Source organism: Puma concolor, chromosome C1 (assembly GCF_028749965.1).
Source record: "Puma concolor isolate L17-30 chromosome C1, mPumCon1.1.hap2, whole genome shotgun sequence".
Classification (NCBI taxonomy): Eukaryota; Metazoa; Chordata; class Mammalia; order Carnivora; family Felidae; genus Puma; species Puma concolor.
Genome location: NC_141674.1, coordinates 47,876,568 through 47,948,656, shown reverse-complemented (window position 1 = coordinate 47,948,656; position 72,089 = coordinate 47,876,568). Strand labels below are relative to the sequence as shown.

Genomic DNA, 72,089 nt, shown 5'->3' with positions numbered 1-72,089 from the left:
CCTGGAGCCTGTTTCCGATTCTGTGTCTCCCTCTCTTTCTGCCCCTCCCCCGTTCATGCTCTGTCTCTCTCTGTCCCAAAAATAAATAAACGTTGAAAAAAAAATAAAATAAAAGGCAGAAGAGAAGCAAAAGCCATTGTCTTGCCAGGAATCCTCTTGAAAATCACCCACTTTGCTGCAATTCCTATACATCCTGCTTCCCTGAACACTGGCAGTGGTTTTCCTAACCTTTTTCCCTGGAATCTTCTAACGGCTTTGCAGGCATCTAATTTCCTATGTAAAATTAATTCCTGTTTGAGATATCTACAGTGATTTTGTATTCTGACTGCATCCTGAAGGCTACCATAGCTGTTGTTTTAAATGGTGAGGGATGGTTGGTGAGTAGAGTTTCAAGGGACCCATTAAACAGAACAGGGTAGCAAGACACAAATGAATAGATCCTGGAGAAATCAAGGATAGGATACTTGGAATTTATCCTAGGGTCCAGGACATTATAGACTTTTCCCACTAAAACATCCCTAATGGCAGAAAAGGATAAACTTGGACTCCCATGGGTTCTGACAGCAGCTCCTACAAGAAAAATTCTTTGAATGCTTTAAACTCACCCAAAGTTTTCATCTTGATCTATATTAAGCTATAGTGTTTTCATGTAAAATACTATTTGTAATTATTGGCCATCAAGTAAAATGAACACTCTAGAGTAATGCTGTTTATCCTATGGTTTTGAGCACTGTCTGGACCCAGTCACAAACCACAATTCGAGAAGCAGAGCTCGAGGCAATATGGAAACACTGAATGGTTTTGAGGAACAAAGTAAAATAAGGCAATTGCTTTTCTGAATGATCTCTGTGCTGCTGTGTGGAGGATGGAAGGAGACAAGCATGTAGGCAGGGCAATCTGTTAGAAGGCTATTGGAATACGGAGTCCCTGGGTGGCTCAGTCGATTAAGTGCCCAACTCTTTTTTTTTTTAATGTTTATTTTTGAGAGAGAGAGAGAGACAGATTGTGAGTGGGGGATGGTCAAAGACAGAGGAAGACACAGAATCTGAAGTAGGCTCCAGTCTCTGAGTTGTCAGCACAGAACCCGATGCAGGGCTTGAACTCAGAAACAGTGAGATCAGACCTGAGCCAAAGTCAGATGCTCAACCAACTGAGCCACCCAGGTGCCCCAGGCACCTAACTCTTGATTTCGGCTCAGGTCATGATCTCACAGTTCATGTTATCGAGCCTTGTGTTGGGCTTCACGCTGAGAACACAGAGCCTGCTGGGGATTCTTTCTATCTCTCTCTCTCTCTCTCTCTCTCTCTCTCTCTCTCTCTCTGCCCCTCCCACTCATCTCTCTGTCTCTCTCTCAAAATAAATAAACATTAAAAGAAGAAGAAGAAGAAGAAGAAGAAGAAGAAGAAGAAGAAGAAGAAGAAGAAGAAGAAGGCTATTGAAATAATCCAGGTAAAAATTGATGAGACATAGGGGTTCCTGGGTGGCTCAGTTGGTTAAGCATCCAACTCTTGATTTCAGCTCAGGTCATGATCTCACAGTTCTTCATGAGGTCGAGCCCCACATCCACACTGTCAGTGCGGAGCCTGCTAGGGATTCTCTCTCCCTTTCTCTCTCTCTCTCTCTCTCTCTCTCTCTCTGCCCCTCTCTTGCTCACTCTCTCAAAGTAAATCAATAAACTTAAAAAATAAATTGATGAGACTTTGAAGTAAGACCCTGGCAGTGAGAATGGAGCCAGTACAGGTGATTAAGAGACTTTGAGTGGTTACTTTCATCTCTGGGCTTCAGCAGAATAAACAAGTTGAACCACCCAAGAACCAAGATCCTTCCCAGCCCAAAGGTATTGTGATTTCTTTCTGCTTATATTTATTTTATGTGCTTGCCTTTAATCTATTATAAATATTCATGGTTTATTTCACTCAAAGACCAGCTTCATTCAAAGAAGACTTTTGCTGCTAGTTTGCCTATGAGATAACATTTTATAGACTTGTTTGTTTAAAAGGAGAAGAAATTCTATATATAAGGAGCAGTGATATTCTGACAAAGGTTTCTAGTTATTTCCAATTCTAATTCAATTCTAATTCTAATGTTACCTGGCATATAGGAGACACTCAATACACATGTTTTGAATTACCAAATGAATGAACTAATGGAAAGTAACATATTTCAATGGATTCAAACCCTTATTTTTTTTTTATGTTTTTATTTGTTTTTGAGAGAGAGAAAGGGGGAGGGCAGAGTGAGAGAGGCGGACAGAGGATCTGACAGCACAGAGCCCAATGCGGGGCTCAAACTCACAAACCAGGAGATTACGACCTGAACAGAAGTCACTTAACTGACTGAGCCACCCAGGTGCTTCTCAAACACTTCAGAGAGCAAGTCCTCCCTTACATTATCTGTGTAACCTTACATCGTCTTGGCACTTCAGCCCATAACTCCAGGGTCTTGTTCATATATGTTCTGTGCCCTCGGTTTACAAGGCCCTTTGCCTCTTAGTCCATCTGGAAAAGTGCCTTTTCATGTGTCACAACTCAGCTTAAACACCACATTGTCAGAGAAGAGCAAAGCTATGTAAGACAAACACAGGCATTTAGAGTCACACAGACCTGGGTTCAAATCCAGACTCTCACACATATAGTGGAAGGGTATCCCAAGAGTCTTCTTGTAAACTTTTGATCTATTAGATGGTAAGTAAAACAAGAAAGAAAAATTATTTCTCCAAACCCAGGTGTCATTTTCCATGGGGGGGAAGCATATCTCTGCAGGCAATTCAACCTGGTAACAGCACCAAGATTCATGTTCAACTTCGCTGAACGTCTCAAACTGCTGCCCATGTGGCACATATCATAGGTTGGATAGCAAATATATCTGATGACACAAAATCTCAGCTATAATGGATGAGCCAGCACTTTAACTCCATCCAATTTCTGGATTTTGTCTGGGTCAAACATGTTCGCCAAGCTTGTGTATCACTGTGCTGGAGGGATCCATACTTAGGGTTGACCAAAGCTGGGCAGTGAGGTTCAGAAAACTTGCAACCAACTGAACCAACTGAAAAGATGGAACTCACATCATTCCACCAGTCCTACACCTTCTCCCTGTGCCTGAGTCAGCCTTGGCTGATGCACCAAATGTGGCTTGTGAAGCATTTCACCCATTGTCAATCTCTTGGCCTTGGCATTCACAGATGTGTTCAGCCACCACCTTTACTCTCAAGCCTGTTTTCCAGAAGAAACCCAGAAATACTTGAATTTTATTTTCATCATGACATATCTGGAGGACTAAACAACATAAAATGTGCTCAAAGGGCAGATAATATGGACACCTTGAAACAAACTTCAAAATGATACTAAGCCTGCTTAGATACAATTGACTCAAAATAAGTTTTGACACATGCTAGATTTCAGTCCTTAGGCAAGCCTCCTAATATCCCTTAGCTTCGGTTTCCTCACTACAAATTGTGAGTGATAATTTCCATTGTGAGACCTCAGTGGAGTGTATTAACATACCTAGCATATAGTAGATACCCAGTAAACAAAGTCTACAATTATGCATCTCAAAGTTCTACCTTTCACGGAATATACTTTCTTCTTTGGTACCATGTACACAGAGTGTCCTCACCTATTGAGTGGGCAAAATAAAACCAAATTCACAGGATTCTTAGGGCTAACTTAGATAGGACACATAAAATTATAAGCTCATCACAATTCCCATTTGCATTATCCTAAAATGCAACATGCTTCCACTAGACTTCTAATCGCTCCCAAAGTGTTTATCATGTGTCTATATTGTTCATACAGCTACACATTCTTTGAGTTTCTCGTGTGTGTCTTGAAAAAGGACGGTTGAGTGATATGTGTTGAGAATTTACCATGAGCCAGGCCCGCAAAGGGTGTTTTTGATCCACTGTCTTGTTGGTTCTTCCCCTAGCCTCTGTAAGGAGGATGTTGGATCCCAACACAAGGTGGGCGTACTGATGCTATGAAGGTCAAAGTCCTCAGACCAGTGTGATGCCATGTTCTCTGCATCACTCTGTAGCTTAAGTGAGGCAAAAGCAGGCATTCAATAAATGTGGAAGAATTCTCCGGGTGATGAGGCACCTGTGCCAATGCTGAATGCTCACTAAGGCTCAGCACTTGAGAGCAAGCACTCTAGAGCCAAAATGCCTTGTTTCTTCCTCTTTTCCAGCTCTCTGACTTTTGATAGGTTCTTAACCACTCCATGCCTCAATTTAAATCAATTGCAAAGTAGAAATCATAATTGCATCTACCTCACATTATTGTTTGTTTTAAGAACAAAATATAATAGTGTATGTTGATTATTTCATACAGTGCCTGGCATACAGTAAGTGCTCAATAAATGTCTCCCTTAAATATTCAGTCTCAGAGCCTCTGAATGGCACCACTGGAGACACTCAGGAAGCTGCCCCTTGAGCTGTGGCAGGCCCGGGCCTCAGGAGCCTGCAGAAACGTGGATGCTGTTGCCAATGCGAAGTGAGGCCCATCTCCAGCTATAATGGCTTCACAGCTGACAAAGGGACACTGTTCATTTCCTTCAAAAGTTGTTTTGCTCTCTTTCCAAGGCTTTAGCACAACTGCTGCTTCAATAGGAAGCTCTCTCAAGTAGTGAGTCAACAGACACTCATCCTAGGAGGTGATTCACACACCAGAGTGTGTGGTCCACAAATGGTGTGGGGGTGGTACCTCTTGGGGAGAGACTGACGTGCCCCTAAATGAGTTGTTTGTGATCGCAGGCTGCTCACCGAGCAGACATGGGAACAGATGCGCTAATTAAGTACTTGTCATGTCCCTCCGCACTCCTTCAGGAGGGGTGCAAATGGTCCTCGAAAAGATGCTGAACTTGGAGATAAGAAGTGTCATTGCCCCCCATCCCCCAGGCCTCTTCAAAATGAGGGCCGGTTAAGAGTCAGACAGAATGAGGAACTGGAGGCTTGCATGGTTTCAAGACGTGCGCTGTTTGTGTGGAGATAAAATGAGAGCATTCCTGAAAAGCTGGAGCTGAGGGCAATTTCAATGGGGTGACAGTCTTGTCCCTAAATTTTTACTCAATGATAAAAATTTTATCAAGATAAAAAAGTAATTAGCCTATTATTTATCCATTTCTTCCAACGGACTGCTCATGTTCTAGAGGTACTATAAATCTTATTCTGTATCCATTACAGCCAAGAGGGTTGCATGGACAGTGCCAAAATGCTTGGATCTGAAGCAGAGCACTGGGAAATTCCTAAATCTCTCAGTGCCTCAGCTTCCTGACCTATAATATGGGTACTCTGAATAATACCTACCTGATAGGGTTGTGAACATTAATTGATCTAATACAGTGCTACTCAAAATGGGATCCACCCACCAGAGCTCATCTACAAACTTTCTTGTCCTCTGTCAGTTACGTACAAAAAGTAATAGTAACTGGGGTGCCTGGATGGCTCAGTCCGTTAAGCGTCTGACTCTTGTTTTCTGCTCAGGGCATGATTTCACGGTTCATGGGATCGATACCCACATCAGGCTCTGCACTTGGGATTCTCTGTCTCCCTCTCTCTCTGCCCCTCCCCTGTGTGCTCTCTCTCTCTCTCTCTTTCTCTCTCCCTCTCTCTTTCAAAATAAACATTAAAAAAAGTAAGAGTTGGGTCGCCTGGGTGCCTCAGTCAGTTAAGCGTCCAACTTTGGCTCAGGTCATGATCTCATGGTCTGTGGGTTCGAGTCCCACGTGGGGCTCTGTGCTGACAGCTCAGAGCCTGGAGCCTGCTTCAGATTCTGTGTCTCCCTCTCTCTCTCCACATTAAAAAAAAAAAAAACACATTAAAAAAAAAAAGTAAGAGTAACCTTTTGGGAACCTTTATCCCAACTGCCTACAGCAACCGCTTTATTATATTTTACAAAAGTATCAGTTTGAAGTAGATAAAACATTTTTTTAAAAAATACTGGCCCGGGGCGCCTGGGTGGCGCAGTCGGTTAAGCGTCCGACTTCAGCCAGGTCACGATCTCGCGGTCCGTGAGTTCGAGCCCCGCGTCAGGCTCTGGGCTGATGGCTCAGAGCCTGGAGCCTGTCTCCGATTCTGTGTCTCCCTCTCTCTCTGCCCCTCCCCCGTTCATGCTCTGTCTCTCTCTGTCCCAAAAAATAAATAAACGTTGAAAAAAAAAATTAAAAAAAAAAAAAATAAATAAATAAAACTACTGGCCCTTCATCACAGTTTGAGAACAACTAATGGAGTACATCTTAAAACGTAGATGTGTCGCAGTATCTACTTCTTAATTTTTTTATGTTTATTTATTTTTGAGAGAGAGAGACAGAGCACGAGCAGGGGAGGGACAGAGAGAGAGGGAGACAGGCATTTAAGGTACCCTCAGTTTTCTCTTCCATAAAGTGAGAGATTCAAAACAAATGTATGTATGATAGTGTAGTGTAGCAGAAGGAACAGAAATTTTGGAAATAGGCCTAACTGTGTTTGGTCTTTCGCTCCGCTGCCTACTGCCTGAGAGTCACTTTCTGGGCCTCAGCTTCCTCACTAGTAAAACGGGGATAGTAACACTGAACTTTGCTGGGTCTTTGTGAGAATGAGCAGTGATACTTGCAGTGTGCCCTTGACACAGAGTATTTCAATAATTGTTAGCTTCCATCTCCCTGCCCTCCTGTTGCCAGGAAGGAACTTCTGAGAAGTAAAAATTAAAGATGGTGACAAATGTTTTGCTATCCTCCTCACTGAGAGGTGGAATCTAGATCCCCTCCCCTTGAATCTGAGCTGGGCTTAGTTACTTGCTTGACCACAGCATGTAGCAGAAGTCATGTTCTAGGACCTACAAAGCTAGGTCATAGGAAACCTTGCAGTTTTCACCTGGGCTTCTTGGAAATCTTGCAGTGGAGGAAGCCATCTGCCATGTAAGTTTCTGATTCCTCTGTTCTCCATGCTTCGAGGAGCCCAAGCTAGAGAAGGCAGTGGAGGAGAGATGCCCAGCTAGTTCCCAGCTGGCCCATGTGCCAGACATGAATGAAGAAGTCTTCTGATGAGCCCAATGCCAGCCATTATCTCTGACAATAGCCACGTGAAAGACTCTAAGCAAGAACCACCCAGTTAAGGCCGTCAACAGGCAGAACTATAAGAAAAAATACTGTATTGTTGTTTTAGCCACTGCATTATGGGATGGTTTGCTAAGCAGCAGTAGATGGCCAAAAACAGTCTGCTGGAGTACAACTCCTGGTCTTTCCGCCTATTCCTAACTTATGAGTGGTTGCTGGTTTGCCAATAATTTAAACTGCATTAGTCCACAATCTTGTACTGGCCAGGAGTAAAGTGTTTAAGGTTGTTCTTCTCACATGGCCAGCCCTCGTTTCGCATTCTGTGATCTATGAGCATTCTCTTCCGTCTCCTCTGTGATTTGAGTGCCCGTTCTGGGGTGGGTGGGGAGGAGACTGCTTGCCTCACTGATCTTGCCTGTCTATGACTGGGTAGGTAAGTGAGTGGAAGCCAATTTGGCTTCATGCTGAGGTTACTTTCTCCAGTCTCGATCTGGTATTTTGACCTCCTTCTCTTTGACTCAACTGGGTTAGAACCACTAGTGGGGAGCATTGGGACTGGCACTTCAGAGAGACCCCCCAATGTCCCTTATAGCTCTGACATTCTATAGGGCAATAGTTAGGTATGGAGCAGCTTCCTACTTTCCCTGTACCCTTGCTGATATGGAACTCTTGCCTACATTGCTAATAATGTGTTTAATTTCCTCAAACTTCCAAACAAGCTAAAGCAATTATAATCGTGGTTAGTAAGTTTCTGGTTTTCTCTTGACACTTTTGATGGTTTGCTTATATTAGTTCCCACAAAGATCATGACAAAAACTTTCTACCAAAGCCAAGCTGATAAAAAGAGCCCTGGAGACTGCCATCACATCCTGTACATGACTCAAATATGACTTCTAATTTCCTCAGCCCCTGGGAAGATGACAGTGTGCATCCACTTTATTAAATTCTGTTGGGCCTTCAATATTTATTTATTTATTTTTAGTGATTGTCGTATTGCTTCCAATCATTCTTGTTGCTCATGACACAGAAGGAGAATGGAAATTCTGTTAAGGTGGCAAATGTGGTGGTTTTCTGCCTTCTCTCCACGACAATGGTAAGTCATATTCGTCCATCCATCCATCCAGTCATTCATTCAGCATGTCTTTATTGGGAGGCTTCTCTGAACCGAGTCAGGTGCTGAGCCCTGGACATATAACTGTAAGTGAGATCCTTGTAAGCCCTTTCCTCAAAGGGAGTACATCTAGTGATGGAGCACCTGAGCAGAGAGTGGCAATGCTGTATAATGCGTGTTCCAACAAGGAAATACATATACACATACACATTCTTCTGAGGGAGGAAAGCAGAGGCACTGAGGACACCATCCTCTGATAGCCATCTCCTCTGAGTATTCGAGTTTAAGCACAAAATTTGAACATTTTTTGTGACTCAGCTCACGGGCAAATTTCACCGTTGCATTTTGCATCCTTCATGCACCTTATTTACAAAATCTTAGGCAACACAATTGCTGGAGGTGGAAAATCAGTCTCTAATAAAATGCATTAACATGGTGATTGCAATATACATTAGCTTAGTTAAGCCGCACCACAGCCCTGTGAAGCAGCCTACTATGTAGAAGCCTCTATAGGTTAAGTTACTTGCCTAAGATCACACAGCCAGGGAATGGCAGAAACAAGGTATGAAAACAGGTCTGTATGAGTCCAATTCCATCCTCTCTCTATCGTACTGCACAACAGGAAAATATCTACAGAAAGAGCAACTCCACCCCGAACATTTAAAAATAATAAAATAATTTAAAAATAATAAAACCCTTATTGGGGAAACAACAATAAAAGACAAATAGGAAGAATACTAATGGTCTAATAATGTTAAGATACAAAAAAAATGCAAATGTTATGGGCTTAATGTTTGTGTCCCCCCCAAAAAGTCTTAGATTGAAGGCTTAGTCCCCAATATGATGGATGGTATTTGAGGCGGAGCCTTTAGAGGGTGATTAGTTTTATATGAATTCAGGAGGGTGGGACCCGTATGATGGGATTAGTGCCTTTATGAAAAGAGGAAGAGAGAGAGAGATGATCCATCTCTCTATCTCCAGGAATATGAACCAAGGAAAAGCCATATGAGGACACATGGATAAGGTGGCCTTCTGCAAGCCAGGAAGTGTCTCTCCCAGTCACCAAATCTGCCAGCACCTTGATCTTGGACTTCCCAGCTTCTAAAACTGTGAGAAATAAATGTCTGTTGTTCGGGCCACTCGATCTATGGTATTTTGTTATAACAGCCCAAGAAGACCATGACAGCAGAATACAAAATTCAATACAAGCATAACAATGTAACACAAATTGTACAAAACAGAGCAAAACAAAACAAAATAGAAAAAAAGCCTTAAAATGTTAACTCTGTTCTAAGTGATAAAAAATACTTTTTCAAACTCTTCTATATTTTCTAAAATGTTTATAAAACAGCTCATATGAGCTCCAATTGCTCAAAGGCTAATGTTTATTGAGCATTTAATTCCATGCCAGGATTCATAATTTCAGTTGGTCCTCACAACAATCATATGGGGCAAGAACTACAGATTCCTCTATTTTACATGAGGAAAAAGTGAGGCCAAGAGAAGTTAAGTCATTTGTTAAAGATCACACATCTGGGAAATGACCGAGTAGGTATTCAAACTTCACTCTTTATGGCTCTACAACTAACCTGCTTATTCCAAAAACAATAAACTCTATGCTCTTCCTTGGCTTCATCCTAAATTTAGACTCCAAAACTGTTATGTTACTACAAAATTTTAACCTTCATTTGTATATTTATATTTTGATACTGGGAAGACAATAAGCCTGCAGAGGTGGCTCAAAAGTGCAGACTACCCTGAGGGAGTAAATTCCTTAGTGTGAGGACATGAATTAATCCTTAAAGACCACTTAGTAATTTGTTTAATCTCAGGGGGCCTCCTTCATCCTTTCCAGCTTTTCCTTTCTGCTACCCTTCTCATTGGCTGACCTATTGAATCACAGGACCCTAAGGTTGGAAGGACCACAGAGACCATCTAGTCAGATTCCCCAGGTGATGCTGGAGGCCTTCTTTAACCTTCCCAGCAAGGGGTCCTCTAACTATACCTTGAATACAGGTCTGTATGAGTCCATCTTGAATATATCTTGAAGACACCTCCAGGGCAATTGCCGCCCTTAACACCATGATCCCAGCATCACCCAGCTCTTAACTGGGACCATGTTCTGGCTTTCAGGGAATTTATAACAACCACATTATCTGCAGAGACAAATGAAGCAAACACAGTGCTGTCCTTGCTTTTCCCTCATGGAAAAGGAATTTTAATGTGCTGCAGTAAATTGCTTGTCCAGCATATTCAAGACATTAGTGCCTGACTATGGAAGAAATCGTTGTCTATACTCAGCCAAGAGGCATTTTGCATCAGGCCAGGCTGCCTCTGACCAAGGCTTCTTCTTCAGGCTGCTCCTGCTCCAGTCTTCCACATCTCAGTAAACGACACCTACATCCTAGCATCGCTCAAGCCAAAAACCTAGGAGTTATTCTTGTTGCCTCCTTCTTCCTCACCCCCACAGACAATCTGTCACCAAATCCTGTTGATTATACCTCTAAAATATAACTCAATTTCATCTACTTCTCTCATCGACTCATGTCCAAACAACTACCATTTCCCATCTGGACCCCTGGGCTCCCCCACTTTGGCAATACTCCCCCCCCCAAACACACACACACACACACACACACACACACACACACCATAATCCATTAACTGTCCAATACCCAAAGTGATCTTTTAGAAAAATATGCTAGGTCATATCACTTTTCTCCTTAAAATCCAAAAATGGCTTTCCATTGCCCTCATAATACCATTTAAAACACTTCCTGATACTTCCAAAGCCCCTATAATGGCCTCAGCCACCTCTTGGCTTCATCTCAACAGACAGCTTTCAATTCCTGCCTGCCTCAGGGCTCTCACCTCCCACCATCCTGGAATGTTTCCCCTGCACTGTCCATCTCCTTCCCTGACCTTTGTTTGGCTGGTTCCTATTCATTCTTCAAATGTCAGCTTAAATGTCACTTCCTCAGAGAGGTCTTCCATGATTTCCCAATCTATATTAGCTCCCTGTGGAGGTCAGGGCTCTTGCCTTGCAAATAACAAAAACTTAACTCTAACTGATTTAATTAAATAAACAGTTTTTCTTGGATAAATTAACATTTGACCCATGGAGCTGAGAAGTCTAGAAATGATCTTGCTTCAGGCACAGTAGATCCAACATTCAAATGATGTGATCAGAACTGTGTTTGACTCCATCTTTTCATTCAATCTTATATTTAAAGAATATTTATTGAGTATCTAGTAGATACCAGGCACAGTTCTAGGTGTTAGGATGTATCAGTTAAGAAAATTACCTTCATGGAGCTGTTATGCTAACAAAAAAAGATGCACAAAGAATAGTAAAGATAGTAAACGAGGACAGTATACTGCATATTAGAAAATGTAGAACAAGATAAAGTAGATTGGTAGTGCAGAGAGAGGGAACAGGGCTTGCAATTTTAAATAGGGTAGTCATAGTAGACTTCTATGATAAGGCGACATTCGAGCAAAGATTTGGAGGTGAGGAAGCAAGTCGTGTAAGTATCTGAGCTGGTAGGCTTTCCAGGCTGAGGGAATGGCCAGTGAAAATGCCCCACACAAGAGTGTGTCTGCCATCCTCAGGACCAGCAAGGGAGCAAAAGTGACAAAAAAAGGAATAGGTGAGGGAAGAGAGCAGGAGGTCATAGGTAGCAGGAGTCCCATCCGAGAGAGCCTCATGAGCCATTGGAAGGTTTTTGAGTAGAAGAGTTAAAAATCTGACTTCTGAATGAATCATTCTGTGTTGAGTGAAGATTTCAGGGGAAGGCAAGAGTGGAAGCAGGGGTACCAGTTAGGCCCCTATCACAGTCTTCCAAAGGAGAGTAACGGGGACTTTGGACCATAGTGAAAGCAGTGAAATGGTGAGAAGGAGCTGGACACTGGACACATTTGACAGATTGGATGTGGGGTGTGCCAGAAACCCAGGATAAAGGCTTCATTTTCCAGCCTCTCTGAAGGTAGGTGGAGTCACCAAATTCTAAGTTTTGGCTCATGGGACATAAGCAGAAGGAGGTGGGCAACTTCTCAAAGGGAAGAGGCATGCCCTCCACTTTGCCTCTTACCTCTGCCTTGCTGGCTGACTTTCAGCTGTAACATGGGTAGCTGTCTTATATGTCGCCATCTTGGATCCCTCCAGGGGAGCCACAGAGTGACCCAGGAAGGAGCTGTCACAGCAGCCTTGATCTGCCAATGCATGGCGATGAGAAAGGAAGACATCTCCATGTATATGAGCCCTTTTACTTTAAATCTCTGCACAAGAGTGAAAATGCCCATCATATGTAAGACAATGGCCATGTGAGCTTCATCTCACATGTGCCAACAGGACTTTATATTGAATGTGAAAGTCTAGGGTCAACCCAAGGGAAATATTTTGATGGCAGAAATTTTAGAAGTTTTAGAAGTTACTAAAAGGAAGCTTTACTTCCCATAATGAACTATTTCATTCACAAAATATTTTTTAATTGAATTATAGTTGACATACAATGATATGTATTAATTTTAGGTTCACAACATAGTGGTTTGACAATTCTATACATTCACAAAATACTTCTAACTACATTATTTCCTTTAATTCTTGAAGCAACACTGTGAGCAGAGTGTTATTCTCCACTCTATTGTGATCACCCGGTGGATAGGGACTGTATTTTAATCATCTTTATAACCACATCCCCTGTATCTTCAGTCCAGGGTCTAGCATCCAAATGTGTTTAGTAGATACCTGATTAATAAGTGGGTTTGCAAATGCTTGGATGCATGAAAAATATGGTTCCCCCATTTTCAAGATATTCAAAAAAATACCAAGATGGTAAGTGACTTGCTCCGGGTCACACAGTTTGTAAGAGATCAAGTCGGAAAGCTAGTCTCTCTGAGTTGACACGTTGCTTTGGATTTTACCCAAAAAGAGAGCAGGCAGGAGAAATATGGGGAAAGGGGGAACAAGAGCTGAGGGAAGATCAAGGAAGAGAGAAGACGGGGAATAAGCAGGGACCTTACCCGTTGACTGGGTCATATTGCCTGAAGGGAAGAAAACAAATGCAGTAGGGATTTCCTCACTTGGAGTCCCGGGGTAGAGCATGACGACATGGTAAAGGCACATCAAAAGCCGGCCTCTCTCGGGAGGGAAGCACGCCTCAGAGCCCGCTTGGCGCTCTCAGCTGTCTGAACTCCAGAGCTACTCTGAGTCACTTTCCTGCTGGCAGATTCCCGACACAGATACTCTCTCTGGGTAATGGATCCTTCTGGAAGAAAGATCATTTAAGAAAACCAGACCAGTAAAGCACAAGCTGCTTGTGTTTGCCGGGAACAGAAACAAGTGTGTCTTTTCCCTTAAATCATTCTCGTGTGACTTTAAACCTTCCTGCTTGCACAACCTGAAAGGGAATTATGAGACCCAGATTTTTTTTTTTTAATCATTCTGCAGCTTTAAAGTTTGGCTGCCTTATTCATTTAGTGGGGAGAATGTGGGCAGGGTTGCATGATATAAAGTAAGCAACAAGGCCATGATATTCATCTCGGGCCACAACTGACAGCACAGAGCCATGATGACCAGAAATCACAGAGCTCTCCTCCCTGGGCAGGTGGCAAAGGCTGGTAGCTGGTGGTCTTAGCCACACCTTGCAGGCAGGCTAGTGCCCATTTGAAGGAGGAGCTATTTAGAGCACAGACCTATAGCAGGCGTTAGGGTCAAAACCAGCCCAGTGGGTATGGAGCGCAGCAATAACCTAGACGGACTGTAGCCCGAGGCAGCCATGTTTGTTAAGTACCTACCACGCACCAGACCCTGGGCTGGGCTGTTCCATTTCCATTATCTTTAGGTCATTTTGTTTCATATCATTTCATCCTTCCAACAGCCCCCTGAGGTAGGGATGCTGACCCACCATTACAGATGGTGAAACTGGGTCTCAGGAACAAGTACATTTCAAATGCACCCTGCTAATAAATGCAAAGCCAGAATTCCCTCCTGTTCACTTTGCACTCCACCGTTCATTGTCTACCCCAGCAAGCATCACCTTTGCCATTCTGAGGATCCACCTGAACTCCTATGGGAGCAGACAAAGGAGAAATAAAGATGAAACCTCTGCAGCCTGGGAAGCATAGTGTGGGTGTGTGTCTGTCTGGACTCCCCTGGGAAGCAGTTCAGTGACTCTGTGCTGCCTTTCCAAGACCCCGCAGCCAGAATGGGAAGATGCAGACCACAGGGCAAAGGGAGGAAGGCAGCCCCTGCTCTGCGGCTAATGAGGTGTAACCACTGCACCCCAGGCACCGAGCCCTCCAAGGTCTCTGGAACCTCACGGCAGGTCCACTAAAGCTGCAAATCCGAGTGGCCATAGTATATTTTCAAAGGCTTAGCCAGCTCAGTAAGAAGAATGCCCTAGAATCTTCACTAATTCCGTGAGGCCTGTTTCCAAGACATGGGGCTTAGAGTCCAAGAATCTTACTGAATATCATCTGGGCTGCTTAACAGAGGAAAATCACAGCAAGTTCAAGGTGTCGGTGACTGTGATGGAAATGGGCTCCAGTGAGCATGAAATTAAATCAAATAAAAGCGTGGAAAACCTTGAAAAACCCCTTCCTGTCTTAAATGAAAACCACAGAAAATGTATGTGAATAGTTCCTTGATGTCCAGTTTTTTTCTATCCAAGTAAATCCTTTCAAAGGGTTGGAAGAGTTAGGGATAGCATGTGGCCGTGCAAATACACCCTCACATGTAAATAATTAACACAATATCTCTACTTTCAAAATTATTTTTACTACCACATTTACCTAAACCATTTTTTTAAAAGAAGTCCTTGGTTTTCTTATGAATGTGATAGAACATAATCCATGGCATTGAAACAAACATACATAAAACACATTGTGGATAATCACACATGTTAAATCTTGAGTCAGTATGAACAAAAAGATGGTAATATGATATTTTTGTTGATGCTGAATCGTAGTGGGTCTATTGCATGATACTTTGCAGGTTTCTGAGGTGGATGATGGAATTTCTTTTTAAAGATTTTGTTTTTAAGTAATCTCTACCCCCAACACAGAGATTGAACTCACAACCCCAAGATCAAGAGTCACGCGTTCCACTGACTGAACCAGACAAGCGCCCTGGATGATGAAATTTTAATCCCATGAACTCTCTTATGCTATGAAATCCTATGAAATCTCCTAGGATACATAGAAATCTGTTCTGTTTCATCCAACAAACATTTGCTGAACACATATCAACCATACACGTATCAGGAACTGTATCAAGTATTAGAAAGAATCAAGGTTGAACAAGTCAAATCACTGTTCACCACCCTGGGATTCACAATTGGGGGGTGGGGGTGGAATGAAATTGCAGGCATCAATTTTAAGTGATACGTTTTCTCAAATCTCTGGAATCAGGATGCAATTACAATCCACAATATGTCAAAATATAATTGACACCACTTATTCTTTCTTAATGGCACATAAAATAAGGGAATAACTACTATCCATGGTAATGAAATTTAGATTCGATGAAATATGATAATTATTGCACAAGACAGAACATAGTGCTGAAACAAAGAGGTCCAAAATTTCCTTTCAAGCCGAAATGTACCATCCATCCCTGGAAGAGTAGTTGTGGTTGAAGAACTTATGTCCAAGTGGGTAATTAAGGGTAAATAAGATAGACGCACTTATAAATTGTTTTGTTCATAACAACAAAACAATGAAAATGCACTGCTATTTTATGTAACTTTAATTGATAATAATGGGTATTACATAATTCATTTCTATTTACTTCACTTCCTTGAAATTTTTCAGGATCCCCTCTCCTTTGGTCACAATAAAATGGCTGTAAATTTGTTTTATGTACCTGCTGATAATATGCACATTGAGAGCAGTGTTAGTTTCCAGAATTTGGTCTTTCATCCAAATATTCAATTTTGTCTTGAGTGCATGGCTCACAGTTATTACTCAGTCCATGGGCCACTGATTTCCTAGAGATGAAGAATACTATTAATGCTTTTTTTTTTTAATAGCATTTTATTTTATTTTTTAAGTAGGCTCCATGCCCAATGTGGGGCTCAAACTCACGACCCTGATCAAGAGTTGCAAACTCTACTGACTGAACCAGCCAGTCACCCCTAGAACCATGTGAATGCTTATGGGACAAACAACAAACACAACGTTGGGGTACCATTTTTTCAATATTTTCAGTCTAGCGTATCCGACAGGTATCTCTCAATGAACAAATCTTGCCACTGGCTTTCTCCTGCTCATGTCCTCCATACACCCCATGCTTTGGCCACAGCAGCTTGCTGCAACTCCCTCACCCTGTCTTCTTGTACCATCCATGCCTCCTTGTCTTCTCTTCTGCATTTTGTTTTCTTTTGCCTGGAGTGCACTTTCACTCTCTCTACACTTGGAAAGCTCTTGCTCAACTTTCAAAGCCCAGGTCTAACAACAGTGTCTTATCTTGGGCTTCCTGAGGAAAAAAGCCATGAGATCAGGGCTTCAGACACTCGTGTATTTGGGAAGTAGTCCCAAGGATTATGAAGAAGGACTGGAAAGAGCGTAATAGTAAAGGAGGGAAAGTCATGGCAAGGGTAAGTTATTGCTCTGTTCCACTCTGTGGCCAACTGGGGCTCCATCCCACAGGGGTTTGCTCCCCATTGGTGATCTGTTGTCTCCTTGTCTCATGGGGTGTTAACACCCTTGCTTTCCTAGACTGTGCATGTGTGCACTTTCTGGTGCAGAGAGTGAGAGACGCACGGTGCTCTCAGGTTATATCTGTATGACACTGGTTGCCATGGCTAATATCGATCTTCAATCTCACTGGTTGCTACAATGACTTCTTGATTTGCTCGGAATGAAAAGTAACGTCCTTACAATGACAACTAAAGCTCTATAGCATGTGGTCCTGTTACCTGTCTGGCCTCCTCTTCTCCTACTCTCCCTTCGTTCATTTTCTCCACCCGGCTGGCCTCCACCAGGCACATTCCTGCCCAGAATCTTTGTGCTGGCCATTGCTTCCACCTGAACACTTTCTCCTGACATCAGTTTGGCACCTCCCTCAGCTTGGCAAGACTCTGCTCAAATGCTACCTTCCCGACAGCTCTACACTGAAACTCCTATTTAAAACCTGCACCACTCCACCACTCTGAGCACTTGGGATCCAAATCCTGCTCTACTTTTTTTTTCTTGTTCCATAGCACTCAATCACCTCTAACAGGGGTGCCTGGGTGGCGCAGTCGGTTAAGCGTCCGACTTCAGCCAGGTCACGATCTCGCGGTCCGTGAGTTCGAGCCCCACGTCAGGCTCTGGGCTGATGGCTCAGAGCCTGGAGCCTGTTTCCGATTCTGTGTCTCCCTCTCTCTCTGCCCCTCCCCCGTTCATGCTCTGTCTCTCTCTGTCCCAAAAATAAATAAACGTTGAAAAAAAAAATTTAAAAAAAAATTTGTGCCTTTAAAAAAAAAAATCACCTCTAACAAATATATAATTAATTTATTATGTCTATTGTGTATTTTCTTTCCCCCTCTGCTAATATATAAGTTCTATCAGGGTAGGAACTTAGGCTTTTTTATTTATTGGCGTATCCCAAGCATGCAGAATAGTGTTTGGCACATAGTAGGTGTTCAATAAACATTTACTGAATTGAACGAAATATCTTGAAGCTTTGAGATAACAAGATGCTTCATAATATAGAGGACATGTCGTTCATCCAAACATTGATAGGGCACCTACTATGTGATAGGTGTGGATACCACAGACATGATCCCTGTCCTCAAGGAGGTCTCAGGCTAGTGTGGACACAGGCAGGCCCACAGACAATTACTGGCCAGAGTTACGGGCACTCTGACACAAGCATACACTTGTGGCTATAGGGTCACAGAGGAGGGGGTTTATGTGGATGGTCAGGAAGATATAAGAAAGGACACAACACTGAAGCTGGCTTTTCATATAGAAAGGGAGCTACCTAGGGGTGCCTGGGTGGCTCAGTCAGATAAGTGTCCAACTTCGGCTCAGGTCATGATCTCATGGCTGGTGAGTTCAAGCGCTGCATCAGACTCTGTGCTGACAGCTCAGAGCCTGGAGCCTGCTTCAGATTCTGTGTGTGTCTCTCTCTCTGCCCCTTCCCCACTTGCACTGTGTGTGTGTGTGTGTGTGTGTGTGTGTGTGTGTGTGTGTGTGTGTGTGAATAATAAATAAACCTTAAAGATTCTCTTATGATTTGTTTCCCTCTCTTAAAAAAAAGAAAGAAAGTGAGCTATCTAGACAATAAGGACATTGGACTGGATTCTATGTACACACACTCAATCATGTGTGAGCTATAGAACTGAGAGGTTTATACTTCATCTTAAACAGCCCTTCAGAATAAACACAGAATAAACTTTTCCTTTCAACTTGGTTATTTGCCTTCTTCCTACCCTCAATTCCCTCCAAAAGTATAGACAGTGCACAAAATAAATAGGCAGGCAATAGAACTTCATACATCTTCATATATCTCTTTCACTAATGAGAAAGGACTTTGGGAATCTATTTAAGTTTATAATTTTTCCTATCTCTGTTGGGATGTGTACTTTTTGTCAGGATCATAATGCAACCGTTATATACATGTATGTGTGTATATATATATGTATATTTATTTATATAGTTCTCATTTAAAATATCCATTGATTACATGTTTATAAAGTAAGTTTTCTGTATTCAACTAAAAGAAAAATCTCTGACTTTATTCTTTGTAGTTGGTTTACTCATTCAACAAAAAATCGTTAAGTGATTATTATGTGTCAGGCATTGTGCTACATGCGAGGCATGCAAAGAGGAACAGAAACATGGGGCACCTGGGTGGCTCAGCTGGTTGAGCATCTGATTCATGATTTCAGCTCAGGTCATGATTCCAGGGTCATGGGATTGAGCCCTGCATCAGGCTCCCTGCTGAGCTCAGAGCCTGCTCAGGATTCTCTCTCTCTCTTTCTCTCTCTGCCCTTCTCCCACTTGCATGTGCACACGCTCTCTCTTTAAAAAAGAAAAAAAGAGGGGCGCCTGGGTGGGTCAGTCGGTTGGGCATCAGACTTCGGCTCAGGTCACGAACTCGTGGTCCCTGAGTTCGAGCCCCGCGTCGGGCTCCGGGCTGATGGCTCAGAGCCTGGAGCCTGCTTCTGATTCTGTGTCTCCCTCTCTCTCTGCCCCTCCCCCGTTCATCTCTGTCTCTCTCTGTCTCAAAAATAAATAAAACGTTAAAAAAATTTTAAAAAAAAAAAGAAAAAGAAAAAAAGAAACATGTTCCCTGCCCTTAAGAAGACTTTAGTCTAGTGCCATATTCAGACCTATGAAAAATAAGAACACTGAAGTGTTACATGTAGTGCAAAAGAAAGATTTAGGGCAACAGTCACAAGCTGCAGGTCAGATGCAGCCCACATAAGTGTTTGTTTGGTTCAATAGTGGTTTTTTTTTGTTGTTAATTTGAATTGTTTTTCACAAATTAATCTTGATTTCTGGCCTGTCTTAAAAGAAAAATCAGAAGATCTGGTAACTCTGAGCCAGAGTTCCAAAATGGCAACAGTTGACTAAAGCTGAGTCAGAACCAGCTCTTTCAGAGGGAAAGAGAGAGAGGGGGTGAGAGAGCGGCAGAGCGCCCCAGAATGTGGATGGGCTGGGAGTGGGGGAAGGGTTGCCGATTCCAGGCAGAGGGAATATTTTGTTTATGGCCCGTCCTTAACTAAGCAGCCAACCGTACACAACCTCATGCAAACTTCCACAATTCCATCCCCGTTTTGTCCACAACAATGTTCCTAAATGTCCATGAAATGAATAAGAATGTGATGAAAGAATTTTACCTCTGGAGGAGATTATTTCATAGGTCGTTTTATAAATGAAGAAGCAACAGTCTAGAGAGGTTGAGTAATTTGCCCGATGTAGGGCTGACATGAGCCTGTAGCTGTTAACAGATTGTACTAAGGGCCTGAGGAAACAGAGGGGACTTGAAACACAGCACAGTATAGTGGGCATCTGTTGTTTTACTTACCCAGCCTCCATTCTTCCTCTCTCTGGAAACAGTACCCTTATTTTGCTCGGGGAGCCACCGCGCCTCCTTATTCCACGTGATGCTGGTGGAATTGAGTCCACCTGGCTTCTTGGATGGCACGTGACCCAAGCCTGGCCAGCTATACCCATCCTCCCGGAGCTGTTAAGAAAGAGGCATAATCCTTTCAGTGGGGGTTGCTGAGAAGAAAAAATGCAATTCTAAATGATGCTATTAGAACCTAACCTAAGATAGCACGATGTCAGGAAAAAACGATAAGCTACCGTTCCTTGGGTAAATTGCTCAACTATTCTGAATCTCAGTTACTACATCTGTAAGTGGAAATAATAATTCCCTACTTCCAAGAGCTATAAGGAAATAATGTATGTAAAATGGCTGGCACACAGTAGGAGTTCATTAATATTGGCATCTTTTCTTTCCCTTCCAAATAATGTCAGATGGATGTAACATTACTGTAATTAAAATGTAAGAAGTGCATTGGCAGACGTTCCTTACAACATATTGAGAACAGCTTTTTCAGTAGCTACCTTATGTGATTTCAGGGAACTGGGGAGGGAAAATAAAATAAAATGCAGCTTGTTTTCCTGGAACAATTCAAGCCATATCCACTGCCTGCCAAGTGTAGCCCATAAGTAAGTCTATGTCTGCATTCATCTATTATCTCACCTCTGTATAGATAAAGTGGTTTTCCTATCTGATCACTGGCCATTTTATTTTTCAAATGGGAACTCTTTTGAATCCCTGGCAGTCATTTAGCTGACAGCTCGGATCATAACATAACAATAACATTAGTGAGCAGTTGTGTTACTGCTTTTAAAGCACTTTACAAATCTGAGCTAATTAGCATGAATGCGAACATGCTAGCTTTTTACGGATTAATATTGCAATTATACTTTGCTTCTTCAATAAAAATGCAGTGATCTTTTTTCACCAGAAATGGGAAGAAACGAAGCCATAAACTGCCTCTCCAATGGATTCAATCACAATGTAGTTAAAATGTGAGACAGACACTTTATTGACTGAATGTTCCTCTAACAACACTTGTGAGGATTTGCAGATATGGCACCTCTTACTAATTCTGTTTTAGGACCAATGAAGGAAATAGAGTGTATTAATGGGGGACAGAAAAAGAATTTGTTAACCCAAGATAAGTTTCCAACCTTCAAAATATACTTTCTACTCACTTCTAGACTTAAGCACCTCAAAGAGATCAGAAAAAGTATCTGGTTATAATTTATTCTTAAACCAAATGAGAAAATACCAGTTCACATAGTATTCCAAAAGACCCTATTCTTTTTGTTGTGAATTAGAATATAATAGAGTGAGGGGCGCCTGGGTGGCGCAGTTGGTTAAACGTCCGACTTCAGCCAGGTCACGATCTCGCGGTCTGTGAGTTCGAGCCCCGCGTCAGGCTCTGGGCTGATGGCTCGGAGCCTGGAGCCTGCTTCAGATTCTGTGTCTCCCTCTCTCTCTGCCCCTCCCCCGTTCATGCTCTGTCTCTCTCTGTCCCAAAAATAAATAAATGTTGAAAAAAAAATTAAAAAAAAAAAAGAATATAATAGAGTGAGGTATAGAGGGATAAAGACTTGGATTGAAATCTCACCTCGAGTACTCAGCTGTATAACTGTAACTCTATGAATTTTGGTTTCCTTGACTCTAAAATGAGGTGGGGGCGGGGGATAAGGGGTGATAATATTTACTTTGCAGATTTCCTGGGAAGCCCAAAAGCGATTCTATCCTACACAATATCTGGGATATGGGAGGTGATCATACTAGCCATGACCCATCCTCTCTGTTTGTAAGTCATCCTCTTCCCTTTCTACTCTAAAGTTATTCTGACATTCATTCGATTTCAGTTTATGGAAAGCAGAGCATCATAATGAACTAAAATGTTCTTCTCATGTTTGTGTTAGCTATTACAAATAACTAAATTTACAGGGATTGGAATAATTACAAAAGTTCATTTTCATGAGAAAAATCTAAACATAGGATAATTCAAAAACTTTCTTTTAACATACTATGAAATTGTAGAGACATGGCAGTTAAATTTTGTTATTTTGTCCTCTGTTCTTTGTACAAACTTAGCAAAAAGTGACATGAGGAGGTATGACAGTGGAGAGGCTGCCTGGGTCAGTTAGAAGGCTGTCTTGAGCACACTTAAATTGTTTCATTCATTCATTCATTCATTCATCACTTCAATATTTATTGAGCATCTATGACGTGTCAGACACCATGCTGAATGTTGGTGGTATAAGGACTAGTATGCAGACTAGCAGATAAAGCCCTTGTCCTTAAAGAATTCATAGTTCAGAGCTAGAGGCAGACAAGTGAATAAACAGTTATAGTAATGTGAGTTGATAAATGCTAAGGTACATGAATACTTTAAAAAAAATTTTTTTAATTTATTTTGAGAGAGAGAGAGAGAGAGCATGAGCAGGGGGAGGGGCAGAGGGAGAGAGAGAGAGAGTCCAAGCAGGCCCCATGCTCAGCGTGGAGCCTGATGCAGAGCTGGAACCCACCAACCATAGTGAGATCATGACCTGAGCCAAAATCAAGAGTCAGCACTTAACCCACTGGGCCACCCAGGTGCCCCTAAGGTAGATGAATACTTAAGGCCAATATCTAATTTCTTGAGAAGTCAAAATTTGAGAGAAATGGTGTTTATCTTTCACAGTTCCTAACATGATTTGTAGAGGGTGAGCACTCAGTAAAGGGTCAAAAGACCCAGATTCTGGTCCTAGCTCTGTCTTTGACTAGCTATATATCCTTTGATAGTCATTTCAATCTTTTTTTTTAAATTTTTTAATGTTTATTCATTTTTGAGAGAGAGAGAGAGAGAGAGAGACAGAGCCTGAGTGGGGGAGGGGCAGAGAGAGAGAGAGGGAGACGCAGAATCCGAATCAGGCTCCAGGCTCTGAGCTGTCAGCACAGAGCCCAACACAGGGCTCGAACTCACGAACCGTGAGATCATGACCTGAGCTGAAGTCGGACACTTAACCGACTGAGCCACCCAGGCGCCCCAGTCATTTCACTTTTCTGAGCCTGTTCCTTCATCTGTAAAATGTGACTGATGATACCAGTCCTTACTGGGTTATTGTAAAGATCAATGGTTATGAATGTGAATTTTTAATTAATTGTAAAGATCTCTATAAAATCAGTTACATTCTTAAACATTTTTTTGAATTTTAAAATAGAAGCTGTTTAGTACTTCATATAATCGCTGAATGATCCTTTTCCTTAAAGAAAAAAGAAAAGGAAAGGAAAGGAAAAAAAGAAAACCAGCAGCAGGTAAGGGTCTTTCATTGTTGTCACCTTTCATTGTTCAAAGCAGGTCTGGTTTGAACTTTTCAGCACTCCAGATACTTACCATTATTCCCATTTTACCAATGAGACAAGTGAGGAGCCAAGAATTTGTCCGAGAGCACAATCTCTTCAAAGAAAGCCTAAACTGCTTCCAAAGGACGTTACACACTGGGTCCAACCAACCAAGGTGCACATTACTGTGGTCCTTTTTTTCTCTGGAGGCCCCGCCTCCACTGCACGGAAGGGGCTGGACGAGGCTTCAACTCCGCCCCGTGACGCCTGAGACCCCACCCCAATCCTTCCACCTCTCGCGGGATCTCTCGGGAGGACGGATGGGTTTAGGTCCCATCATGGCGGCTGAAGAGGCGGATGTGGATGTTGAAGGGGACGTGGTGCCATCCACGGCACAGCCAGGGTGAGGCGTGGAGACTGAGTGTCGCTGGGATGGGGAGGAGCGCGGGTGCGAGGAGAGTAACCTGGAAAGGCTGCGGGTCCGGCAAGGAACAGGGAAGCGGAAGACCATCCGCTGGGCCAGGGTCTCCTGGTGGCCAGGGAGGCGCCGCGCCCATCCCGCCTGTAAGCTACACCTGAGCTCCGCGGGCGGGGACCTGAGGCCAGTGTCGGACGGCTGTTTAACCTTTTACCGGGATGTTGCGAGGGCGCCGACTTCGCCTAGCACATTGCACTCTCTGCAACAATTAGATTCCTTCCGCCTTTAGCTCCACCGCAGAATCTCGCCAGAATCCGCCCACTTGCCCCCTCCGGACAATAACTAAAACAAGGGCGAACTCTGGGTGGGACCTGAGCTCTAGAATCCTTAATTCTGTCGCTGTAAGCCGTGTGACCTTGGGCGTGTCGTTTCATCCCTACTGACCATAGGTTTCACTTGGGGTTAGTTGTGAAAAACTTCCTGAAAGGCAGCTTGACTTGAAGGGATAGGACTTTAGGACAGCTCTGGGTTCTCCTGCATCGGCCGGACTTGCCAGTTGCTAGCAGTGTGACCTTGGGCCAGACATCTAACTTGCCTGAGCTTCAGACAGCTCATGTGTAAACTGACAGTCATGGTGTGTGCCTCATGTGGTTGTTATGAACATCAGATGAAGTAATCATGGGATGTGCTGTAGCATACAGTACAAGCTATGTAAATGTTTTATTCTTCACTGTCTCCTTACCCCCGTGGAAGGTACTATGTGGACCTAGTGAGGGGTCACTATTTAATACTTGCAGATTCTTGGAGAACAGGCCAATGTGGTTTTAAGCAACAATCTCCAGCTTGAGAGATCTAGCCTTTTGGCTGCTTGCTTTCCAAGTAAGAAATTGATACGTACTATTTTTAAAATGTGCTTCCCCAGTCACCTTTTAGAAGTGGAAGAGGCATAGACGGGTCGGGAATCAGGTCAGGAATAGGAAGACCTCGGTTCTAAACTCAGCCAGTTATGTTGCTTATAAATGCCAACAGCCTCATTAGAAGTCTGTTAGGTTGAGTGAACCAGGTGGATTTGCTAGTCTTAGACCATTTCTTGACTTAAAAAATGGCAATTTCATATGGTCCAACGTAATATTAGGGCCTCTGTAAATTTTGGAGAACAGTACCAACCTTGCCAGTGAGGGATTAAGATAGTGGGTCTAAAATTCTACTGAACACTAAAGCAGTATAAAAATGTGAGGAGTAATTAAATTCATATAGTCATTCTCTCCCAAACTATTAGGCAAAACTGTACAGATGAGTAAGGAGCCTTTAATAACAATCATTGTTCGTATTTGTGTAGATCAAGTTAATCTTGACCAAGTGCTCTTGCATGGATGACTTAATTTACTTGTCACAATAAGTCCATGTGATGAGCAAGGGATACTTATCTGCAATCCAGAGAGAAGTGAGTTGGCCTCGGAAACTCAAAATGTCTGAGAGCATTGGCTCTACCCCTTTACCATAGGTTCTTTATTTTTCTGATCGTGTTTAATTTTTCTGCCTTTTTCTTTCCTTTCTCTTGCTAATGTGCTTGAGCCTTGGGTCTGCTAGTGACATCTATGATCATCTTAGATTCATGCAAGCAGGACTACAAAAGTTACTGGTTCCTGATGGTCAGAGCCATTGCCTTACCCAACTCCAAGGAGCATCATTAACATTATATTCTGCTGAGTGGTGTTCCCTGATGTTGGAGCTCCAGGCGTATGGAATGTAGTGTGAATGGTGCCCCTTGAGGTATGTAGTTAAAGCTAATGACAACGTCTGTGGAACCGTTGAGGATTAATTGAAAACACACTTCTAAGTACTTGCTAAACTCTAGCTACCAAAGTTAGAAGGTGGCATTGAAACTTTGGTTTCCCTTTTACTTCTACCTTTTCGTTTTCATCTTCCTTTTCTTCTGCTTGTCCTTAAAGTGTTCCATGGGGTTTTGTCATCAGACAAAACTAACAAAAACTAACACTAGCCACGCAGCCCCTAGTTATGCCATCTCTCAAGATTTAAAATTGCTCTCTGGTAGATTGGAACGTGTAAAATATTGCCAATGTTCAACCATTTTTTACCATAAAAAAAATGACAGTTATTTCAAGTTACACCTTAAAACATGCTGATGTTTCCCAAATCCATCACCAACTCACATCTCTCCTGAGCTTTAGATCCATTTATCTACTTCTCTGAATCTGTTTTTGGATGTTTCATAAGCACCTCAATCTCAGCTTACAAACTTTTCCCAGCACACCTGCCATCTGCCTCTCCAAGTTCCCTAGTTCAATAAATGGCACCATCCACTCAGTAATTCAAGGCACAGACCTAGACTTTATCCCTTTTCCTTACCTCTCTTCTTTCACTCCTTCTGTCCTGTTGGTTGCTAAAGGTCTGTTGATTGTAAGTATCCTCTCAAATTTATTCACTTCTTCCTGTTCATACTGCTTGTTCCCTAGGTCTAAATTACTGTCACCTCTCTTAATATTTATATAATCACTCACTCTCAACTTGTCTCTTTGTCCCCCTTCTATTCCTTACTGAAGTTAGATCAGTCTTTCTTACATCCAAATCTGATCATGCTGTTCCCTTCAGTCCCTGATTTGTTTTATGATAAAATTCTCATTCCGTAACTCTATAGACCTGGGTGACCCATGTTCCACCTGTCTTGTTCATTCATTCAACAAATGTTGATTGAGCACCTTTTATATGGCAAGGCCTACATATATAGCAGTTATCAAAGTAACTCCTTGCTCTCCTAGAACTAACATTCTTATTGGGTGAGAGACAGTAAAACTTACATATGGGCCAGATGGGGATACCTGGAAAAAGATAAGGGGAAGTGGATGACGTGTCAGCTTTATCTTAGGCACTTACCCAGGAAAAGTGGGTCTGAAACTACAGGACCTTAGAGGTCAGCATGGATATAGTGGAAGGACTGGATTTGAAAAGGGAGGAAGCCACAGGGTTGGCAATGAATTGAATGTCCATTGTGAGGAAATAAGGGCAGGTTCAGATTTCTGGCTTGGGAAACTAGGGGAATTAATATGTTTTGAGATAGGAAACAATGGAAGAGTAGCAGATTTGGGTGGAATTTCTCAACTAAGATTTAAACATGTTAATTTGTGCCTACCTGTGGAGATTCAGGTAGGTGTCCAGATGTATACACCAGAGGTGTGGAAGTTGCTAATCCTTATGGAGGAACACTGTAAAAAGATACCTGCATTGAACCTGAAGTGATACTAGTCCCACCTCCTGCACCCTTGGCAGACTTCCTTACGCAAAGTTTTCCTTCTGCTGATACAAGTCTCAGAATCCTTTGGAATGCTACCAAATCACAGTTAACACCTGAGTTGAAACCTTTTTGCCATCAACAGCAGAGAGAAATTAATTGCTTTTAGTTCATTGTACATAATCCATTAGTCCCACAATTTATTAGAACTACTGTAGAACTAATTGAGGATTCAGAAGTATAAACCTGTAGATAGGTTTTTGCAGCCTAAGGTACAAAATTCTTACCACTAGAGTAGGCCTGGGAAAAGTCAGTAATTTTCTAGGAAACTATAACTTCAAGACATAAAAAAGCAAATATTAAATTTAATTATATCGTAGATTGGGCCTTCTAAAATTTAACTGTTTGGCTTTTTTGCATAAGAAGTGAACAATGTGACTTCAGAGAGTTTTTAATAGTTTGGTGAAAGGAGTGAGAATTAACAGTTTAGTCCCCGTGGATGTAGAAAAACCCCCGGATAACCCAAGTTAATTTTTTTTTTTTATTATATGAGTTGTTATTAAAACATCAAGTTTTCTGTTCTCTTTACTGTGAGTATTTTCTATTTTGGTTCTTTGATCCACTGTTGTTTCATTTTGAGGGTGGTGCTGCTGTTGATGGCCTTTATGCTTTAGATATAACTAAAAGAATTAATTGTAAAGTTGAATTCCTGTATTCATATGCATGCACATCAAAAGAACTCTGAAGTGTTAGTTCATAGCCATAGAGCATGTTGTGGTTGCTGCTGCGGGGTATTTGTTTTCTCTTGAAGTTGTTTACTCTTGGCAAACAGAAGTGAACAGACTAGCTGGTTAGGGGTTGAAATAGGGTGGCTTAACGCCACTGTATATATCACAGGTTAAAGAAATAGAGCAGGCATTTCTGCACTGGTAAGTCTGTTTGTTAAGGGAAGAAGGGAACACAATATTTGCGTAACATCTATACCCTGCCAGTCACTGTGCTGTGTAAATTATTTTCATTAACTGGCATAATATCCCCTTTTTTTTTTTTTTACCCATTTTCTTAATTATTACAGAAGCAATGAAAATACAGCGTCTGTTTTACAAGATCACTATCTTGACTCATCATGGAGAGCTGAGAATGGTCTTATTGTAAGTATTTTATGAAAATATCAGGTGCATTAAGCTACTACTTATTGCCCGGGTACCTCTTTTCTTGCTTGGTGGTTCTCAGCAGTTGCAGAGGTAATATACTGAAACATTTTTCTTAGTTAAAAATAAAAGAGGGGCACCTGGGTGGCTCAGTCGGTTAAGTGTCCAACTTTGGCTCAGGTCATGATCTCACGGCTGAGGGGTTCAAGCCCCGCTCGGGCTCTGTGCTGACAGCTCAAAGCCAGGAGCCTGCTTTGGATTCTGTGTCTCCCTCTCTCTGCTCCTCCCCCACTTGCACTCTCTCTCTCTCTCTCTCTCTCTCTCAAAAAATAAACATTAAAAAAGAGAAAAGAAACTTAGTCTTAACTTCTTTTGACTTTGAAAAATGGCCTGTTGAGAAACAACTTTGGAGCCAGCTAGATTTAGGTATATATCCTTGCCCTACCACTTACCAGATTTTTGAACCTCAGTTTCTTCTAAAAGATGGGGATCGTTGCAGGGTTCATTTTTTTCACTTAGCAATTACTTATTGAGTACTTACTGTGTGTCACACACTAGGACAGGTTCAGGGGAAACATAATTGAGACATAGTCTTGCTCACAAGAAGCTTGTATTCTAAAAGGGAGTCAGGTGATAAATAAGTAGGCTAATTAATTATAGACTGTGAAGAACATAAGATGATGGCTGAGAGTAATGGGGTGAGTCTGTTTTAATTTTTTTTTTTTTTCAACGTTTATTTATTTTTCGGACAGAGAGAGACAGAGCATGAACGGGGGAGGGGCAGAGAGAGAGGGAGACACAGAATCGGAAACAGGGGGTGAGCCTATTTTAGATGAAGGTGTCTTTGAAGGAAACTGAGAAGGTGACAGTTAAGTTGACAAGTAACAAAGAGGAGTAGATACATGAAGAGTTGAGGAAAAACATTCTAGGCAGAAGGAATAGCAGCACAGAGGCTCTGTTTGAAAGCCAGTATCTAGAATGTAGTGGGAAAGCGGGGAGTGGCAGGGTTGGAGAGGCAGACCAGAGCTCTGTCATGTTTGTATGCAGCAAGAGTAGCACCAAAGAGACCAGTTGGGAAACATTTGTGGCAACCTAAGCAAGAGTAGATGGTGGTATGGCCTGAGGTTGTGGCAGAGGTGTCAGATTTTAATTATGTTTTGGACATAGAACTGCTTGGTAGATCGGATATGGGATTGAGAAAAAAGGGAGGAATCCAGGATGATTCCTAGGTTGAATAAGTAGGTGACTAATAATGCTGGGTACAAAGTTGGGAACACGGGAGAAGCAGGTGAAGGTATATGTTAGTGAGTTTTGAATATGTTAATTTTTGAGAAGCCTGCTAGATATCCACGTGGACATTTTGAGTTGACAGTTGGATAATAACAGTCTAGATGGAGCCTGGAGAAGAGACCTGAGCTGAAATTTTTTAAGTTTTGAGAGTTGAAAATGAGTATGATCCTTTAAGGAGAGATTGTGCCGTAAGGGAAAAAAGTGTGGTGAGTTTTGGAAATAGGTGAAATATCTAGCAACATGCTTGCTACCTGATAACTTTTCATACATGATAGCCATTATGACTTTATCATGGGCAAGGAGCCTGAGCCTTGGAATCCAGCAGTCTTGTGTACCAACTCTCTGCTCCTCCACTTGAAACATTAGCGGGGCCATGGATGCATCAGTGAAGTAGTAACACCTATCTCACAGTGTTATCGTGGGAATCAGAGATCTGTCTGTGCTTAGTAAATGGTAGCTTTTATTATTTGTAATCCTTGTATCATGTATTTCATTTAATAAGACATAGAAGATAATTTCAAAAAGCGTAAATAAAAAGAAAAATATTTATTTTTTAATAGCCTTGGACTCTGGATAGCACCATCAGTGAAGAGAACAGAGCTGTCATTCAGAAGATGTTGTTGGAAGAAGAGTATCCTTTAATGATCATGAGGAAAGTAAAACTCTCAGGGTTAAAAACCTGTAAATGCAAGACTTACAAAAGAGACCACTGTTATTACTAGATGGATCTTGTTTGGCCCCAGACTGCAGTTACATAATGTGTTATCTACCTATGCAAAAAGCCTCATTTTATTCCTTTGGTTCTGTTTTACTGCAGAGTTTGAGATCTGACTCAGTATGTTTGAGTTTCTTTTGTCAACCCACTCTTTATACTATCTGAATGTTGAGTAGAAATTATAGGATGTTTTACGTCAGCTGGAACCTTTAATCCATGTCCAAGATCATTGAGTCCAGGCCTTTATCTTCAGTTATAGAAGCTGAAACGCAGAGATGTTAACTTACCCAGGGACACAGAATTAGAATATGTAAAAGTTCTCCCTTCTTACTCCACCAATTTACAGATGTTACATGGTAGGAATCTAAGTAAAAAGCACAAAACAAATAACTGCAGGTTGAAGATTTTTTTTCCCTCAGAAGTCGTAGATCTTTATCCACAGTTTAGCCACTAGCTTCTTGTCCATGTTTAAATTTGATGATGGCGATTTAACTTCTTTGGGACTCTGTTTTCTTATATGTAAAATGAAAGGATTGAACAAAATGATTTCTGGTTTTATGATTTTTAAAGATTATTAATAATAGTCTGATAAACGGGGTTATTTTTAACTCTCTCATCTGTATTTTTTGGATATCTACCTCCTTGTTAAGCCAGAATTTCTCTGTTCCCTTTATTCAGTTATTGCTATGTTGATTTCAGAGTGTCTGTACCTTTAATTATCCTAGGTTAACTCCTTTTAGGCTTTCTTATTCTCTTACTTTCCCCAACATCATAGCTACAGCCTAGATCATTGCTTTTCAATTGAAAAATAGTGCAAGGCACATATATCATTTTAAATTTTCTGGTAGCCACATTTAAATCAGGTAAAATTAATTTTATTAAGATATTTGATTTAACCCACTATATCTAAGATAACATTTCAACATTTAATCAATAGAAAAACATTACTGAGATATTTTACAATCTTTGTTTATATGTGGCTATCGGCTAATGCATTGAACCTTGCAATTCTCAATGAATATTTAAGTGGTCATTGGCTCACTTCCAGATATGGAAACAAATAATGAGAGTGAAAGCTGTGTGAACTTTCAGAGGACAGGGATGTTTGTTTTCTTGTATCTTGGTCCTCAGCTCCTAGTACCTAGCGTAGTTCCTGACATACAAGATATATAGTCCATATTTGTTAAGGGAAGAACATCTCAGACTAATCTAAGAGTATTACAATGGGCCAGTTTTAAGAAGTTTGAGAGGGAGGGTCCATAGCAGATTTGACCTAAGTTATTTTAATTAAGGTAGAGAGGGGCGCCTGGGTGGCACAGTCGGTTAAGCGTCCAACTTCAGCCAGGTCACGATCTCACGGTCCGTGAGTTCGAGCCCCGCGTCAGGCTCTGGGCTGATGGCTCAGAGCCTGGAGCCTGTTTCCGATCCTGTGTCTCCCTCTCTCTCTGCCCCTCCCCCGTTCATGCTCTGTGTCTCTCTGTCCCAAAAATAAATAAACGTTGGGGAAAAAAAAAAAAAAATAATTAAGGTAGAGAACAACCCTGAATTCTGTTCCCTTTAGAACTATGAAATCATAGTCCCCAGTTAATCCTGGACAACCAAATTCATCTATTACATTTCCCATATGTTTTGTTTTTTTTTTTTTTTTTAACATTTATTTATTTTTGGGACAGAGAGAGACAGAGCATGAACGGGGGAGGGGCAGAGAGAGAGGGAGACACAGAATCGGAAACAGGCTCCAGGCTCTGAGCCATCAGCCCAGAGCCCGACGCGGGGCTCGAACTCACAGACCGTGAGATCGTGACCTGGCTGAAGTCGGCCGCTTAACCGACTGCGCCACCCAGGCGCCCCTCCCATATGTTTTAACAAAAAATTATTTAAATGAAACATTTAAGGCTACCTACATTCTTCTCTTAACCACTTCTATCTAATAGGGAATATAGGAGAAGCTAATATTTTTGTAGCACACATTTTGTGCAGGTGCTATGTTTGTGTGATTTCACATGTAATATTTAATCCATGTAACAGCCTTGTGAGGTATATTTTCATCATAATTTTTGCAGACCTGGAAGGGTTTTAAGAAGAACTAGTTTAGCTAAGGTTCAAGTGTGATTTTCATGATAATGAGTGCCTACTTAATATAAGTCACCTAAAAATTACATGATTTTATTATTGTTTAAAAAGTTTCTTTAATAATTACACAGGTATTACTTATCTAAAAAATCACTTCCAGAAAATTTCTGGCTTGATCAAAAGGAAGGTGATAAAAAATACATGAAGAGGTAAAATTAATTTTTAATACTCTTAACAGTATGAACTGTATTTTTAAAAATGTGTTCCTAAGCTCCCTTATTTTCTTTTTCATGTGGTGCAGTCTACAGAAATCAGCAAAAATCATGTATGTACTTATATGTTTTATATTCTAAAATTATAGGAGAATTAAATAAAAATTATAGTTGGCCTGTGGAAAAACTCTTAACCTTGGGTTGTACAAAAATATAAAATCAAAGTTTCTTATACAGATGTTGGAATGCCACAAGATAATTTTATGATATTATTTATATGTCAGAATTTCTATTATGGTCCTGCATAAGCAATTCCATGGTTATGGAAAAGATGTTTTCCTAGGGATATGTGGGGAAATATTTTAAAGCTGCTAATGTGTTAGGAATTGGCTTGATTTCTGTTGTCCTGTCAGTTAATTTTCACTCATTTCAAACAAAAATTTAATTTGAATTTGTGGCCTTCAAAAATTATCTAGAGAAATTAAGTATTAACATTTTATAAATATTCTTTCCCTGTAATTGAAGGAAATTTGATGTTATTTATTGTTTATAACCTTTCACGTTTGTGGTCCCTCAAAGGGTAGACTTACAAAGGGTAGATTTACAATTGCCAAGGGTTTGAACACTGAGCAGACTTTGGCTTTTGTATTTCGCTGAATAAATAACAACAAACAAAGAAAAAGAAGTTAGTAAAGATTAATGGTTTGCTTGAATTAAATTAATGAGCTTCATCACTATTTTATTTTTAATTTCTTAAGGGACTGCGTTTCAGAAGTAATAAACATAATGCCACAGTTTCTTCTTTTCTTGCTTGATATTTACATAGATTTACATGAAAGAATCAGAGAGATAATATTTCTGGAGCCAATTTAAACACTCATATACCTTTTAGGATTTGGAAATTTATTAATGTCTGCTGCTTTGTGTCCAGTGTAAGGAAGCCTGCTGGCTACCACATTGACTTCCTTTGATGTCTTTTAGTGTTATCTTCACTCAGACCCAAGGATTATGTCTTTTGAGGCTCCTATCATCCTGGGCTAGAGAAGTATACAAGACAGGGTAAATCTGCCCCCAGGTAGAGGCTGCAGCCTTCTTTTTCTTCTTCTTTTTAACTCTTAGACACAGTATTGAATTTAGCCTATGGCTATCTGTGTAACCTTTAGCTGCATAAATATGGAATGTTCCATTTCAGACTTTTTTTTTGCAATTCCTTTTTTTCCCTTCAGGGCACACTCTCCTACAAAACCAGCCAGTTACTCAGTAAAGTGGACGATAGAAGAAAAAGAGCTGTTTGAACAAGGGCTGGTAAATAGTGCAATTTTTAATTTATAGTAAAATAATTCTAGAAGCCAATATTAAAAGAATTATAAGGTTAATTTGTAGAGACCAGAGATTTCTTTTTAATGATCACATCTTTAGTCTTTCTGTAGTGGCGATGTTGATAGTATAGCATGAGAGAATTCCTTTTAACTCGTGTCTAGATTACTAAAATATTAAAATAGATTTGGATCAATATTTTAGATAGTTTTCATCCTCCCCCCACTCTTTTTTGGTATTGGTAAAACCCAGGAAACTGAGCTCTGTCTGTATACATAACACCAACTACCTAGATTAAAAGGAAGAAAATACTTATCTGATGTTTTCTCTTGGGGGGAAAAAAACCCAGAAAAACAAAAAAACTTGTATATTTGGAACGGTCTGCATAATGAGCTGAGTTCTTTTTTATTCAGATATTTGGCATTGTGCACACAGTCCGAATATTTTTTTAGTGGATGTAGTGGAAGACCAGAAATACTTCTTTTGCATGAATGTTTCACTGAGATCTATTTAAATGTCCACAGGTTACATAATAGAAAAAAAAAAAGTACGCCAGTTTCTAATTCTGAAAATTCTCCTACTAACATGAAGAAACTTTTACGAAAATATTTGGAAATTTTTTTCTATTAAGTGTAGGTTGTATCTTTTTCTTTAAGGAACATGTTACCCAGTATTATGCTAATTTTGAAATGATATATACTTATATATAGGACATTTATGTAATATTTATGTGGGATTTATGAATGCAAATTGAAATGTCATTGTTAACGTTTCTGCAGATGAGGGAAATAAAATGTATTTGTATTTTTACAGTTATCACCATGACATCTATATATTCTGTGATGTCTTTGTATAAATAAATAAACTATCTTGAAGGTTTTATCTCCTCCTGAGGTTTTTATCCTGTACTGTTGATGTTTTTTATATTGGTATTTCATTCTGTTGCATGATTATCATTTTTATAACTGAACTTTAATTAACTAGTCACTGATTTAAGATTGCTGATTGCTTTGGTGTTTTGCCCCTTACTGAAGACTCTGTGTGTGTGTGTGTGTGTGTGTGTGTGTGTGTGTGTGTGTGCGCGCGCGCGCGCGCGCACATATACACACCCAATAATGGGTTGTAAATTTTTAGATTATTGTTGACACTGGTGGTAATGATAGGGGCTTCATCTGCATGGCTCAAAATTCATAGGGTATCTAAAGTTACAGGGTGTTAAGTCCCCCTATCACTCCTGTCTCTGCCTTAGTTCTCATTGCCGGAGGCAACCATTGTCATCTGTTCTTTGTGTATGCTTCCAGAGATATTTTGTCCCTATATAAGCAAATATATATTTATTTATAGATAGATAGATAGATAGATAGATAGGTAGATATCTACTTGTATACATAAACAGATATTTTAAACTTAGAATGTTTTCCCACAAAACTACATGGAACTATTGGTTGTATTCCCAGCCTTTTTAACCTGTTGATATAGTTTGTTTATACACTGAATTCTCTCAGGCTTTAGGGAAAGGAATTGTGTGGTACTGAATGATGAAGGAAGATTTTTCTTTCCCTTTTTTGGGCATAGAGCTCTCTTTTTTCTCTATTTTGAAATTGGTGAGTTTTTTCTTTGTTCCCCTTGTTAGTGTACCATCTCCAGTTTTCATAATGCCTAAGCTCCTACAGCCCCAATTGTCCAGATCTTTGCTGCGTCCAGAAGTGTTCCATGCTACGAAGTTATTCATTTGCCTTCATCCCACAATAAATATAACTAATTTTGCAGTAAGTTGCCCTCAGCTAGGTGTTAGTTAGGAGAAAAATTATTTAAGATAGTTGTTAATTATTTAATTTATACTTACTAAGAATTATCCTAGAAGTACGTTGAGTTTGTTTTTTTTCTTAAGTTTATTTATTTATTTTAGGGAGGGCGAGGCAGAGAGAGGGAGAGAGAATCCTAAGCAAGCTTTGCACTGTCAGCACGGAGCCCGATGTGAGACTCGAATTCATGAACCTGAGATCATGACCTGAACTGAAATCAAGAGTCAGAATCGTAACTGACCAGGCCACCAGGCACCCCAAAGTACTTTCAGTTTTAAGAAATGTTCATGTGTCAGATTTTCTCATGAATATCAGAAATAAGTATATAATTAATTTATTATTTGGGTCAGGTCTTGAAGATGATTTGCCACTGTAAGTCATGACCTGTAAATGTCGTAACGTGACCTATAAATCTGGCCCTGAGATCAGCTTACCTGAGTTGTAGAACTACTGTGAAGATTTATATGTCAAGTAATAGAATTGACACTTAAAAATTCCTTTTAGCTTTAAAATTATACTGCATTCCCATGGGCATCTGGGTGGCTCAGTCAGTTAAGCATCTGACTTTTGGTTTCGACTCAGGTCATGATCTCACACAGTTCATGAGTTCAAGCCCCACATGCTATTAGCACAGAGCCTGCTTGGGATTCTCCCTCTCTCTCTGCCCCTACCCCCACTTGCACTGTCTCTGCCTCTCTCAAAATAAACTTAAAAGTTAGAACACCAAATATAGTTTTAAAAAAAATTATTGCATTCCTTTCTGTACTTCAGAAACCTCCAGATCTCCCCCCGGGTCTCATTTTTTTTCCCATCACAGCTTCATTGTTCCCAGGCACACAGCCTTAAACAGTACAGGGCTACAGGAAGCTGTTGGATGCAGGTCCTATCATTTGTGATTCATTCTTGTAAGTCAGTTTACTGCCATACTATGTAGAGTAAAAGTACTATGGGATAGGTAATGGGTATTGTAACCCATGGATCTGGGTTTAAAAAAAAAGGTATTTTGAAATCAGTGTCAGAATATAATCAGTTGATTCTATAAATGGGAAATGTAACCTCCCTTTTTTGAGGCATTTGTTTTTTAGGTTGGGAACCTCATAATGTGCAATATGAATACATAGGGTTAGGAATATATAAGCGGTGCATCTTCATCTCGAAAGCTGTAAAAACTAATTTCTAAATCATTTTGGTCAGTTTTCAGAAGTCTAGATTCTAATGAGTTTAAGAATCTTAGCTATATATGAGACTTCATTGTGTGCTTTAGAAAATAAAGATGGGTTGTTCTTTTAGGTTTTTCTTAATGTGACAGTTGCTTGGAATATTAAGTTAATCAAAATCCATTTCTTTTCCATTTTGATAATATAGGCTAAATTTGGCCGAAGGTGGACCAAAATTGCAAAGCTAATTGGAAGTCGCACTGTTTTACAAGTTAAGAGTTATGCCAGGCAGTACTTTAAAAATAAGGTAAGCAGGATATAAATATCCTAGTCAGTAATAATAATTGCAATAAAAATTAGTAAGCAAAAGTAGCTTTTTAATTGAGGCATTAAAGTCAATGTCTGAAGTTTTTGTAATAAAAGTATTTTTTATTCTTATAGTACTTAACACATGTTTATCTTCAAAAATCTGAAAGCATATCTTTAGTTTTTTGAGTATTGCTATTGGAAGTCATTGTTTCCTGGAAAATACCTTTTCTTCTTAAAGATTGGCTGCATTGTAGCTTTTAAGAATGATTAGAACTTAGGGGCCATAAATATTAACATGATGCTAAAATCTGTTTAATAGCAGTGAAACTTTTATAATTTTTATGTAAAATTATCTGAGAACTTCAGTAAGTTGCAGTGTTATGGTCTAGTGCTTTATCCTTTCAAGTAATCTATGCTATATTTAACCATGTAGTTTTGATGTTTAGAAAATTGTAATATGTTTTCTGCTTGAGTTCTGGGAACACAATTATACAGAATTTGAAAGGGTCTTAAGTGATACTTGCTGTTTTCTTTTAATGCAAATAATAGGTTTTACCCTGTATACAAGATTTCTCTTAGTGTCATTTGAGCATAGGAAGTAGGTAATGGAATGGATTCATTATACATCAGTCATGTGCTACGTCTTTAACCAGACGAAAGCATTTACAGGGCAGCCCACCATGGCCAAAGTATTATGGAAGAGAATAAAGATTAACTTGGTTATTCGCACTTCCATGCTCCTCAGACTCAAACATGCACAACATCTTGTAGTGTTAATCTTTCTCAAAGATTTGGGGTGAAAGGATACACTGTGATGTTAAAAGAGACATTAATATGTTATGAAATATAAAATTTTGTCTGAATTTTTAGCGTAAAAACAGGAGACTTCGAGTAAATAGCAAGATTGTTAAAAGCCATTCCAGGCTATATGTCCACATCTGTTTTTCTGTCCTCCTACCCTTTTGTTCTTTACACAGTAAGCCAGTTAACCTCAAGTACTGGATCCTGGGGTTCTATTGTGATACAGAATCACAATAAGCTCTTTTTTAGGAGCTGTCATCCTTGGGAATGTCAGTCATGTACAAGATTTTTCAAAAACCATTTATGTAAAGATTTTATTTTAAATCCTTTATATTCATTGACAATTGTTTTCTTTTCCTTGACTAGATATTTATGTCTATAATAGCAGATATGGAAGATAATTTCATGCTTTAAATTATAAGCTGTATAATGCTGGAACTCTATTAAATGAACCTTTGAAAAATAGTTGTTTCTATTATCGCTGTATTTACCTTCAGTTTACTAAATAAAGATATGTGACATAGATTCCTTTAAATAATGAGCTGTTTAGCTTTATAAAAAATGATCAGTGGAAGTATCTGACATTCTAAGAATTAAGCCATTAAAAATATTTTAATATCTTAAAGAATCCCTTTGTATGACAGGTTTTTTGTTTTTTTTTTTTTTTGGTTCATTCTCTGGTTGATCTACACCAGATTCCTGTTTTAAACTTAAAATGGAAAAACAAGTATAGTTGTACATAGGTCATGATTATTTGATTAATAAAATCACCAGACCATAAATGAGTCAAATATATTTATGGAAATTTGAAATGATGATATTTTACATTTAAAATGCAGTTGTGAATCAGTCCTTAGAAGGAAAGCACAATAAAGGTATGCCATTGACATGTACTTGGTTTAATAATTGTATTTATCATATATGTACCAGTGGTTAAATTTTTAAATGTTAATATGGGGGTTTTATCTTGATTTTTAATAAGGTAAAATTAGATGGTCCAGAGAAGGGAACACCACATCAGAAGAGCAGCAGTGGTCTTCAGATTAAAAATGAAGATGAAGGCACAAAGGCCTGGACGCCATCAGGTTTAAGGGGACATGCTGATCCCAACTTGAATGCTATAAAAATTGAAAAGTTATCTGATGATGAAGAAGTAGACATTACAGATGAGGCAGATGAGGTGACTTCTCAAGCTCCTCCCAAAATTCCTGGCAGTGATGTCTTATTAAACATTCCTAATAGTAAAAGTCATGAAACCAGTCAAGGAGAATTTATTGCTTCTTACAACCAGGAAGATTCCATATCTAAATCTTCCAGGGAATATTTTGAGAATACAAAGCAGGGTGAAATGGAAGTACTTTCAAGCTCAGGAATTACATTTTGGACTGAAAAACAGAGCACTAGTGACAAAAAATCAGTTGAATTAAATGATCAGAAATGTAATAAACTGGTGAAAAGCTGTGAAAAACATGATGGAAATGGAGTAATAGACGATGCCAGGCAGCTGCCTTTTCCAGAGCTTTGTGAAGTTCGGGAAGATCTGAGTGATGAAGAAATGCTTTTTCATTCTTCCTGCCAAATGGAGGGGGAGAGCCACGAGGAAGAAGAGCTTAAGCCACCAGAACAAGAAGTGGAAATAGATAGAAATACCATTCAAGAAGAAGAAAAACAAGCAATTCCTGAGTTTTTTGAGGGGCGCCAAGCTAAGACACCAGAACGCTATTTGAAAATTAGGAATTACATTTTGGATCAGTGGTAAGGAAGAATTCTATTTTAGATACCGTTTTAAAACTTCTGATACTCTAGGGTATTTTAATGAGGCCTATTGAGGTTTTAGTCATTTACATTGCGAGTGATGCAGAGAGCTTGAACATATGAATATATTTTAATAGGCAAGACTTCAAATTTCTCATAAGGAAGTTTTCTTTGAAAGCTTTGGTACATATTGTCATCTATAGCTATTTCATCCCATCTGTCTGTTCATTAAGGGTATTTGGTCCTGGAAAAAAGGGATAATTTGCTTTAAGAAGCAGTTTCTTAGGACAGTGTTAGGAAGATACAGAAAGAAAAAAACTTGAAAAGGAGAATGTCTTTCCTAGTTTATCATGTACTTGTAAGTACAAAGAGAAAATTTTGGTAACAAAAGGATAGTGTCATTAAATGTGGCTAGATTACAGAAACCTTTTCCTAAATTGCTATAAATGCTTTCAGCTTTGAACTTGTAACATAATGTGAACGTAATCCCTTCATCTAGCTTCATTAGGATACAGGAATTTTCTGATAGATGAAGTTCATCTTTTGAATTGTCAATACCTTTTATTTGAATTATTTAGTGTTGGGTGGGGCGCAAACCAAAAAACTTCCCACCTTATTAGCCTAAGTGCTCTGCAAATTGAATTTTTCGTGATAGTTTAATTAAGACATTACCAGACATTCATAATTGTTGTTACTGCTTCTGGAGACACTTAATTGCATAGAGCCATCTTTACAGAGGACTTCTGCCATAACCTTGGAAGATTACCAAAGGAAAACAAATAATCATGTGTATTCTGTCCGTAACCTTCAGTACTCACACAATATTAATTTGACTAATTTTTAAAATAGCTTTGTCAGAAAAGAAAGATTTTTGTTCTTGACTCGTGGTTGTCTTGCTGATGGTCGAGATGGCTAAAAGTAAAATTTCTGGGCAAGGTGGTCTCAAAGGAAAATAAATATAAGGAACAGCTGCTATTCGCATAGTACTTAACGGTTTACAGAAAGCTTTTCTATGTTGTTTGATTCCTCACAACAGTCCTGTAAAATAGGCAGGTGGTATTTTCTGTGTTTGGGAGATTCTAAGGTCAGGAGAGGTCTAGGGGCCTGCCTTTGATTATATAACCAGCCACTGACAGAAAGAGGACCTGTGAGCAGGTCCTAACTCTGTCAGTCATTTCCTCCATTATTTCACATTGCCTGATTGACACTACTGAAAAAGACCAGTCAGATTAGATCTAATTTTGTTTTTGGAAATAAGAGGATGAATGGCCAAAATGGAAGGACTTCAAAATAATAACTCAAAAATTTTTTTTACCTGTGTGAATCATCAGTGAGTGACTTAATGGTACTTTAATCAAATTTCATTTGTTTGAATTTTGAGTTCTCAATAAGGCAGAATAACTTATGTAGATAGTATAAATTATATGGCAGTAGTTTCCTAATGACATTTGCCTTAGTCATAACACCAGTTAAAGGCTGTTTGAGTATGTGATTTAACAGAACAGTGTGAAAGGAGAAAGAAGTGTTTTGAACAGGAACTCCAAACTATTCTCTTCGGAAATAGAAGAGGGGACTGGAGGTGGTGTTAAAAAAAAAAAGTAGAAGAGTTAAAGTTTTAAAAGAAAAGACCTGATTTGTTTGTAGCTAAAGGATCCTTTCCATAAAAACACATGCAACTGACCCCCTGTTTATGGGAATGTTTTAAGATAGTTAACACTGTTATTGAATGCCTCCCGAATGCATTTAAATGTATTTAAGTCATCTCCAGTTCTGACAAACTCGTCCTCATTCTACAGATGAGAAAAATGAGTCTCAGAGAGGAAAAAGAACTTGTTCCAGGTCACATTAGGTGAAGGTGACTTCAGGGTCTGCAGTCTTGACTTGTAATTTTCTCACTTCATCTCAGGTCCTTGACTCAGACTTTTTCACTCTGCCCTGAATGCTTCCCCCATGCTGCCTTCTAGATCTTGGTGAACCATGCATCGTTGTCCCCTCAGGTCTGCTCCAGGGAAGTTAGAGGACTTCACTGACCACCCTATCTAAAATAGCTCACATCTGCCCCTCACTCTCTTAGTTTGTATTCTATTTATCTTCATAGAACTTACTACTACTGAAGATACGACGTTTTTATTTCTGTATTGTCTTCTCTTCCTTCCCTCTCCCTCCCCATGATAATACAGACTTCATATGGACAGACTTTTGTCTGTTGTGTTCATTGTTACACCTCTAGTGCTTAGGGCAGTGCTTGTTCTAAGCAAATACAAAAGGCACTCTTTGTTAAGGGGAAAAGTTGGCATGATGAATCACGAACAGGGATCTTTAGAGGCCTTAACCGTTTGTTCAGCACCAAACTAGTGCTGAGCTTTGTTTAAAGTCTTTCGATTTGGGCAGTCTTTAATTAAATCAATACTGTTTTTAGATTGCTACAGATTTTTGGTAGCTTGTTACACCGTGTTCATTCCTGTTTTCTTGCCTTCATTTGTGCAATTTGTTTCCTTTTCTTTCACACTGAACTGAAGTGAAAACACTGAAATCTCATCTTTTCAATGGCATTTCTGATACCCTGCCATATCACAAATTACTTCTTGCCCTCACTGAATGCCTGTAGAATGTATGATTTTAAATTTGGTTTCTGCTTAGGCAGGCCTTCCCTAAACACCCTCTCTGAAGTAGTCTGTGCCTTTTTGTCTCTCTATCCCTTTATCCTTCTTACTGTTTCTTCCTAGCCCTTACTGCTATATATATAATTAATTATATATTAATATAAGATTACAAGCAATATATTAATATGTAATATATATTAGTCACATTCTCCCATTAAATTTTTTTTAAATTTTATTTTTGAGAGAGAGAAAGAGACAGAGCAGAGGAGGGACAGAGAGAGAGAGAGAGGAAGACACAGAATCTGAAGCAGGCTCCAGGCTCTGAGCTGTCAGCACAGAGCCCTACATGGGGCTTGACCTCATGACCCATGAGGTCATGAGCTGAGCCAAAGTCAGATACCTCACTGACTGAGCCACCCAGGCGCCCCTATATATCCTCCCATTAGCATGTAAAGTCGGGAGCTTTATATTCATGTCTGTATCCTTAGTGCCTAGACAGTGCCCGGTATGTAAGATGCAAAGTAAATATTTGTGGAATAAAATAAAGATTCAATAAGAAATCCTGTTACATGATATGTCTGAATACTTGGTCTATAATGTCTGTATGTAAATCTTGACTTTAACTTCCTCAAATAAGTACTTTAATTTCTTTGACTTTTTGCTTCCTTATCTCTAAAATAAGAATAATAAAATCTACTTTGTAGAACTGTTGTGAGGATTAAGGTTGTGTAACTGTTAGTACTGGCATAAGCACTCGGGAACTGTTTGCTGCTATTATTAAGTTCTCCACTACTCTTAAACTCTATCTGCCATGGTACAATAAGTACATTCAGTAAATATGAACTGTATTATGTAAACCTTGTATTTTTTTCATAGTCTTTGGGCATTTCTTGATTTCTTGGAAATCCTCTATAATATTAATATTTCTGTTTTCCACTGCGAGTGCTTACTCTTATTTATTGGCCTAATGATTAAAAACCAGTATAAAACTTTCAAGCATTTATAAGGTAGCTTATAATTAAAAGATACTGCCCAGCAAAGTGAAAGTGGACGAACCTTAGTAATATATTAAAAATTAGAAAAGTCTAATACCAAATACTTTAGATATGTTGTCAGAGTGCCCTTTTTATTCTTGAAGCTTGAATTTGGATCTGTTGACAAAACCTCTAACTTTAAAATCCTGGGATAACTGGAATCTATGGCATTTCATATGGGAAAAAAATAATAGTTAATAAAAATCACATTATACTTGTAAGTTATTGTATCATTTAAAGGTAATTTCAGGAAAAAGTACAGTTGGGTATTATGTATTAGTATTGTTTTAACTACACATTTACAGATTGAGGGGGGTAAATTTTTAAGATATTTCAAATATTAAAAGTTTTCCCCAGAAATCTTTTTTCATGTTTTTATTTATCCAAAATAACTGTACTTCCATCTCTTAATTAGGGAGATATGCAAACCGAAATACTTAAATAAGACCTCAGTACGTCCTGGCCTGAAGAACTGTGGGGATGTTAATTGTATTGGACGGATTCATACATACCTCGAGTTGATAGGAGCAATCAATTTTGGATGTGGTAAAAATAAAAACCCAACAACATCTTTTACTCAACATTTTTTATCCTTAGAGCACCCGTTAACTTCCTTGATGGTTAGAATTCAAGCAGATTTAGTATAGATGCAGAATTCAGAAAGATGCTATAATATGGAATAACTGTATTACTAAGTTTTTTTGTAAAACAGATTTCTGTTGGTTAAGCTACATTTTCCTGTAACCTACAGTGAAAATTGGTGGTATGAAAAGGAAAAATATTCTCTAAGTGGGAGAAATAATTTAACAATGAAGCTCTTTGTCAAGTACAAGTAACGTCATTTTAAGAAAAGTCTGATAGTAGCCCATTCAATATGCAAAATCTGTATTAATGCTAGAAATGCTGTCTAGCAGTGTTTAAGTAAAGGAAATAATTTATGAGCCTCTACACTTAAATGTAATAAAAGTGCCAAAATATTTTTCACGGAAGCAAGTTTCTTTCACCCTAGTTTTTCTCAAATATGCATGATTTTGAATGTATTTTTCACTTTTATTGAATTAACTTGACACAAACATTTTGAAGAAAGTTAATAACCATAGTTGTGATAAGGTAATTAGATAGGTAATTAGAACTTTGTAACCCATGGTTTCAGAAGAATATGTTCTGTCTTTGAGAAGACAGCTAACCAGAAAATCTCCTATCAGAGATTATTTATTTATCTTGTAGAGAGAATTTACAGTCTGCCCTGTGGTCTGTTTTTCATTTCGGTGTCTGTTTCCCCAGGCACTGTATCTTGGGACTGGCTGCTTAGGAAAACTAAGGGTTCGCAGCTTCCACAGCCACTAAAAAAAAGTGAAATCACGTTTTCTGTGTTAGACCTCTGAATTCAGCAAAGTGAGCTTAGCAGTCGTTTAATTAGAAATTAAATTACCCATTTCCTGAATATCCCATTTTACTGAGATTTCCTTAAGAGTGTTAGTTTTACGTGAGACTGCCAAGTAATTGCAGAATTAAGATAGAAGCTTAGGTATAACAAAACTTAGAAATTGGCTTACAACTTCCAGTCAGTATAGGTGTGCCTTCCTATTGAACGAATGAGTTTCAGAAAATAATAGGCTGTTTTATTTTTCCCGAATTCCAATAGAACAGGCTGTGTACAACAGGCCACAACCAGTTGACAAAGCACGAGCCAGGGACCGAAAAGATGCGGCGGAAGCATACCAGCTTGCACAGCGTCTGCAGTCTATGGTAAGTGTTCACCTGTCATCTAAGGTGTGCCCCCTTCTAGCCACCTGTTAAACACATGGACAGTGAGTGGAAGAACGTGTTTTCTCTTGTATGTCACCTTAGCCATTTACTTTTCTGGTTTCTATTCAGTGTCATGTTAGTTTATAAGGCAAAAACCAAAAGCACCTCGTAATTCGCCGGCAGACTTGACACGGAAGCGTCGCACTTTGCTCGCGTGGCCTTAGAATTCTTGGTTCCGGTTTCTAAGTCCAGTGTGTCTTTTACAGCCATACAGCTAAGCTCCTTTTTCTTTCAGTTACTTTGTTTAGCTAAAAAGTCTTAGGTTAAGATTCAGCTTCTTGGAATAGCTATCCAAACTATTGTAGCCTTTCTTTTTTAATTCTTGAAGTTAGGGAGTTTTACAGTATCTTACAATTTGTGAATCTTATTTTAAAGGTGAGTGATCTACAAGTCTCTTAAAAGGCAGAGTCATAGTGTGATCTCGTTGGTTTTACTAATAAAGTAGATTGGTAATAGGTGAGGTAAATGAAGAAACGTATAGATAATAGAGTGGACATTTTTCTTAGCGTATTTAGGCTGTTAACCATTTCTGCCTACCTAGATTTACTTTTATAAGAAAGGATGTATTTAGATACAGTTGCTGGAAAAGGTGCCACTCAAACACTGGCCTCTGAGCCAGTCTTTTTTGTTTGTTTGTTTGTTTGTTTTTTTGTTTTGAGAGAAAGAGAGGGAGAGAGTGCAAGCTGGGAAGAACTGAGGGAGGGAGAGAGAGAATCTTAAGGAGCCTCCACCACACCCAGCACAGAGCCTGACATGGGGCTCAGTCTCACAACTATGAGATCATGACCTGAGCCGAAATCAAGAGTTGGACACTTAACTGACTGAGCCACCCAGGCGCCCTTGAGCAGTCTGTTTTAAAGGCTTCAGTATTGGGGTTTATAAAACTAGATATTAGTAATCTTGTCAACTAATTTCATAATGTTTTATTGTTTTTATTGCATCCACTAGGCAGTCTTTCCCTTTCTGAGGCTGAGATGTAATTTTGCTTCTAGTTTTAATATTCTCCCTCTTGCTACGCGTTCTTGCAAGTTTTCTACCACAAGTGGTTGAAAGGGAAGTCATTTTCTTGGTGGTTCTTTTTAATCTTAAAAATATTTTTTGTCCTAGTATTTTAGTTTCTAAGTGGCAATAGGAAATGAAAATTCAATAAGAAATCCAGGTAAAATTCAGAAAATCATTACTGATTTATTTCTGAGCAGAGTGCAAACTATTAAACATAAATTAATAAAATAAAATTTAGTCAGGCAATGCTGATCAGGGATTACAGTATTTTAATGGAGAAATTAACTGATTTTTTTTTTAAATATCATTTTGGCTTTGTGTATTGTGCTGTGATTTCCCCAGGTTAATCTTGTTACCTTTTGCTTCATTTTAATCTTATCACAGCGCACAAGGAGACGTAGGGTCCGAGACCCATGGGGAAATTGGTGTGATGCAAAAGACTTAGAAGGACAAACCTTTGAGGTAACTTTGACCTTACCAGATAGGTCATCACTAAAAGTTGTTCCGTCATTTATATATGTATGTCTTAATGTCACATATATTACACTTGTTGTGTGTGCGTGTGTGTATCCGTCCCATGTTAATTTGTCTAGAAGTCACCAATAAACAACAAAATAGAAGGCATTGGTGCAATTAACTAGGAGTTGGATTCGTTTTCCAAATTTTGTCTATTCTCTGTATTCTGGTCTCTAGCTCAAGAATATCTGCCAAGGTGCCAGGAAGTTGGTATGCCTAATTCATTTCAGTAAACATTTATTTATAGAATGATGTTCTGATATACCAATTAAAATATTGTCCCAAGCATTAGACATAAATTGAATTACAAATACTAAAGTGTCATTTCCACCAATAAAAACTGTGGTTCTGAAAAGAAACATGGGTGACGAATGTGTGTGTGTGTATAAGTTCTGTATCTATAGAATTTATTTGTGAACACCCAGTGCAGTAGAATGGAAAGAATGTGTGAATGTGTACTTACTGGCTTTCTTACCTTGAGCAGTTTCTTTTTTTTTTTTTTTTTTTTTTTAATTTTTTTTTTTTCAACGTTTATTTATTTTTGGGACAGAGAGAGACAGAGCATGAACGGGGGAGGGGCAGAGAGAGAGGGAGACACAGAATCGGAAACAGGCTCCAGGCTCTGAGCCATCAGCCCAGAGCCCAACGCGGGGCTCGAACTCACGGACCGTGAGATCGTGACCTGAGCTGAAGTCGGACGCTTAACCGACTGCGCCACCCAGGCGCCCCGAGCAGTTTCTTAACCTCACTGAAATTCAGGTTTTTGTTTATGGAGTGTGAATAATACCTCTGTCCAAGAATTGTTATGAGAATTAAGTGAAGTAAATGGAATAAAATGTATGAAGATTCTAGTACTAGGTTACTTAATAAGCCTTGCATATACCAATTACTCAGTAAATTTTAGTTTTCCTCTTGAGTTTCAGTACAAAAACAAAACAAAAAGAAAACGTTCTCCTCTTTTTCTCTTCCCCATTCCCTGTCCCTAGCCTCACTTAATCTCTAATCTAGACACAACATTAGTAACGCATGATTCCTGCCTAGAAAGAACTTCTATAGTTTCTAGTAGGAAAGATGAAACCTGTGTTAAGTTCCGTAAGGTTGATCTTAAGAAATGTCAGGTCTTCCCCAAGGGGTGTGTGTGATGAGAGAAGGTTTCACAGAAGATGTGACTTGAGGGATTAGCAGGACAGTCTCAAAATGTAGAAAAGTAGGTGAGGGCATTCCAGGCTAAGGTAGCAGCATAAACAAAGGTAGAGATGTGGGAAAATACCAGACATATTCTGGAAAAGGTGCCTAGTTATTTGGGCTAAAGTGTAAGAATGATAGTAGAAATGGAATGAAAAGATTAATTTTGTACTTATGTAGGACTTATTATGTATGTGTCCAACCCTATTCTAGTGTTTTATAAACATTAATGCATCGTTACGATGACATCATGACACTGTTATTATTACTATTTTTGTTCCCATTTTAAAGATAAGGAAACTAAAGTACAGAAAGCTTCAGTAATTTGGCCAGGGTCATCCAGTAAGTAGCAGAGTGAGGCATTCTGTCTCCAGAATCTGTACTCTTTATCATTATGCTGCGCTGTCTCCCTGTTGGGAAAGAAAACAACACAATAGGATTTGATGACTAGAAATGGGAAATAAGTAAAAGGAGGGACTCAGGTGATTCTGAGGTTTTTAAGTTTGGTGTGGCTGTAGATTTTGGAACAATTTTTTAATATATTATCTAGCATTGCAATTTGTTAGTAGAAAGAAGGAGGTACATCTCCATCAACATAGTCTATCCTGTTCTCACCTGCCTTTAATTATGGTGTTAAAGAGTATTCTTTATTATTATTGATTCTGCCTGTCAGTGGCTGATGGACTGGTTGATCAAGTGGTTGTTTTCTGTTTTAGCATCTCTCTGCCGAGGAATTGGCGAGAAGAAAAGAGGAAAAATGTAAATCTGTTAAATCCTCAAAAGTACCAAGACCAACAAAAAGGTATAGTGTTTTACACATGTAATTTTTTTTAACTTATCACCAATGATTAGGAATGTATGGAAAAAATACCTGATTAGCAACATATTATTCATATTAAGTTTAAAAATACTACTAGATGGGGCGCCTGGGTGGCTCAGTCTGTTAAGTGTCTGACTTCAGCTCAGGTCATGATCTCACACCCCATGAGTTCGAGCCCCACATCGGACTCTGTGCTGACAGCTCAGAGCCTGGAGCCTGTTTCAGATGCTGTGTCTCCCTCTCTCTCTGCCCCTCCCCAGCTCGTGCTCTGTCTCTCTCTGTCTCTTTCTGTCTCAAAAAAATAAATAAAAACATTAAAAAAAAATTTTTTTTAAATGCTACTAGAATTTTTGAGATTTTTTATTTCACTGATTACCAGTTTGGAAGAGCTTGAGCAAAAGTTTTGAATTTATAGGTTTAGTGACTATAGGATCCAACATATGTTGTAAAGGGGCCTTGATTATAACAGGTGGTCATTCAACTCCTTAGACGTTATAAATAGGTAACCTCATGAAACGACTAGTGCTTTCTTTGGTTGGTGCTGATTGTTAGCAAGGTTTTTGGGGATTTTTCTGTGTGTGTGTGTGTGTGTGTGTGTGTGTGTGTGTGTGGTTTTGTTGTTTTTTTTTTTTTTTTTTAATAATCTGTTATTTGTAACATAACAGTTAAGAGTCACCAAATAAGTTAAATGTCTTGGTTTTCTGGACCCTCACTTTCTGTAGATGCAGAAATAGATTATGGTTTCACCAGTGTCCCTTTTAAAATAAGATATCTAGAAATGTCCCCAGGTCATTTTCAGTGAAAGAGCCCTGATGTTTAACCAAGTGTAAGTCCCTAGGTAAGTTATGTAAAGCCTTAAGCCTTCAGTGCTCATTCATAAAATAATAACTATAATAGCTGAGGCTGTTGACTATGCTTTAAGCACTTTGTATATATTAACTCATTTAATCCCTATAACCACCCTGTGCAGTAGTTAATAATATCATTCATGAGGAAACAAACTTGCTCATGCTTGTTAGTGATGGAGCTGTGATTTAATCCAGGCAGTCAGACTTAAGAATCCATACTGCTAACATTACATTATATATCCCCTCTCTAAAAGAAAAATTAAAACCTACAGTTGTTGTGAGAGTAAAATAAGATAAACTATGTAAAAAAATATCGTCATCCATAAGCTAGGACTCCTTATCTAGTATCCAGACATTTGCTTTTCTGAATCTCAGCATGAGACATATTTATTGTGATTTCCAAGTCATTGTTCCAGTTTGTCACAATCTGAATCCAGCTCCACTTTTCTTATATTAGCTTTCATAGATTTGAGTCAACATTTCAGTAAGCTTACCTCTTCTGCCATTGATCACTGCTTAAAATGTTTAACTGGAATAAGGGAAAGCCTCAGACATCATTGTTCCATCAGCTATACATTGCCACAGTTGACTCATGATTTTTCATCTTGTGCAGAAGAAAAATCATAGTAGATGTCTTGCTTACATTCAGACAAAATATATTTGAATCTTTATGAGTCTGCTAGTTTCTAGCAGATCAGTTCTATCAAAAATGAAATTTAGGGGCACCTGGGTGGCTCAGTCAGTTAAGTATCTGACTTCGGCTCAGGTCATGATCTCATGGTTCGTGGGTTCGAGCCCCGTGTCTGGCTCTGTGCTGACAGCTCAGAGCGTGGAGCCTCTTAAGATTTCTTTGTCTGTCTGTCTGTCTGTCTGTCTGTCTGTCTGTCTGTCTCTGTGGCCCACCCTTGCTTGCGCTCTGTCTCTATCTCTGTCAAAAATAAACATTAAAAAAACATTTAAAAAAAAATGAAATTTAGATTTACTTATCATGACATATATTTTCATGAATCCATTATTACCCTTCGTAGTCCTCTCTTCACTTGCTAAAGGCTCAAAATCAGCTGTTGAATAATCTTTTCCAGAATTTTCTCAATATTCACATTTAATTCCTCTGCTCCCAAAGTCTGCTTTGTTTAAGAAAATAAAGCCCAAAATTGCCTATTTGTAGCCCTCCAATAATTTTTCCATTCTGAACAGTTCCTCCAAAAAGGTCAGTGGGTTTCACATCATGGTTCTTCATTGCTCTGGGATGCATATGCTGTCTTTGTGTTCTTTTTTTTCGTGTTGATGAAGCACTTTTTTACTTGAAGATCTTTCCTCTTCATTCATCTTATATTTCTGAAAAAATGCTTACTATGTATCAGGCACTGTTCTAGGCACTTGGAGTACAAAGTGTCTGAATTGCTGACACGAACAGTCTCTGGTAGAATAGGAGCTAAATAGTCCTGCTCTTTTCTGGTTGTGTTAACATGAACATATATTCCTTGTTTTTTTCTTTCTCTGACCATAGCCTAAAGAAACCTTATTCTTGATATCTTCCTCAGACTTCAGTTCTTTACTGCTCAAAGCCTTTCTAATATTGCTCTCAGATTAATACATGCTTTTTTATCTACCCTTGCTTACGTGCCCCTCTTTTTTTTTGTCTTTTTTTTTTTAACTTTCTCATTTTTTTTTTTCATTTTTTTTTAATGTTTCTTTTTGAGAGAGAGAGACAGTGCAAATGAGGGAGGTGCAGAGAGAGAGGGAGACACAGAATCTGAAGCAGGCTCCAGGCTCTGAGCTGTCAGCACAGAACCTGACGTGGGGGCTCCAACTCAAGAGAACTGCCAGATCATGACCTGAGCTGAAGTCGGATGCTTAACCTACTGAGACACTCACCTGCCCCTAACTTTTTTATTTTAAAATACAAGTTTATCATTGAACTTTTCATATACATTGATTTCTTTAGTAGAACCATTGCCATTCATTCAACAAATATTTGAGTCCCTACCCTGTGCTGATACCGTACTGACAAGTGTTTTTGAGAACTTTCTTCTTGAAACTTTTTTTACCATGTCATGTCAGGGAGTTGTTTACATTTTCTTCAAACTTTTTGAAACCTTTCAGTTTCGGACACATGTGTGGGTACAACATTCTTCTCTTTGGGTGTTAAAAGAAACTAAGGCAACAACTACTTTCTCCCAAAGGCCCTGTCATTTCCCATTTTTTAAATCAAGTCCAAAACTCAGCAGAGTTATGTGGGATGTCCTAAGAAATTCCCCTCGCTTAGTATTTTTCTGAGAATCTAGATTTAGATTATTGATACACATTTTCAAATTTAAGTGAATGTTATTTTCCTGATCTTGTCATTGAGATTATATTAGAAATGATTTTTTTTTCTTTTTCAGCTCATTTGATCCCTTCCAACTGATACCTTGTCATTCTTTCAGTGAAGAAAAGCAGGTACTATTTATGCATCACTAAATGGCCATGAACCATGCCCTTCTGTCAGACAGGAAGTATTTCTTTTCCTTTGTGTGCAAGGCATATATGTATGTGAAAGATTGGACGAGGCAAGGTACATTATGGGTCAGATGAGTGATGCAGATGGGAAATGAAAGAGAATTTCTCCATGCTAGGATTTTGAATGATAATATTTGTAAAAATCTCTGATTTGTGCTGAGCCTTGATTGGTGATGAGAACTTGGTGTGATAGGTAAAGAAGAAAAGGGTGGACATTCCAGTGAGGAGGAATAAAATCTCTATTTTTATGCTCCCCCATTTTTTTTTTTTTTTATATTTCAGGAGCCATTTCAGGTGAAAGTGGCTTCAGAAGCACTTTTAATAATGGATTTGGTAAGGATAATCTATTGTGTTTACTTACTCTGATTTCTATTCTTGTGTATTTTTATTGCAGGCTTAAGAGAGAGTATGGAAGACGTGTATTTTGGATCTTAACTATCCTCTTTTACAAGGAGTCTAAAAATAAGTCTTTTCTTTTGGAGAAAAGCCAAACAATTGCATGTTTCCATATTTTAGAGAAAATAAATTAATGTGAGTTTTTGCAGACTGTTTATCATCATTAACCCTGTTTTAATTTCCTGACATCCTTTGTCTGCTGCCTTCTAGATAACTGCAGCAAAGCACAACTCCTACCACTTGGAGGTTCCTTGTTTGCACTCAGTTACTGAGACCTCCAGTAGCTGTGCTGGTTTTGGATGTTTTTCTAGAGGATGTTTTTTGTAGGACTACCAGGAGTGACTTTTACTTTTTATCTTTAGGGTCCTGAGCGAGGAAAGCAAATGGTGTCTTCATTTTGTAAATTAAATAATGACATCTTTGAGTGTTTGCTTCAAAGCTTCTTAGCTGGCAGCGCAGATAGATTGAAATCCCAAGTCTTTGTGTAGTGAGCCTAGTGTCTGATTCCTCTGCTATGCCCGGTTACCGTACTTACAAATGATTCTCCTATGTATAAGTGAGTTTTTTTTCTGATTTTTTTGTCAGATGGATTTGTATGTTTGGGCTAAGTCTATTTTGTATTTCTTTTTAGCATGCTCATGTTTCTATGGCAGAAGTGATTGGTCTATTAGGAGGAAGATACTCAGAAGTTAATAAGATAGTTGAAGTAAGTTCTTGCTCTTAAATATTTTTTTAAAATCATTTAGTCCTGCTGCCATACCAAATATTTTTATAGATTTCAGTGGATATAATTAAAATAGAATTACCTGTGATATAAATGAGAATATGCCAGTGTGGGCTGGATATTCCCAGGAGTAAATTAACATTCCATATATTGAGTACCTGTTTCCTTTTACCATCAAGAAAGAGGGAGCACGGCCAGGCCTCGCCTCCTCGTTGCCTTCACCAGTAAAATGCTACAACTACTCTTAACAGGCCAGGAACCATGCAGCAACCTTATAGTTGAAACTTGGCATGCATCACTTTATTATTATAAATAATAGGACTCATTGAAAGACTTTGTATGTGCAGGTATTATATGGGCTGGCCTGGAAAACTAACAATTATTATGGCCTTGTCTGAGTGGAAAAGTGGATTCTGAGTTCCTACATAGAATCACTTTTGAAGTGTAATTCATTTGCAGGCTAAAGGCTGCCTGTGATACTGTCGGATAAAAGACGTGGCCTAAAAAAAGCCTCTGCATCTATGTATGAAAGAACTAAAACATTAAAGTGATAGAATTAACGGGATTCAGTGTAACCATGTAAGGATTAATCTTTTATAGGTCTGTGCAGCAGAACCATGTAACAGTCTGAGTACAGGACTGCAGTGTGAGATGGATCCTGTGTCACAAACACAGGCCTCAGAAACCTTGGCTGTGAGAGGCTATCGTGTAATTGGATGGTATCATTCTCATCCTGCCTTTGATCCAAATCCTTCTTTACGAGATATTGACACTCAAGCCAAATACCAGGTGTGCCTGTAGGTCTTGCATGTATGCACGTTTTCTCTCCTCTCGTTGCTTTCTATTATATAAATATACTTTTTTTTTTTTTTTTAACGTTTATTCATTTTTGAGAGACAGAGCATGAGCAGGGGAGGGGCAGAGAGAGAGGGAGACACAGAATCTGAAGCAAGCTCCAGGCTCTGAGCTGTCAGCACAGAGCCCGACGCGGGGCTCGAACTCCCAGACTGTGAGATCATGACCTGAGCTGAATCAGTCTGACGCTTAACTGACTGGGCCACCCAAGCACCCTCTATAAATATACTTCTAACATTTCTAGCGAAGTATTGAATTTCTAATATTATTTACATCTGGAGTTTTGAAATAACTTTGCATTTTTTCTGATTACAGGGGTAATATATGTTTATTTAAACATTTGGAAAATCAGCTATTTAGTGCAGACAAGCCATCTAAGTGACAGTGATAATTACTCCCAGAGCCTCTAAAAATTGATGGGAACAACTAGTACAGGGACTGGGTACAAGTGAAATAACCAGAAGCAGTCTATTTTGCATCTCTGGAAAAAACAAACTTTTGTTCCAACATTTTATGTTTGATAGGTGTATGTTTTTGCTATAGGCAGCTATTATTACCATATTGATAAAGATTATAGCTGAAGGGTAGTGAAAATAATTTGTAGACATATTCATGGTAAATACAGATTTTCAGTCCAGGTCATATTTTTAAGGATCATTTCTGGTTGGGTTGAGTACATTTTGACCTGAAAAATTTAGGGTGTGGAATGATATATAGTATATTTCATTTAGTTGCTGTTTGGATGTGAAGTTTTTAACACACTTTGGTGCTCCTTTTTTCTCCATTCGTTATTTAAGATGTTGCTATGGGTAAATACTGATTTTTAAATTTATGTAGTCAAGACTAATTTTACTTTTCTTTGAATTGTAGAGTTACTTCTCCAGAGGCGGTGCCAAGTTCATTGGAATGATTGTTAGTCCTTATAATCAGAACAATCCTTTACCTTATTCCCAGATTACCTGCCTAGTTATAAGTGATAAAATTAGCTCAGATGGCTCTTACCGTAAGTTTTCAACAAAAACAACTTCATCCTCTTTCTGCCCACGTTTCTTTGAATCTTTCATAGCAACGAATTTACAACTATGTGAAACTATGTGATGGAAAGCTTTGCAGCCTCAACTAGAGAATTGCTGTCTACATACCATGTAGTGCGGCCTCCCTCTTTCCTTTAGTGATATCCTTCTAGATTCAAGTCCCCACTGTGTTACCATGGCCTCTGGGCACAAGGGTTATATTGTGCAGAAAAGTTAGAGCCAGGCAGCATGCGTGTTAGTTACAGGCAGGCATACCACGGAGATACTGCAGGTTTGGTTCCAGACCACCACAATAAAGCGAATATCGCAATAAAACTAGTCAAATGCTTTATTCTTAAGTTTTTGGAGGGAAGACATGAAATAGAGGAGAACTGAGAAATGAAAAAAAAAAAAATCCACCTGGGAAAAAATGGGGAAAAAAGACCATTTTAGAGCATATTGACAGAGTATGCTTATATTGTAAGGAAGGACAATCATAATGTTTTCCTTCATTTTTTTTCATGCCTTTCGATTTGCTGGCATTTTATTTACCTGAAAAGTCTTAATATTGGCAAAAACGCAGTTGAGAGGCAGTATAATGTAAAGTTAATAACATAAACTGGAGCCAGACTGCCTGGGTTCAGATCCTGGCTCTACTTAGTAATTACGTGTATGCTGATGAACAGGTTATTTAACCTCTCTGTGGCTCTGTGTCCTCATCCAAAAATAAATAAATAAAGGACAGTACTGGCAGCTAGTGCATTTAAGTGGCATTCCATGTAGTAAGCATTGTATAAGTTCTACAGTTAATTTTACGGTGTTGCCCTCTGCTAACAGATCAACTCAGCTTTTTTTTTAATACACTGCAAATATAATTACAGGGGGATTTTGAAGGCCATGTGAAAAATTTCTAAGTAGGCTCATCCTTTGGTCTTTTGCCTTTCTGGCTATGTACATGGCATCCACCCCTTGGGCTCCTGTCTCTGGAACTGAGCATGACCATTTTGACAGGAGTGCAGTTGCTGCCCTTCCAGAGTTCATCCTATTCCCTGACTGGTTAGGTTAGCACCTGTAGGCAGGTCAAGTGAGTGTGGGCCCAGAAGCCAGGCAGACCTGCTGGGGCTTAAAATCCAGGCTCTTCCACTTCACCAGTCTAAGCAGGTCGTTCACGTGTCTCGGCCTTCGTTTCCTTATCTTTAACGTAGGAATAATGCACCTGCTTTATAGCATTGCTGTAAGCTCAATGACCCGTGTGAAAATAAAAATCACTAGGATGGAATTGTCTTCGTTTGCCTACCTCGGTGTCTGTTTAGCCGTAGTTCTGGCACCGTTTTTAACAGTGCCCCCTTTCACTCAAAAAGTCTCTTGATTTGGATGTAAATTATGTGATCATCCTGCTTCTCTGTTCCTTACATAGAATTGTCATGCAAATGGTACATGTACTCTTCTTTATTGTTATTAATTGCTGAGCATTAATATGCTCGATGGGCCAGGTTCAGCCAGGCAGTAAATATTTAATGAATGCCCACTATGTTTAAAGTGCTGTTCAGCTGGTCTGCCAGGTTGTGGTTGTGAGGATTCTTGGTAATTAAAAGGAGATTGGGGATTGAAGCGATAGCTGATGACAGTCTGCTTCATTATGCTTTTCTAGGTTTACCTTACAAATTTGAAGTACAGCAGATGCTAGAAGAACCTCAGTGGGGATTAGTGTTTGAAAAGGCAAGATGGATAATAGAAAAATACCGACTGTCCCATAGGTATGTGCTGTGGTTTGAGGTGGCCGCACATCTGCAGCGCGTCTCATTAAATGATGTTTTAGAGAAAACCCAAGTTAAATATAAAATTATGATGTATGGCGTCAGTGACAGTTTATTAGAAAACAGATTCTTTTGTGGTATTTGTTTCATCAGTTTGTCTTCATATTTCTTCCAACAGCAGTGTCCCTATGGATAAAATCTTCCGCCGGGATTCTGACCTGACTTGTTTGCAGAAAGTAAGCTGCCTTGATTTTAATTGGTTCTATTGTTCACAGATTCTAAAGCTATTCATCTCGATGTGGTTTCCCATGATGCCTAATGCTTTGTGGATACATTTTCTGTGTATTTTTGTTATTGCCGTTTCCTATCTAAAATTAATTTCTAGGAGAAAATTAGTAACGTATTTTGTTGCCCACACTTGCATATAGAAGTAATACTAGTTTAGAATAAATTTGTCAGTGTTGGCTGATAAATTTCCTAGCAGATTATTATTATATACAATGGAGAACATTTTTCTCATTTTATTAAATTCAAAAGTCTCATGTTTCCATTTAGCCTTAATAATTGTTCGTTTTTAAGATTGGTAGTATAAATCTAATAATTAAGTTTAAGTGTCATTTTATTTAACTTTCTGGTAGGAAATAAAGAGTCCTGAATATTTTTATTTTACTTCTTGTTTTGCTTCTATGGGTATAAAGAGTTAAAGACCCATAGACTGGTAACATCTGTCTTTTTTTTTTTTTTTTTTGGTAGCAATTTAAGAAGAGAAAACTAAAACATACTGAGTTTCTTTTTAATATTTTTACCCCCTTGTATTAAAACTTTCTTTTTGTTCTGTTGGATGTGCGTGTTTCTCAGGAAACAGCTCTATCTACCATCCTGATGTAGCGTCCATGTATGTACATAGATTTTCGTTCTACAGGATTACTTTGTTTTGTAAATGTAACTACTAAAAAAAGAAGCAAAGTCACAAATTTGTCCAAAGTAAAAAAATCACACTTAAAATCTCAAGTGTGTCTCCTCATATAAAGTCATAAAGGAATAAGCCCAAGCATTTCTCAACAGTGACTTCCTACACTCTAGGTGCGTGATTATTGATCACAAAACTGTCTTCAACCACATTTAAGGAGACTGTTTCTCTTTTGCTTATTAGAAAAAGATTTGGAAAGGGATACAATAACGATAGTAGTGCAAACCCTCTTCTTACCCTTTTTAAATATTTAAAACTGCAAACCCTCTTCTTACCCTTTTTAAATATAAAACTTTTCTCTCCAATAGCTCTTGGAGTGTCTGAGGAAAACTCTGAGCAACGTGACTAATTGCTTCATTGCCGAAGAATTCTTGACTCAAATAGAAAATTTATTCCTTTCCAATTACAAAAGCAAGCCAGAGAACGGAGTGGCTGAAGAGAACTGTGCTGTGGGTCCAAAGGAATTGTTAATGTAATTATTTTAAAGTAAGGCATTCTAATCTGGACACAATAGATCCTACTCTCAAAGTAATAACCTTGAAATTATTGTAATTTAGCTAATAGTGGCACACCTTTAATATTTTGTCTCTAGTTCACAGAATCCAACTTGGTCACGTAAATCATGTGACAAAGAGATACGGACTTGTTTTCCTACAGTGATTATCAGAGTGTTGTGTGAACCAGGGTCTGCTGCGGTGCTACAGTCCGACCATGGCCAGTAAGCAGTGCAGTAGACTCTGAAGGGCTGTCTGCTGTACTGTTGTATTCAGGTCGATAAATGGCATGTATCTGTCATATTTATTTCTTCCCCAACTAGTCATTCCACTTTTGGTACTTCATGTCTGTGTCTCATTAGGAGCACTTCCATTTTTTCCATGTGTTTTGGTGAGATTTGGTTATGGTTGCAAACGAGACATGGATGGATGGTCACTGAGGTAATTAATAACATGGTTGAGAACTAGTGGTCTAATGAATCTAGCAACATGCTATAGGAGGCCAGGGCAGGCATAAGAGACCCAAAGGAGAGAATCAGCTTGCCAGTTTTCCCATTATAGATATTTGTTTCCATTTTATTTTATAGCAGTAATACTACAGGATATGGCATTTTCTCAGCTATCTGAAACATTTTGTATGGATTTCAGATACATGAAATAATTAGCTTCAACTGTATGTCCACTTCTGTTAGTGTGTGTGATAAAACCTCATTTAATTGGAAGATGAATAATCTTCACCCTCAAACTAGATTTTTTTCTACTACCTGTTCTCAGAAGAGGCAAATTATAATACTGCTTAAATATTAAATCAGAGATTTAATTTTAAAAACAAAAAAGCCTTCCAGGGTATATTACATATCTAACCCAGTTTCATATACTTTCTAAATGTAGAACATAAGTTAGCAAACTTTCTTTTTTTAATTTTTTTAATTTTTTTAATTTTTTAATTTTTTTTTTACATTTCTTTATTTTTGAAAGACAGAGACAGAGCACAAGTTGGGGAGGGGCAGAGAGAGGAGACACACAATCCAAAGCAGGCTCCAGGCTCTTGAGTTGTCAGCACAGAGCCTGATGCAGGGCTGGAACCCACAAACCGTGAGATCATGACCCGAGCTGAAGTTGGACGCTCGACCAACCAAGCCACCCAGGTGCCCCTTAAGTCAGCAAACTTTTTATGTAAAGGGGCATTTAGACAATAACTGAGGTTTGTAGGCCACATACTGTCTCTATCAGACATTCTTCTTTGTATTTTTTTACAATCCTTTAAAAATGTAAAACCATTCGTATTACCTCATGAGCCTCACAGAAAACGAGTTGCTGGCCATTATCGTCCAGCCCCTGCTCTAAAGAATTAAAAACATTTATAATTTATTTTCAGATGCATGAACCTGAGAACCTGAAAGCCCTTATTTATATCATCTTCCATCATCTTTGTTCTTCCAACAAAACTTAAAGTTGTGATTTACATTTAAGTACATTTTCAAGTAAAATTAGCACTCATGCTGCCTGTTTACTCAAATAGATTTGAGTTCATTTCTATTAGCTATAGAACTGATTTACACCCATTCTCCAAGCATCCTTATTAATAATAGTTTTATTACGTCTTATCTGGATGTGATTCTGTATTTTTATCTCTTTTGGTTGTAATCATTAGCTACAGAAGAATATGGCAGTATTTGAGAGAGCAGCGAGCCAGTTTTTGATGGCCTGGGTCTTGGCTCAACCTTGTGACTTGGAGGTGGGGGGTGGAGAGATGGTTACAGTTGACCTTCTCTGAGCCTAAATTCTTGTGTAACTGAGGTCTAAATGACCTTCCTAACAGCCCTGCAGGTCTAAATGTATTCCTCTATAGGTAGTTAGGATAAACAATGAAACAATGTATAAGGCAGTTACTTTTGGGACTGAGGTTTATAAGAGCTATAGACCAAAAATCAGGAAACCTGAGTACTTATGCTAATTCTATTATCAGCTTTGCTCTGTGACAGTGATAAAATCACATAATCTGTCTGGACCTCAGGCCCTTCACCTATAATCCACGGGTCTGAGTTTTATGACTTAGTTTATCCTTCCAAGCACACAAAGTCTGCGATTCTGTAAAACATAGTAATTGCTTCCTTTGTACTCTTCCTTTTGACATATTTTTCCCATTGTACATTGGGAACAGATCCTAGAAAGTGGTATTAATTAGCTCTTGATTGATATTTCTGTATAAATTGATGAATTCGGGTGATGGAAAATAATTGAAATTGTTAACAATTCTTTTCTCAAATCCGGTTCCTCTGCATGCCAAGTTAACCATATTTACCAACCTAAGCCATACTGTGAGGAAGTCAAAGATGGTAATCTTCAGAGTTTAGAGTTGGAGAACACAATTTTTTAAATAATATTTACTGAGTGTTTTTTTCTGATGATAGAGTATGTTTTATCATAAAATATTTTTTAAAAACAAAATGAATAAAACAAAAATATATAAATCCTGTTATCTAGAAAACCACAGGTAACATTTTAGTATATATTCTTCCCCCCCTTTTTTTTCTTGGACCATGTAATTTTGGAACATTACTGTAGTTTTTTTCCTCTCCCTCCTCCTCCGTTCATTCTCCCTGTTTCCTTTTGCTCTTATCATATTCTTAAAACATTTTTCAACTGCAGGTGCCCACATTCACTGCCGACTTGGGCCACTGAAGGCAGTCAGAGCCAGGGCCTTGGAGAAGCACAGAGGAAGTCTGTTGAGGGGCAGTGTAATATAGGAAATTCAGGAGGCAGAGACCCAAAGGAAAACCTCCCTCTGGTAATGTTTACAGGAGTGGAGACCGGACCTGAAAACATCCAGATCTCTTCGTCCTGATTTGATTCTTACAGTTGCCCAATGACAGTAAAATAATGAACTTTTTTTTTTCTTTTTCCTGCTTGGCTAGCGGAAATTGACAGTAGTACTTTGCCAGTATTAGACTTAGTTCTCTTTAAAATCTAATCTCAAAGTAGCTTTCAAAAAAGAAAAATCAGTGGAATAAGATCGACAAGATCAGACTCTCCTTCCTCCTCCATTATTTTATCCTTGAACTATGTTCAAAGCCACATTAGGACTTAGACACTTTTGCCGCCTTTGGATGTCTTCTTCCATAAAAAATTAACAATAAATTCATTATAATTGCATTTGTATAAAATGAATCTGATATTGTATATAAACATGTCCTCAATCTAAAGGATTGATTTTTTTTCCTTCTGAATTGAAAAGAAATTAAAACATTTTATGGGCCTTAAAGGTATTGTGGGCTGGAGGCATGGTGCCTAATAGGTAGTAAGGTGGCCCTGCCTGTATTCTGAAGAGTATCCTTGGGAAGACGGTAGTCATTGGCCTCTCCCTGGAAAGCCTGTCTCACCGACCCTGGGGCAGCTTCTTCACCCCAGCCAAGAACACTGCAGTTCCTGGGGCTTTAGATCTATAGATTTGCACTTCATTCTTCACTCACCTGACCAAAACTTAGGAATGTTGATTAGGAACAATCATCCTTTCAAAAAAAAAAAAGATAGGAGGCGGTGATTAGTTTCAGCTGTCACGTAGATATTTTTGTTCTGATCCTTAATCTATAGTTTTGAACCTCATGCCACGTATCCTACCACCTTTCATGTCTTCATTTCCCTCAAGCCCTTCTCTTCATCCCCACCCCCTCTACTTCTTACCTCTCAGCTCAGAGGTACAAGATGGTTCGTTTAGTAGCATTTGTTGAAACCGGGCCTGAAGAGCAGAGCTAAACGACCCGTTCGTGTTTTGTGGAAGCTCATGCTGCCCCCGCCTTCCCTCCACAACTTTGCTGCCCCACGGGAGTGGGGTGAGGTCTGCGATGTGCAGACTGGAAGCGGGTCAGAGCTTCGGCAGCAGTGTGGGCAGCAGGGAGACTGCAGGCTCAGCAAGCCCACCTGAGCAGGCCTCCTGCCGTGCAGTTTGCCTGCTTCCGTTGGTCTCTCTGGGTCCCGACAAGGGGCGCTGTTGGGCCTGCGGGAAGTGATGTGGGCAGGCCACCCCAGGATTGAGGCTTTGCCTGTGGACGGAGACCTATGGACACCTGACACCCTGACCTATGGCTGCCTATCCCCACGTCATCAACATGCATTCCACCCCAGTTGTTGGGTTTCTCGGTAGAAATTAAGGAAGGGCAACTAAATTTTGTTTTGTTTTTTTCTCTTTTAACCTACATTCTCCTCTACCAGTAGCCAGGTACTTAAGTCCAGAGTCCTACGTGATGGCATTCAGGAAAACGTACTTTACCCAAGCACAGAGGAAAAAGCACATTTTTATCATCATCTCTATCAGGATTAATACAAAATTTAATAAATTTGATCAATATCCCCAGTTTACCAGCAGTTAGTTTTCTTACAAATTAATACCCTACTTTGCAATATTTCCAGAAAATCACTGTGGAGAATAATATACTTTAATTCCTGACCTTTCCTTAAATGGTTTTATATATGCTTTTCCCCCCAAACTCTATTTTCTCTGTTTTGTTTTGTTTTTTTCCATTTACCCTGTAATTTGTGCTTTCTGGCCTTTGCTCAGTCTTTTAAGCGACCTTAAATTCCTTCTGGAACAAGGCAGAGAATAAATATGTTAGCTCCCTAAATATGAGGAGAAAGTCAAAGTTTCCCAGAGAAGCCATGATTATACCAGATGCTTGCTCTATACCAAACTAAATCTGAGAAGGTAAAATTAACCTAGGATATCTGGGTTGTTTGTATTTTCTTCCTTCGACTATATTTATGAATATATTCATAAGAACCTTAATTTCAGGGAAAAATGCCTTGTGTGCTGTCTTTGAGGTTTTCTAGAGTAGTCTTTGAGGATTTAAGAAGAATGTTAAATGTGATTTCATAGTTTGTACTCCTGTTTCATAGGTTATCACAGAACATTTGTTTCAGCTATGAACTATAGAATAGTATTTAGATTCCAGCATGATTTAAATAGACTGATCAGAGATCTTTAAATTTGCGGATTTGATGTGCAAAATGTGTATTATGTATAAGTTTACTCTATTGATAAACCTGTTGCTGTTGTTTTCCCCAAATGTTACTAGTGTTTATGAATTTCTTTTATTACTTTGAATTTTGGAATGTTCTGTAATGAAAGATAATGACTTAAACTATTTTGTACATTTACATATGCCACGTTGTCTAAATCTGTATTAAAGAATATTGTAAATATTAACGTTTATACAGTTAAGAAAGCTCTTCCTCGAAATGGTTGAACTCTTCTCCCTGTACTTAACAATGACATATTATAAAATACCTGATTTTAAGCTTTGAAATTTTAGCTTGTGGTAAAAATTAAAGGGAAACCTTCTGAAGATTCTATATAAATAAAATTTTGAAAAAAAAAACCTGGTGAATCATTTGGTATTTCTCAATTTTTAACATCATATACATTGAATTGCGAACTATGCCTCATTAATTCAAACATTGATTTTCTATTATGTTGAACATTGTAGGGGACACAAAGATGAGTAAATTTTGATTTTTTTTTTTCCCCCATAAGAAGCCTGTTTATTACCTAGTACATGGGAAACACATAAAACCAACATGAACAGCGAGGATACAAACTGGAATTGATTATAAATGCCTGTAAAAGACTTCCAGGGTAATAGGTGTTTAGGCAATAAGAAATAGTTCTCTAGAGTGTGAGTGGTGAGATTGATTTCTTGGAAGAAATCACCTTTAAACACCCCAGCAGGATTTGGTTAAATGATGTTTGGGGAAGGATGTTCCAGAGAGAAGTGACCTTAGCAAAGGTATGGAGACAAGGAGTGGAAAATATTTAGAGAATGGTGAGTCTTAAGTGAAGATGTTAGGTAATTCACATGGAGACAACTAAGGACACAGAAGGTATAAAGTGAGAAAAATCTCATCTTAAAACCAGAATTCATTCATTAATGGTCTTTAACTTTCCAGTGTTTTTTTTCTAGCATAAACAAACTCTATTGAAAGAGGACTTCCATTTTTAAGATTTTTTTTTTTAATGTTTATTTACATTCTCCTTGTTAAAGTTCTCTCCATTTATTTACTTTCTCCTTGATGAAGTTCTCTCCAGCTTATCTGTTAACTCAGGCAAAAGACCCTGCAGGCAAAGCATCCCCTGATGGGGGTTGAAACTACCCCCTCAGATAAAAGGGACTGCCTGGACAGCAGCAAAACCCTACGTGACTTAACAGGAGAAAATGATGGACTTGACCTTTACTCCCCACCTGATTGTATCCACCCACCATTGTCCCACATTTTCCCAATATAAACCTTAAGTATTTTCAGCACTTTGGAGACCATCTTTGTGACTTCAGTCCACTGGGTTCTTGGTGTTGCCTCACTGAAATACATTTTCTTGTTTTACCACCATTCGTCTCTCTGCCTTTGGATTTTGTCAGTGGCGAGGGGCCAAGCCTGGTCTGTTGGGGACACCCAGAACCAGGTGCCCTTGCACCCCGCGCCCCAGTTGCAATTCTTGGCAAGCTAGCCAGAAGCTGTACTTTCAGTTTGTCCAGCCCCCACTGTAGAGACCCCTGACGGTTGCATTTGGGCCTGGCAGTGCACCTGGGCTCAACCATTCCTTTACTGAGCCCGTGGCTATGATAGGTCAGGGTCAGCAACTCATGGTTAGTCTGCCCCGGATGGATGGGGAGGACCGGGAAGTCCTGTGCAGCTGCTGACACCTTATGATGTTTTGAGGACTTGCCCTGAACTGCATCAGTCCACTGCCTTAACTGCATTTGGGGAAGCAGAGAAACCGACAAGTTGCAGAGTAAGCAGGTGCTAGAAATTTGGCTCCTGGTAAGTTCGCCCCCATAGGTGCGCGCCCTGGAAACCATCATCCCTGCTGTTGGGTTCTTTTGAACCATTTGTTTCAGGTTTTCATAACCCATTTGTTCAGGTAGCTGGAGCTGTGGCAGGGGGTGTTGTAATTTGTGAAGGTATCGTGAGGTAAACGGGAATCCAGGGTATGCATTTGGGAAGATCTCTGTTGGAAATTGTGTGTGTTCAAGATAGGGAATGCTAACTATCCCCTCCCAACCCCCACCCCACCTCCCCCACCCCCGGGCAGAGTACTAGCTGACTGGTCTACTTTTAGTTATAAAACTAAGAAGATGCTTGTTTTTGTTTCGTTTTAAGTTTGTTTTGATAGGGCACATGCACGACAGGAGAGGGGCAGAGAGGGGGAGAGAGAGAATCCCAAGCAGGTGCTACAATGTCAGTGAAGAGCCTGATGAAGGGCTCAAACTCAGGAACCGTGAGATCATGACCTGGGCTGAAATCGGGAGTCCGACACTCAACCAGCTGAGCCACCCAGGCACCCCTAAGAGGATGGCTTTTTATTCTAATTCTGAGTGGCCCATATATGTTAAGCTCAGAGGAAAGATGGCCACTGAATAGCTCTCTGGGATTCCTTCCTCTCATTTGGTTGCCTCCATATACGGGGTTCCTTTTGGCTCTCTTAGTTTGTCTGGGAAGCCATTTGGTTCAGTGGGTGAAGCTGACTTTTGGGGAAGAACGAATGCAAATGTAGGCACTCTGGGCTTCATTCAGTCACAGCTGTGTTTTTCTGAATTTTGTGTCCTTTCTGAATTTTGACCTAGGAAGATGGGGGAATACGCCTTCTGCTCCCCCAAAACGGTGATTAGAACGTATGTTGAATAAATGGTGCAAAGGGCTGAAAAGCAACCAGAGAAAAAGCAGGAGGAGAGACAGGAGACAGAGATCAAGGAGTGTTAGTGCACACTTTGAATCCACCTCCTCCTGTGTCTGCACCACTGCCTGTGCCTCTCACGCAGCCAGCTCCTTTACCGTCCTCCGTGCCTCCCGTGCCATCGCTCCTGCTCTTCCTGCCCTCGCTATTGAGGAGCGAGAGCACCCCAAGCTGTCGCCACCTCCTTATGAGGTTCAAACTAGAGTGCCTCCCAAGTCATGGTGAAGGGGCCCAGGGCCTCAGACTGTCTATTTCAGATTTCCCCACAGGAGGCCCAGGTGAAATTGACAGTAGGGTAACAGGTTGATTGACTTTGGGCACAGGTGTAACCTATCGGCATTAAAGCTAATTTAAGTCCGGTGGTTTAATTAAGATGGGCATGTCTTGTGGAGTTAGCAACATCAAATACAGTTCAGAAAATCAACTTCCACCTGAATTAGTTAAATTCATGTGTTATCTGTTGCAGTTGGACTTAAAAGGACAGTTAATGTTGTCTGTTTCATAAAGCTTTCATGGGTAATTGTTAAGAGCAAGTAGGTTGAATGCCAAGGTTTATAGCTTTCGACATCTTTGGTAACCTAAATCTTTGAAGTTTTGCTAGGTTAAGTAATAAATTGGTTTGAACTCATTGGATATCTAAATCTTTGCCAAATAAGATCAAATACTGAAACATTAATTACTAAATATCGACTTATCTACTATTGGCTTCTTATTATAGAGAAGCCAAAGATGCTGGGGTCTGCTTTATGCTTTAATTGAAAGATTCTATTATGGAAAAGCACATGTTTCTAGAAATTATGAAATGCATTTGTAAGCTTCTGATCTAAAGAATTCTGGTGTAATGGACAGTTCACAGTTGGCTACTACTTAGTTTTCATTGGAAAATAAGGTTTCTAAGAGTGGGAATTTTGATAAATGTAATTAAGACTGCTAGAAAATGATAGAGCAACTTTGTATGCAAGGAAAGTAAGACACGTTTTTGATAAGAAAGGCGTGAGGAATGGGAATGCATTTTTGTGGAAAAGAAAGTAATTTTGTCCTAAAATGAGACTGGTTTATTTGAAGAGCGAAAGCTTAGGAGAAAATATGAATGAAAAAGGAAATTGTAGAAGGTCTGTAAGGGGTATCTTTGGGAAAGAATTCTATACGTGGTCAGGACTAAGATTGATATGAATGGATTTTTTAAAATATACTGAAGATTGGGATTTGCTTTTTCTCTTTGTTAAAAAGATTATTGGTCTACTCTTGATAAGAAATTGTAAACAAAGTTTTTTTCTTTATCTGCCCAGAAAACCAAATTTTCTCTTTTTTTAAGTTTTTATTTTATTTTATTTTGAGAGAGAGAGAGAGAGAGAGAGAATGTGAGGGTATGCAAGAGTGGGGAAGGGGCAGAAAGAGAGAGAGAGAGAGAGAGGGAGAGAGAGAGAGAGAGGGAGGGAAAGAGAGAATCCCAAGCAGGGTCCACACTGTTAGTGCAAGCCCAATGTGGAGCTCAAACCCATGAACCGTGAGATCATGACCTGAGCCAAAATCAAGAGTCAGACACTTAACCAACTAAGCCACCCAGGCGCCCCCCTCAAAAAACAAAGGTTCTATGTTGCCTTTATCATGTTGTTGATTACTTTAAAAAGTTAAAACTTCTCCGTACTAAAAGAGCAAAGTTCTGCTAACAACTGTGTAATGTTCTGTATTTGTCTTTAGAATCTCTTATTGGGGCGCCTGGGTGGCTCAGTCCGTTGAGCGTCCAACTTCAGCTCAGGTCACGATCTCGCGGTCCGTGAGTTCGAGCCCCGCGTCGGGCTCTGGGCTGATGGCTCAGAGCCTGGAGCCTGCTTCCCATTCTGTGTCTCCCTCTCTCTCTGCCCCTCACCTGTTCATGCTCTGTCTCTCTATCTCAAAAATAAATAAATGTTAAAAAAAAAAAAAAAGAATCTCTTATTGCCACTTTAGTTAAATATTGAGTTTTGTAATGATCTGTAATCCTATTTAAGCATGTGCTTAAAGCCTTCTGAGGTTTTTAACAAAGTTCCCAAGATTCAAATTGTAAATGGAGTCTTTTTGACAAATCAGGCTTCTTTATTTTGTATGTTAAGTTACATGGAAGCATTGTTAAATGATGATAACCCTACCTGGGTTATATTGTACGGGCGAATGCTATAACTGTTCTAGAAATTATATGAAATCCCTAAGGTTTCACTATGTCCAGATCTAAGGTCACTTGGCGCTCTAATTATTGACACGTTGTGTGTCACAAACATAAGTGGATTTCCCTGTCAAGTGCGTTACAGTGAACTCTCATCACATCTTTAACCGGGCCTGTTTTTAAGTCTTTTGTCATTTCTAGTTCTTGTTCTGAGGCTCTTGCAAAACATGTTTCATCTTCAGGGAGATTCACGAAAAGGGCTTTTGACAAATACAGGCTGCTGATATCTTTAAGATGGTAAAACTCAGCTGAGTAAGAATTTCCAGAACTAACGGGAAAGCCGCATTCAAACAGAACAGGAATTAGTAACGTGGGACTGAATAGATTGAGAAAGATGACTGTAGTTTTTGTGACTTGTGTTTGAAACATTGCTGGTTCTCCAGTTTTGCTCTCCCAGAGTCCAGATTTAGGGAAAATTTTTATTTTAAGATATCTATGATTTACATCAATATGATAAAAGATCCCTTTGTAAACAAAATGAAATACTTAACTTTTCTCCTTACCTGAGCCCTCTAGAATTCAGAAACTCTTAGTGAGTATTCTTTCTTTCATGGCCATTATAATTCTTTCCATAAGTTCAATAAGAATCTTGTAACAGGATACCATTGGAAACACTGGTTATATTAACCAAGGCTTTGACTGGAAAGGCATATTTGAGAGAGGCATGCACAGACAGCCATGACCTGACAGCTTTAAGGAACTAAGGTGGACTTTATGGAGCCAACAGAGCCTCTGGAAATGTCAGCCTAATACCTTGCTTACAGAGTTCCCAGCAGCGTTACCAGGTGAATAAAAATGTCACTTCCCAGCAGGTGCAGGGACCGCAGGATATTTGGGGGACCTCAGCATATTTCGAGGAGAGGAATTCACGCAAATCTACAGTCATTGCAGGCAAATCTGATGGCAAGCATTTGGCGTGGCTTCTGGCCTTGAGAGCCTATAAAAAGTCCGATCATGGGGCTCCTGGGTGGCTCAGTCGGTTGGGCGGCCGACTTCGGCTCAGGTCATGATCTCGCGGTCTGTGAGTTCAAGCCCCGCGTCGGGCTCTGTGCTGACAGCTCAGAGCCTGGAGCCCGTTTCAGATTCTGTGTCCCCCTCTCTCTCTGCCCCTCCCCTGTTCATGCTCTGTCTCTCTCTGTCTCAAAAATAAATTAACGTTAAAAAAAAATTAAAAAAAAAAAAGTCCGATCAGAAATTCCTTATGAAAAGTTCCAGCAAAGCAGATTTTAAAAGAACATACAGGGTCAATCACAATTCTTGCTGAGCTTAAGTAAATAATTAGGCCACATTTGTTAAAACTGGACTTGTTTTTTACAAACAAATCAGTCATAATTTGGCTATCTTTGAGGGAAATGGGGGTGATTTTAGAGAGAAAAATTATGTTTCAATAACACACACCTTTGTGGAATTAGATTCTAGTTCTAATTGTCTTTGACTGTTGTTTGCCTAAGGTAGACAACTTGGGGTAATTTCTTCAGAGAAATTGCCACAAAAGCCCATGTGTAGAGAGTCTCCATGCCTGTTACTCTGTGGGTATAATAAAAGGCCTCCATGGGTTTAGGATTATTTCAACAGCTGGACAATGAGATGGACTCTCCCAACAACTGTGTAACTCACCTGTCACCTTGACAGATTCTATGTGCCTGGGACGGCAGATTCACTCCTTAAAAGCCAGAGCATATCCCCACTTTATGGGGTTACCCGCGGACTCGTGAAAATAGTGGATGGATGACTGGATTGGATGGTGTACTTGGGGAGGCACGTATCTCCCGAGATGAGTCACCTCCCACTTGCCAGTGATTCATAACTGCGATATTGTTAAAAGCTAGACACCAGGCAAGGAAGCCTTCTTGACGGTCTTCTCCCTCAGCCCTATTTGTCCGGGGAGCCCCCTCTACTGATGTAGAATTACAAGTAGAGGCTTTAGCCACACACACAGCGGCTGCCCAGCACACACTCACCCTCCGAAATGAGGAAGCCGCACAAATTTGAAAACAAGTCCTTCAAAACCAAATGGCCTTTGATGTCTTGACTGTAGCCCAAAGAGGGGCCTGTGCCCTCGTTAAAACAGAATGTTGCGGGGCGCCTGGGTGGCTCAGTCGGTTAAGCGGCCGACTTCGGCTCAGGTCATGATCTCGAGGTCCGTGAGTTCGAGTCCCGTGTCGGGCTCTGTGCTGACAGCTCAGAGCCTGGAGCCTGTTTCGGATTCTGTGTCTCCCTCTCTCTGACCCTCCCCCGTTCATGCTCTGTCTCTCTCATCTCAAAAATAAATAAATGTTAAAAAAAAAATAAAAAAAAAAAACAGAATGTTACGTATATATTCAAAATTACTCCAAAAATGTAATAGAGCCATGAAAGATTTAAACAAACACATCACTGCTACAAACGTCCTAGCCCTAGATCCTTGTAGCAGTTGGCGACATTAGATTTTTTTTCCAAATGGAAATATACCCCGCTATATTTCTGACTCTTTTTCTTTTCGGTTGTTGTTTTGGTCTTTGCATTTGTCAAATGACAGCCTGCGCTATTCACGAAAGCTTGGAGATGCCCTAGTGTCTCTTTCAGGAGAGACGCAAGAAATGAGGTTCTCCTACTGGTCAAAGTCTTCCGTTCCACAGTCCCTACATCATCCCGGGCAGCGGGAAGTAGCTAACAGAAGGCATGGCCATCCTCCGTTTCCCTTCCATAGAAATGAAACAGTGTTTTGACAGTGGGGATTCGAAAGAGGACTTCAACTCTCTCCATTTTGACCTCAGTCTGTGCTTTCTACTTGATGAAGTTCTTCTTGCAGCTTATCTCTTAACTCAGGCAAAAGACCCGGCAAGCAACCTACCACCTCAAATAATAGATACCGCCCTGACACCAGCAAGAGCCCTCATGACTTACACGGGGACATTGACCGGCTTGATCTTTACTGCCCACCTGTGTGCACCCACCCACCCACCATTGTCCCACATTTTCCTAATAAAAACCTGGAAGTATTTTCAGCACTTTGGAGACGATCTCTGTGACTTCGGTCCACTGTCTTCCCGGTGTTGGACCCGGAGAAATAACTTCCTTTCTTGTTTTGCCATCACTCTCTCTCTGCCTTTGGGTTTTGTCAGCAGGGAGTGGCCGAGCCTGGTCTGTTTGGGGTCCCCGGAACCAGATGATCTTGCACCCTTGGCCTCAGTTACGCTATCAGTTTGAAAAACAACAAGGACCAACAGGATCGTATAATATAGCCTCAATTTCTATCCTTGCACTGAGGACTCCTTCCTCCACCAGCATATAAATACCTATTCATTCTTTGCAAGAGGTACCTAGCATTCTATGGTACAGATTTGCCGCAGTTTATTCAACCAGGTTTTTAATTGAAGAACTTTAGGTGGTTTCCAGTTTTCTACGAAAAATAATTTTTCTTGCACACTTAATATTTCTCTGACTAGATTCCTAGAAGCTTAGCTGCCAGATCAAGATCTATGTACCCTTTCAATGTTGTTACTATCTGAAGAAAAATCTTCAATTTCTATAAGCTAATTTTCCTCATAGTAATACAGCCACATTTATCATCTTGTTTACAGAACCAATTTAAACTCCAGGCTCCTAAATGATATAATTTAGGTGGCAAAGTACAATAAAACCCTAAGAGTTTTAATTCCACAAGACATTTATTTCATTGGAAGTTCATTCCTCTCTACAGCTGTTTTGGAGGCTTGCTAATTAAACATTTGCTGTAATTTTCGGATTGTGACCAGCATCATCACGCTCAGCGGATAGTTCCAGACCAGCGTCGTGCCACAATCCTATTTGTACCGTAATGGTTTTTCCTACTGTTGCTGATGTGTTTCTACATCACTGATTCTCAATTATCTTCCCATAGGATGCTAGCTTAAATAAAATATTGT

General features: G+C 39.5%; 1 protein-coding gene and 1 long non-coding RNA gene across 8 annotated transcripts; both read left to right on the top strand.

The window, feature by feature from the left end:
• Window positions 1–23,758: 23,758 nt before the first annotated feature.
• MYSM1 (Myb like, SWIRM and MPN domains 1) lies at window positions 23,759–62,603 on the top strand. Of its 7 annotated transcripts, XM_086717120.1 has the most exons (21): window positions 23,759–23,895; window positions 28,236–28,311; window positions 30,162–30,232; window positions 32,521–32,598; window positions 32,691–32,714; window positions 33,828–33,906; window positions 37,089–37,187; window positions 38,973–39,745; window positions 43,798–43,928; window positions 45,028–45,131; window positions 46,578–46,655; window positions 48,611–48,696; window positions 51,950–52,004; window positions 52,347–52,397; window positions 53,092–53,166; window positions 53,785–53,973; window positions 54,910–55,042; window positions 56,704–56,809; window positions 56,988–57,045; window positions 58,088–58,265; window positions 58,372–62,603. In XM_086717120.1, the coding sequence occupies exons 1-20, from the start codon at window positions 23,813–23,815 to the stop codon at window positions 58,253–58,255; spliced, it is 2,517 nt and encodes an 838-aa protein (XP_086573246.1). In that variant the 5' UTR covers window positions 23,759–23,812; the 3' UTR covers window positions 58,256–58,265; window positions 58,372–62,603. The 7 variants fall into 7 exon arrangements, with proteins under 7 accessions (XP_086573246.1, XP_086573247.1, XP_025768197.1 ...); XM_086717121.1 differs by having other exon boundaries at window positions 56,991–57,045; window positions 58,088–62,603; XM_025912412.2 differs by having other exon boundaries at window positions 58,088–62,603.
• On the top strand, window positions 30,239–31,947 carry LOC147578052 (uncharacterized). Its single transcript, XR_015254740.1, has 2 exons — window positions 30,239–31,608; window positions 31,845–31,947. It is a non-coding gene; the product is annotated as an uncharacterized LOC147578052 (long non-coding RNA).
• Window positions 62,604–72,089: the final 9,486 nt, after the last annotated feature.

Bases quoted from the DNA above. Each gene is read 5' to 3' on its own strand.
- MYSM1 (XM_086717120.1), top strand. From the start codon at position 23,813: ATGGGTTTAGGTCCCATCATGGCGGCTGAAGAGGCGGATGTGGATGTT. The intron at 43,929-45,027 runs GTAAAAATAAAA...GAATTCCAATAG, and splicing joins AGCAATCAATTTTGGATGTG to AACAGGCTGTGTACAACAGG. The intron at 48,697-51,949 runs GTATAGTGTTTT...TTTCTTTTTCAG, and splicing joins GTACCAAGACCAACAAAAAG to CTCATTTGATCCCTTCCAAC.